Genomic DNA, 71,524 nt, shown 5'->3' with positions numbered 1-71,524 from the left:
TCATTCTCTATCTATCTATGTATGCATACAAACACACACACCAACATGTGTGTGTGTGTGTGTGTGTGTGTGTGTGTGTGTGTGTGTGTGTGTGTGTGTGTGTGTTTCTGAGGGTCAATGGCCTGTGTGATGGGCAGACCACAACTTTAAATACAGTTTAATAGTGTTTGTAGTCAGAAGGTCTGTTTCTACTGTGAAGGGAAGACTTGGAGTTGCAGGTTTGACAGGTCGAGTTGCAGCAAACAAGACATTGCTGTGTGTGTGAGACCCTTATTGGAGAACAGACTTCAGTATTTTACATTAATTTATCCTTCTTCATGTTAACACTTTGACATGTATTGTCACACTAATGTTGTTTGTTTGACGATGGTGACACAGCAGTCTGTTTTCACAGTAAGTTACTTTATTTTAGTCTGCATGTTCTGCTTTTCGTGGTTGTTCTCAGAAACATTATGACTGTGAAATGCAAGGCCTTCATTCAGTTTCTGTTCCTGTCACCTTGTTTTTTCGTGTTGTTTTTGTGTCTCTTTGCATGTTGATCTCAAACAGACAAGAAGCAAAATTAGAAATTAGCTTGAATTAGGACAGCAACTATTCATTGAGAAACTCAAATATTTTTAAAAATCTTTGTGCAAATTTTTTACTTCTGTGCTTCGTTTAATGCACGACTCTATAGTGTCACTGTGGAAGCTCTGTGCAAGCACTGTGCAAACGTTTCACTCACATTTGCATCTAAAGAAAGACCTGCAGTAGAAACACATGCAGGAACAGGGGTGTGAATGAAAGATATGGCAACACTAAGCAAACTGGGGCTACAACGAAGATGATGCTGCCATAGTTTAACATGGAGTCTGTCTGCAGGCACACAGCAAAGAGCAAAAAGGTGGAGCCTGGACTGGACTGGAGCAGAAAATAGGCCCTGACAGTTTAGGTACAGGCAGCCAACCATGACTGCGCTACTGTTTATATCACGCATACACATATTATGTATATATATCTCAGTTTGTTTGTTAATTGATATTTAAACAGGTTGTAATCAGGTCGGTAAAGCTGTTGTTGGATTACTTACACTGCAACATGTACTAATTAAAAAGCCAGACTTCAGCTATGAGCAGTGTTCAGTTCTTAGAGTTATAATCATAATAAATGTGCAAGTAAAAAATCATCAGAACAAATATATTCATTTCACGGGCCCAATTAAATTCCTCGCATGTAAAATCAACAACCCGCGCATGTACAACTCAACAGCGGGCACACAAATAAACCATTGCATACACAAGAGTGTCTGCTTTGCACACGCTGCTACAGTTTTACACCCCCGTGGGTTGCCCCACAGAGAAATCTTGTTCACACTGACAAACTTTGGAAAAACAGTAAAGTGATTCGTCCCTTTGGCGGCCTCCCTGATGGTGAAGGAAACTGTACTGACTGACACCTTTCTTTGTGTAACCTTGCCTTTTTTTTTCATCTCTGGCACTTTACCACTTAAGTTTGTACTATTTCAAGCTTTTCATTAGACTTGAAAAAAATTGGGGTGCTCTAAAACTTTTGACTAGTAGTGTAAGTACAGTATGTATGTATGTAAAAGGTTGAGGTAATGAGCTAAGTGCCCCTTGTCTTCAGTGCCGAGCGTTACCAAACAAAGTGTTGTTTGTGAATGCATAATGACAATGAAAAGATCCTTCCTCTTAATTTTTTTGTCTTTTCAGTTAATGAGAATTTCTCTTTACTTATTTAATGGTGAAGGTTTTAGGACCCAGAGGATCAAAGGGAGGGTATAAAAGAAGAAGTAGCAGCAGGCGCTCTTCTTCTCTCCTTTGTGCTGATGAGTGGCTGTGAACAAAGGTGATTTGGGAAGGTAATGAGTCTGAGGAGTTTTTCCTTTTCTCCTTTTGTTGCTCGTTCTCCCTAGTCTGCTTTGGTGTAAGGGTCACATCTTAAAACAGATTTATTTATTTATTTTTATTTATTTATTTATTTATTTTGCATTTGGGTTTGCTCTTTATGTTAACTGGGCAAGGTGCAATATTAGTCGGGCAATGTGCAATCCCTGAGCTGGGGCTCACACCTTATAGAAAATTAGGCCTTGCCTAGATGCTTTTTGGGAATTGTTTTGCGTTTAAGATAACATGATTGCAGTGGTACCAATCATTTCCTTAGGGAAACATTTGCATGTAATAAAGTTGTATTTATCTGGAGTGGATTTGGGTTTTTAAGTAAGGGGCATCTGTTTTCTTCTGGTGAGAGCGGGTTACCAGGTGATTGTTACATTGTGGACAGGTTGCACCATTCACCCTCACCCCTTACTCTAATGTTCCCGGTCGAAAATGACCGGTCAGTTTTAACAGCTCTTAAATTATCATATTTTTCACTACCAAATTCAGTTCAGTGGGTGGGTCAATGGGTTGTTCAGTGAGTCGTTCAGTGGTCATTCAGTGGGACAGGGGGAACACCACAGATCTAACAAAGTTGATTAAAACAGTCAAAATTCAACGAAAGATGTGCTCATCACTTTTATATGTTCAAGTGCATAGTGTGGAGGATGTCATGAGGACTTGAGGCAATCGGATGTAAAACACAATATTTACGAATTTTTTAATTTGTAAATCAAACCAAACACGACAGAAAGGTTAAAGGTACATTGTTGATTGTAAGTGATCTTTTTTTGTGATGTTTTAGTTTTATTGCAAACCTTATTTTTGCTCTTTTCTTTATTATATCATCATATCATCTTCATATCATATCATGTCACTCATATCCTGGCTAATATTGACCCCTTGTCTCTTTTATTCTGGGCTTGAAGTTTGTAATAGTAGTATCAAGGGCTTTGGTGGTTGTTGTGTGTTTTTGATCACTACACTTAGCCCAAGTTGAATGAGAAATCATCAGTGTTGCCAAGAGAGTCGGGGCTTGCAGGACGAAATGCAGGTGAATGACTAGATGATGATTCCCTTAATGAGAGCTGACGACGGAGGTGGAACAAGGAGGTGAACACTTCCTCTGAACAACAGGCGATGAGTCCAGGGCGGGATTGTATGGACACCTGTGCACAAGGGAGCAGAGTTAAACATGAAGACAGGGCGAGGGCAGAGCAGAGTGTAGACGAAGCCTAGTTACCACAGTAAGTGACTGAACGAACTGGCGATGAGTAGTAGGCAGCCCTGGCTTAAATAGGCCTCCTATAATTGACAGCGGAGGGGGCTCAGGTGCGACACAGGCGGCTCCGAGAGTAGCCAGGGTACCATCCTGATGACCAAAATTGAAAACCCCTCAGCTGCTCCCAAAAACCATGACATACACTGGGCAGTCTGAGGTACACCTGTGCACTACTCATGATGTCAGATCAGCATCCTGATGTGGCACACCTGTGAGGTGGGATGGATTATCTCAATATAGCAGATGTGCCCACTACCACACATTTGGACTGATTTGTGACCACTGTTTGGGAGGGATGGTTATATTGTGTATCTGGAATGAATTTTAGGTCTCTACGTCCATCCCATGGGGAATGGGAGCAGTAACAAAGGGTTTGCGTTTATATTTTTGTTGAGTGTAAAAATTAATAAAAAAAAAATACAAAGCTTCAAAAACCTGTGAATCGAGATAAACTGATATGACTCAGTGCCACTGAGGACACAAAGGTTACATGAGCAATAACCTTACTTGGATATTAGCAATTTATTGATTATAAATAGGCGATCTTACCTTGAAGTTCAAATCTGACTGACTCAAATTCTAAATTGAATACATCTCACTGCAGTGAAAACTTTTTTATAACACATAGTTGAATGTGTGACATGGTTAGGTTTACATCTTGGGATCATTATTATTATTATTAATGTCATTATTATTGTTATCCTGAGTTACAGGGTAACAATAATGTTGATTACCTAAAGGAAACACTTCCTTTTGTCACCTGTCAGCAGTGTAAACATGCTGTGATACCCTGAGTTACAGTCAGAGGGCTTCATCGTACACTTATGTGCACCCCTGTCTATGAGGGTTGACACACTGCAATCTGCATACAGGAGGGCTGGCAAAGATCTCCAGCTAGCCAATCGTGAAGAGAAAAGCTTTCTCACTCCCTCCGAGGCCCAGGGCCATAACAATTATCATTATTATTATCATCATCATCATCATCCAAGTTTGAATGGTGATTACCTAAAAAATGAGTGAGCATTTTAAAAAAAAAAATAAAAAAAAAATGAGTGAGCACTGAGAAACATTTCTTTTTGTAACCTGTCAACAATGTAAACATGCTGATACCCTGAGTTACAGGCAGAGAGCTTCATCGTACACTGAAAGTTATTTTAAATTATTCCTGAAAAGTTAGTTTTGAACAGACATTGGGCTGCAAATAAAGGCAGCACCGGTGTAACTTAATAGTCATTCACACATTTATCCTCTATACGAGTTTGATCCTTTTTGATTTCTTATAAAAATACTTCACCCAGATTTAAAATGATGCCTTTTTAAAACCTAAAGTGTATTTTCCTACAAAAAACACAAAATGCACTCTGTGATGCTCCAGTTGTAATTTATTAGAACCACAATAACATATTAAATGGTTTACAAAGCACTATAGAGAGTAGTTACAGTCATATAGTTTAGCATGGGCTGCATGATGTTATGGTGATTAGCACCACGGCCTCACAGGAAGACCGTCCTGGGTGTGAATCCATCAGTTTCCTGGTCTTCGGTGTGAAGATTGTATCTTCTCCCAGTGCTGGTGTGGGTTCTCTCCAAGCTTCCACCCACAGTTCAATGATGTGCTGGGTTATATGGTTATTCTCAGATCTGTCTCTCAACAGTTCTGGCAATTTGTCCATAACTCCTCTCACCCTTTGACAGCTGGGATAGCCTCCAGCTATCTCAACCAGTTGTTGAGTTGTAGCTGGTACTACAACTCAGTACTTCAACAAATACTTCTCTTTTCTCTATAGCTGTTGGTGAACACATCATTAAACATTTTTTTCTGTATACCAGCACATCACAGTGTGTGTAAATATTGTCTCAAATCGTCCTTGCTTTTGCTATTTGATACATTTCTGACATTTTCAACCAAGAGATAATCTCAAAGCAGTTTATGTTGGTAACACCACTTATTTTGAGTATGAGTACATCTGCACCCAGTGTAACAATCACAATGGTGGCTGAACTCTGACTGTGAGGAAAAGAGAAAAAAATAACAGCACTGGCAGATAAAATACCCCAAATGCAGGAAGAATAAATGTCAAAAAACACAAAAACAAAGAAAGTAAATCTGATAAAGCACAAGAATCAATCAGGCACTCAGGAAGGAAAATAAAGGCATGAAATCAAGGCACATGATTCAGGTAAATTACCAAAACTATACGGTCATTATAAACACAGGAAAGAATAAACATGGAGATTACAAAGCAGGAACCACAGCTTAACAAATCCTTCATGTGATTCCCGAACCAAAAACATCATTATTCATTTAATCACATCTGTAGCTTTTACTTCATTATCATCTCAGGCATGAATAGTAGATAAATAAATGTGGTTTAAATCAGACATTTATAATTAAAATGTAATATAATTGCTAATTTTAAAACCATGCTTAGTTTCCCTTTATGCATGAGAAATGCTTTATGTATATCTTTGCCAAAAAGATATAATCCAACTTGTTTTATTTTTAATTGTTTTGTAAATTGCAGTGTTGATGTTGTTTATTCAGCCAAGAATTTTGATTGCAAGCTTCCTTTATGAAGCATCAATAATATTTGCATTGTGATGTGGTCTGTGGCACCTGTCTGATAGAGAACAATGTTTAGAGAGACTCTGGTAAGAAAACATCAGCATGAAATAATCAATAAAAATGACTAGGAGGAAAAACTGATGATGCCCTTTCATTTCACAATAATGATGTAAACTTTTGAATGTACTTTTTTCAGTCATTTCAAAGTCAATCATACAGTTCCTTATTATTTATTCTTTTAACATGATCGTGTTTTTTAACTTTTCCAAATCACTTTTCGATTAACCCCGGCTTCTCATATGGTGCTTACAGGTAGTTTTCTAAAAGAAAAAAAATTGCTTTGAATCAGAATTCTCATCTTTAGTCTGTTGCCTTATAAGGAATCTCATCACTCTCATGCGTCAAAAGGTTTAGAGTAAAACCTTTTGACACATGTGCTAGAAATCTGGACAGATGCAGCAGCAGAAACACTGGCTGTAGTACCCAGAGGGCCAGTTGTTGGATTGCCAGATGTGGTACTGTAATTTGGAACTGTGCAGGAAAGTGAGACAGATGTTCCAGGTGATGAGAAAGATTTGGAGCTGGGAGGGATTGGTGAATTACATGTGGAAGAAGAAGACTGAAGGGGTGGGGGTGGTTGTAGGACGAGTAGATGTACTCTTCTTTCTGTTTCACTTTTGTCGGCATTGGGCTTTGCAGGGACTTTCTGAGTAAAGCTCAGTGGCACTTTTGCCATTACGGCATTGTGGTCCAGGAAATGCTTCAATTCTCAGCTTTGTGTGGAGTTCTGCCAAGGTCTTGGTCTGCAGATATTTTGGGCCATCATCTGTGTTCTCACCCCAGTGTGCACTCGCCAACCAGCTCTCCTTACTTTGACTGTAACAGCAGAATGCCGACCACAGCACTGAAGGTATATTTATCCTTTGGTTGAGTGGGTTTTCATTGCCGGGCTGTGCTCCGATCACTACAAAGCCTTCTCTTTGGTTATTGTTTTTAATGCAGTAATTATCCAGAATGCATTTAACACATCTCTCCATCAAGTTCCACCTACCATTGTTAAATCGTCTTCTTTGTGGAACAGCATTAGTCAGGGTATATGTAGAGTTTATGTCACCTTCTTCAGATCTATAAGAGCTTGGAAATAAATGCCCTCTGTCAAACTCTGTCTGTTTAGCGTAATCATTAGTTCCAGCCTGGTGGTCGTAGGTGATTTTCTTGTCTGCTGGTGTCATATTGGCATCACCAGTTTGGTTTTCAAGCTATAAAAGTGAAAATGATATATTAGTGATCCATGCATGGCTGCTGCAAAGTCGACTAAATGTACATTTACTAATTGGTTGATCAAAGTTGTATTATTTAAACATAATAACAGCCCTCTTAAGTTGTGAGCTTTACATATTTTAATGCTACCATTTAAAAAGGCAAACTTTAACTGACAAGACTGCTGTTACATAGGAAATATACAGACGTGTCCTATATCAGAAAAAATGGAAAATCTTTGTAGCGTCATCAACATATAAATGGGATCACTGAATATAAGTAATAAGTTAAAGCAGTAATACTTTATAATAATCTCGGACTATTCAGCATTAGTGAGGTATTAGTAAATGTTTCATTCATCATTTTTAAAGGATTACTCCTCCATAGTACGTAATTTGTAATTGCAGTCTTGAAATACTTTCATTTTGTTCTATAAATGCTTTATGTGGCAAAAATGCTCTACACATTAAATGCAGTCAAAGTACTGAACTAAAGGTTAATAACTGATTGAAGTAACCATGAATTACAGTATGAAATAAGTGTTAATAAAACCTTTATTAGATCGCTCACAAACAATGTGCTCATATCTTAATCGTTACGTATATAAATGTCAATGAAACTACTTTGTTAATCACTTATTCAGCCTCTCTAAATGTTACCATGAACGTGTTATACATGAGTTTATTAATTAAGAGAAAAATGTCTTACTCACTAATAGCATGACATTATTATAAAGTGTTACCATAAAAGTTACTTTTGTAGTTCACTGGAGTGCTTTAGTTGCAATAGCAGTAGCACAGCACTGTGGGTAGTTGGTTTAATTTTAGTGGTATACTAAGATTCACAGTAATAAATGTGGTAAGTATTATCATCACGTAGCACTGCATTATGAACATATTTTATTAAAGCTTAAAAAGATGTATTAAATCAGATGGCTGTTACTTATAATGATACCTGTGGTTCAATCTTCCAACGACTTCCCTTTCCCTCGCCTCCACCTCTGTACTCTGCAGCAGAAAAAACTGGAATCCTGTTCTTGGTGTCGTACAGCGTCACAAACCTCCTGATGTCTGTCAAAGTCTGGCAGATCACTTTGTATCTGTTCTGGTCCTTGATGTTCCCTCCCTCCAAAATATCTGGGATGTTTGGTGGAGTTTTCTCAAGAAAAGACTCATTACATTGTGCCACTGATGCCACCACTGCAGTTTCAGTGGGAACGATGGACAGAAGGAGCAGAGTAGTGAGAGGCAGGAGGTGCTGCATCATCAATGATATCATCAGTGAGCTGTTAGGTTTGTAGCTTGAACCTATTCGCTGGAACGTTAAGACAATATAATTACACTGCAAGCAAGACGCAAGTAGGCAAACATCTTCATGGTACTCGTGCACGGGAGAGACTGGACAGAGCGCCGTCCCTTCGCTTGACCCCAGTAGCTCTCGTCCGTTCTCCCATACACTGTCCTTTTATTGAGGTTACATGAATATGCATAGGTTCATTAACATACGACGTCTACATACAAACAAAGAGTACCTTGCCTGTGTGTGTGTGTGTGTGTGTGTGTGTGTGTGTGTGTGTGTGTGTGTGTGTGTGTGTGTGTGTGGACTGCTGATCAAAGGGTCAAACATCCTTGGTCAGGAAGAGGGTAGCCTCCCCCTCACCCTAGATGGTTCATCCTAGATAACACGGTGAGGAAGTCCTGCAGTTCATCTAAACAAAGAGCACTTAGACTAGAACAGACGTAGCTACGTTAATCCTACCATAAAACAATAAGACACGGTATGACCTCTCATGCTCCCAAAGTGCTGTCTAATACACACAAAGTTTGCAGACTATCAAGGATCAAAACCTCTACCAATCTACAACTAATTACAAAACTCTAAGCATATATAAGTAAATATTTCTAAGCATAAATGACAATCAACAATACAAATCTAACAGAGCCCTGTGTCATCGGGTTAGAGAAAAACAAAGACAGATATTACATTAAACATACTTCCTCATTCCCTGATATATACATATACGTGCATAATAACCCATAAGAGCCCAGACCTATTTTTACAGTCAGGAAAACTGTGGGCGAGTCAATGTTCAAACTTTAATAGAAACTTCCCTCAATGTGTAAAGTAGCAGTGTCACCTGTGTGACTGTGGGTTCTTAGGATGAAGGTTTCAAATTATGAGCTACGTTTATGTCCAAGTGTCTATTCTAGGATTCCAGTGTCATTGACGTGAATTCATTTCATCACAGAGAGAGAATCTGATAGCTTTTGTTTTTAAGATATTAATAACAGCTTTTAGAGTTAATCCGAGGTCAACCAGCTCCTCTCTTTACTGTGAAAAGGTTATAAAACATAAACCAGTATAGGATATTATTTTTTATCATGGCCACATTCTTAAAAGTAAAAAAAAAATAGGTTAATATATAATATTTAAAATAAACTATGCATTCTGTGAACACTGAACCCCACCCACTCTTCACACTTTAACACACACGTTAGCAAAGCACAGTCAGAAGTCAGTTGGATTAAACTGACAGAAACTCAAGCAGTTTTTCATCATCTACAGGAAAACACAAAGTGAGCCAGACAATAACTAAAACATGATTCAATAAGGCTTTTAGATATTCTGACTTGCTTCAAAACAGTCGTTCTCAGCTTTTCTCATTTAAATATCACCACTGCACAAACAGCACACTCTTAGACAGAATTTCCTGTTTCATCTTATGTTTGTTTTTGTTTGTTTTTTGCTGACAAGAGATAGGAGCAGGACTGTAGCTAACATACTGAAACATACATGTGCCACGTGTTCTCAGAGGTGATGAATACATTTTACAAAACACAGGTGAAGACATTCACAGAGAAGAAAGAAAGCTAACCTTCGAAGTAAAACAGGAAAGCTGAATCAGGAATCCAGAACTTTGAAACTTGAAACAACAGAACAAGAAAACCGAACAGAGACTGAAGCTCGACTATATTCAGTTAGAATCCTTTTCAATCACACAAATTACAAATTAAAAGATGAATAAAGTAGGGATAAGTGGAGAAGTTCTTACCTCCAATGATCTGTGAAAACCAGCAAAATGACCTTGTAACAGGTTCATACAGCAGAGGAAACAAGACAGCTAGTGAGGACCTGGACTGCCTTCCTCACATATAAACTGAGCAAAAGAGGAAGTGTAGTTTTGGTGTTCTTCAGTGCGGAAACGCTTCGTAAGTTTTCTCAGAACCCAACCAAACATGTTTTACATGCATCATTTTCCACATTAAAGTGACTTCAGCTTTTATTTGAGTTCTTTCTAAGAAGCAAAGTGTATTTCATGAAAAAGCAATGTTACTGCAATAAATAACACATCATCAGTGTGTGAATGTGTGCGTGAATGTGTGTGTGAATGGGTGGATGACTGGATATGTAAAGCGCTTTGGGGCGCTATATAAATACAGGCCATTTACATTTACCATCATTTTATATTTAAAAAAACATTAAATAATAAATGAGTATATTTATAATATAATATAACACACCTTATGAAAGGTATTACATTCATATGCAGTAGATGCTAATCTGAAAGTGCTGCTGAGTCTGCAAGTGCTCGACTTACATGTTTTTTGTGTTTGTTTGTTTTTTCATTTTGTGTGTTTTAGGTTGTTAATGCTGTTAGTACATTAGCAAGTAAAGCAAAGGATCTGTTGTTAACTTCAACTTTAATAGCGTTTATTAATAAACATATTCACTGTTTTCTGAAGTAAAACTTTCGATCCTCAAAGAAAACAAAAAAAAGACAACTTTCTCACTTCAGCAGGTCTAACATCATTTGGTGCTCGTCTTTTCGAGAACAGTCTTCAGATGGACTTTGTTATCACAAAAACAACATGAAACAACAAAACAACAGGGACAAAAACTTTTTTTCTGACGAAACTATTCAAAGACGAAGATGCTGAGGCTAAGATAAAGTTACATGAAACCTAAATTACTGTGTCATTCTTCACAAGAAATTAAACCAAATGAAACTAAACGTATATCTCAAACTGTTGATTGTAACATAAAGAGGAAGGACAAATTAATGGAAAACCTGAAGCCTTCTCTTCGACAATGCTCAGTCAAGTCTGTCTACAGTTTTATTTTGCGTTGTGTGTTTTGGTGAAATAAATAAATAGCCTAAGCTCAAATACAACACAACATAATATAAAGAATACAAGATACAGTAACTATAACTGTACAAAGGCATACAAAAAGAGCAGTTACACATTAACTTGACTTGCCATGACTTACAACAACTAAGGATACAAAGGTTACATGAGCAATAATCTAACTTGGAATTTGAGCAGTTTAATGATTAGAAATGAATGTTTGTAACCTTGAAGATCAGATCTGACTGACTCAAATTATAATTTGAATGCATCTCACTATAGTGAAAGCTTTTATGCAACACATAGTTGAATGTGTGACATGGGTAGGTTTACATCTTGGGATTTTTATTATTATCATTGTTGTTGTTGTTGTTACGATCCCCTCTCCTAGGGAGGCGTAACATACACGAGCCCTCACACAAGAAACTGAGTAAAACAAAAAACCGACAGGGCTTTTTCAACAGACCACTTTACATGAAGGCATTAACACAGACAATAGTAAAAGCTAAGAGTTAACTGAGGCAAGCTAGCATCACAAAACTCTAATCAAGTTAAGTTCAACCAGGCACCGAGGTTAACAAACAAAATTCAATGCCATGAACAGAGTTGAGTGATCAAAGTTCAAAGAGGGAGGCAAGAAGGAAGCATGTTCAGTCCTAAGCAGCAGACACAGAGCCACAGGTGCATACAATCAACCACTCATTGCTTCCTGGAGCACCACCGGATCCCAGGCAGTCAAGTGTCTATTAGCAGGGCTGCACATAAGTGGTCCGCAGGTGCGCATGCGCTGTCAAAATAAAAGACGCACACCAGATAAGAAGTTGCAATGTGTGTTTGCGTCCATATAAAAGGCACTGTTTTTGTCCGCTAGAGTGGGATTTTCACGGCATATTCTGCACCACATCTGTGTGTTCATCATTTGTTTGAAGCCAGCTCACCTCCTGCAACCACTTTTCCGAGAATACGTGCTTCGGACTCCTTCTGACATTTCTTTGGAGGTGGAGGAACACCAAAGTAATTGCTTAAAGGAGCTTCTTGACATCTTTAAGAGTTCTAAACAAACGTCTGTCCTCCTCCAGAAAATCTTATGTACGTAAACGTGCGTTGCAACTTATTATTTGTTGCGCGTCTTTTAATTTGACAGCGCATGCGCACCTGCGGACCACTTATGTGCAGCCCTGTCTATGAGGGTTGACACACTGCAAACTGCATACAGGAGGGCTGGCACAGATCTCCAGCTAGCCAATCATTATTGAGTCCTGGCACTATTGGATTTGCTTGAAGAGCAAAAAAGCGGTCTCACTCCCTCAAGGCCCAGGGCCATAACAATTATTATTATTATTATTATCACCCAAGTTTGAATGGTGATTACCTAAAAAATGAGTGAGCACTGAGAAACATTTCTTTTTGTCACCTGTCAACAATGTAAACATGCTGATACCCTGAGTTACAGGCAGAGGGCTTCATCGTACATTGAACATTATTTTTAATTATTCCTGAAAAGTTAGTTTTGAACAGACATTTGGCTGCAAATCAAGGCAGCATCTATGTAACTTAATAGTCATTAACACATTTATCCTCTATATGAGTTTGATCCTTTTTGATTTCTTATAAAAATACTTCACCCAGATTTAAAATGATGCCTTTTTAAAACCTAAAGTGTATTTTCCTACAGAAAACACAAAATGCACTCTGTGATGCTCCAGTTGTCATTTATTAGAACCACAATAACATATTAAATGTTTTACAAAACACTATAGAGGGTAGTTACTGTCATATAATTTAACATGGGCTGCATGATGATACGGTGATTAGCACCACGGCCTCACAGGAAGACGGTCCTGGGTGTGAATCCATCAGTTTCCTGGTCTTCGGTATGAAGATTGTATCTTCTCACAGTGCTGGTGTTGGTTCTCTCCAGGTACTCCAGTTGTCATTTATTAGAACCATATTAATGTGTTAAATGGTTTACAAAACACTATAGAGGGTAGTTACAGTCATATAGTAACAAGGACGGCATAATGATATGGTTTTCTCACCACGGCCCCACAGGAAAATGGTCCTGGGTGTGAATCCATCAGTTGCCTGGTGTTCTAAGTGGAGTTTGCATCTTCTCCCAGTGGGTTTTCCAGCTTCCACCCACAATTCAAAGATATGCTAGGTTACTTGGTTGTTCTCAGATCTGTCTCTCACCAGTTCTGGCAATTTGTCCATAGCTCCTCTCACCCTATGACAGCTGGGATAGGCTCCAGCTCTAGCTCAGCTGCAAAAACTGATGGCTGGATGGTTAAATACTTGTCTTATGAGTACATGTTTAACACCATTACATACACAGACTCCATAGCTGTTGGTGAACGCATCCTTAAACATTTTTACTGCATCTTATCTCAGATGTTCCTAAATTCTTTGTTGCGATTAATTTCCAGCATTTTCAAATAAAAAGCGAAACATCATGGCTGTACAAATATAAAGATATATTTCAATATATGAGGGCAATGATATGAAAGAGGTCACATCACACTCATTTTCTCAGGTTTTCTACCATTAGCTCAGCGTATGAGTACATTTGCACCCAGTGTAATAATCACAGTGTAGAAGAGTTTCACCAGAATAGCACCAATCAGTCCAGGCACAGATACTGATGGCTGAGCTCTGACTGTAAGGAAGACAGAACAAAATAACAGAGTTGGCATAGAAAGTACCAAAAATACAGGCAGAATAAATGGCTGAAAGGCAACAATAAAGTAAGGAAATCGAACAATACACATTAGAATCAATTAAGTAACCGACAGGGAAAGCCAAAGAAATACAGGGCACAGGAGCTTAAAAGCTCTTGGACTTTATATATGTATTTCTCATATTTACCTTCTAATTAAGTATGTGCAGATGAGATGTGTGAATCAGAGCAGTACTGCACAGGCAGTATAAAAGATGGATACAGCCTCAAGGTCTAATATGCAAGTATGTTAAACCTTCATTCTTTTAATGGCCAGCAGGTGGAGACTCCTGTGACTGGAAAGAGACTTCCAATGCTATAGAAGTCTAGGGGAAGTTCCCTCACTCTGTGACCTCTTTAAACCTTTTTCTGTTGACTTGCTTGGCTCAGCCACGAATTTCTAGTCATAATAAATAAAATATGAAGTTCCTTTAGTAAATTATGGCCTTTATTGAAATCAGAATGAAGGATTATCCAAGTAATGCTCACTCATGAATTAATTACCAGTCATAAGTTCTTGAACAATGAATATGCATTGGACACCTCTTCCCTTATCATGTCCATTTCAAAGTGGTAAAGCACTCAATTTGAGGTTTCATAAGAGTACTTCACTAAGTAATGAGTGGTGCAGAATGGCTACATCCACTTTTTATACTGTTTATATTTTTTTGACCATGCAATGTGCATGTGTGTGACTGCATTTTAAATAGTTCCAATTCAGCATTCAATACAGCACCAAATCACAACAACAGCTACCTAAAAGCATTTTATATTGTAAGGCAAAGACCCTACAGTAATACAAAGAAAACAGTGAAAACCCCAACAATCATATGACCCCCTATGAGCAAGCACTTTGGCGACAGAGGGAGAGAAAAACTTTTAACAGGAAGAAACCTCCAGCAAAACTATGCTCAGGGAGGGGCGGGGCCATCTGCTGTCTGTTGCGACCATTTGGGGTGAGAGGAGGAAGACAGGACTGCCTCAATAAGGATTTTATGCTTCACCAGTTAGAAAATAACAAAATCTTTTGAATATATGTCAATCAATCCTCAGTGACTAGTTTAAATAGGTGAAATTAGTTAATGCATTGCTTTTGGAGCACAATGAATATGTCAAAGGACAGACTGGGTGTATTTTATTGATTATGTATCACGTCTACCACATTTCTCCTCAAAACAGATGTCTTGTTGCCTGAACCCACCTTTGCCTTTGACAGACATCCAACTCTGTGCTGACTGTCCTTTTGTTGGGTGTTCACACTTGTAGAAACCTTCATCAGATAAGGACACAGCTGAGAAAGTGAGGTTTCCTGCAGGCTGAGTACTGATTAAATGTCCGTCTTTGTAGAAGTTAGCAGAGAAATTAGAAGTCGCCTTGCTCTCTTCATCGTACTTGTAATAGCAGAGAAGTATCACTGTTTCATCTTCTGTCACAGGAAGCGCAGGGCTTTCCAGGATGACTCCATCTGAAAATCAAACCGTGCTATGACTCCTCAGCTGTATATCAGATAAAAAGTCTAAAACATCAAATAATAAAGAGCATTACATTTGACTGTGATGTTGATAGTCTCACTGCATTCCCCTCGATCAGACTCACACCAGTATGTTCCAGTGTCTGATGCATAGGTGTCCACAATAGTGCATGACGTCTGATTTGACACTCCCCAACCCGAGATACATGACTCAGCAGTTTTAGAGGAGGTGTTTCTCTTCAGAGTCCAATTTCCAGAGTTGTCTGTCCCTTCACAGCTCAGCGTGATCGTCTCGTACCAAAAGAACTGAGATCGGTCAGGATGGATGCTCAGCATAGCAGCTGGGGTTCGAAACATGAAATAAAAAGAAGAGGAAAAAAGCATCAGGCTGAGTTTTGGTCCTTTTAAAACATGCAAGTCTGCAGACTTGTGGTAAGCCCCAGACACACAGGTCTGGAGACCCCATGGCAAGCATTGGTTGATAGAGAAAAACATGTTCTTCAACATTAAACCACCTAGTGAATGACAACTGTTGCGAAATCAGTTTTACCCCGGTTCTTTTTATTCCTCGAGCATCCAGAGACGGACTCAGTAGTCATTTTCACAAAAACTTTATTCATCTTTATTTATCCTCATTTAAGCATGCATTCTTCTAGAAGGGAAGACTTGCCAGGCCGGTGCCCCTCTGCAAAATCTTCACTCATTTGTCCGTGAAACAGTTTTGTAGGAGCGACCCTATCATAAAACCCCCCACGGTGTGCTGCAAACTCTGTGTCTGTGTCTATGTGCACGAGCACGTGAATGCCTGTGTGTGCGCGTATCCGTGTGTGTGTGAGTGCACGTGAGTGAGTGTATGCGTGTACCTGTGTGTATGTGTGAGTGCACGTGAGTGAGTGTGCGTGTGGATGTGTGTGCGTAACAGTTAAAACACTATGTGCGTATATCTCTATGTACGTACCTTCCTGAGGGTCATAAAAGTCCACCTCCCTTCCAAACCAAAGTTATTTAGTTACAAACTTTGAGACTTCCACCCAGGCATGCCCTGAGGAATTTCCACTCAGCATTAACTCCTCTTTGTCTTACTTACACAGTTCAACTGGGGGAGGGTCTCCTAAAATCTACTCCTAAGTTCATGACACAGTCAGGCCTTTATTTATATCCAAGGCAGTGTCTCACAATTCTATATCCTATCTAACACATTCCATCCATCCATCCATCCATCTTCATCCGCTTATCCGAGGTCGGGTCGCGGGGGTAGCAGCCTAAGCAAAGAGGTCCAGACCTCCCTCTCCCCAGCCACCTCCTCCAGCTTGTCCGGGGGAATACCAAGGCGTTCCCAGGCCAGCCGAGAGATATAATCTCTCCAGCGTGTCCTGGGTCTGCCCCGGGGCCTCCTCCCGGTGGGACATGCCTGGAACACCTCGCCCAGGAGGCGCCCAGGGGGCATCCTTGCCAGATGCCCGAACCACCTCAGCTGGCTCCTTTCGATGTGGAGCAGCAGCTGCTCTACTCTAAGCCCCTCCCGGATGGCCGAACTTCTCACCCTATCTCTAAGGGAGAGGCCAGCCACCCTTCGGAGGAAGCTCATTTCCGCCGCTTGTATCCGCGATCTCGTTCTTTCGGTCACTACCCACAGCTCGTGGCCATAGGTGAGGGTAGGGACGTAGATCGACCGGTAAATTGAGAGCTTCGCTTTTACACTCAGCTCCCTCTTCACCACGACTGACCGGTGCAGCGTCCGCATTACTGCAGCCGCAGCCCCAATCCGTCTGTCGATCTCCAGCTCCCTTCTCCCATCACTCGCGAACAAGACCCCGAGATACTTGAACTCCTCCACTTGGGGCAGGAACTCATCCCCGACCCGGAGTGGGCACTCCACCCTTTTCCGGCTGAGAACCATGGCCTCAGATTTGGAGGTGCTGATCCTCATTCCCGCTGCGTTACACTCGGCTGCGAACCGCTCCAGTGCGAGCTGGAGGCCCTCACCCGATGAAGCCAACAGAACCACATCATCCGCAAAAATCAGAGATGAGATTCTGAGGCCACCAAAGCGAAAGCCCTCCGCCACTTGGCTGCGCCTAGAAATCCTGTCCATAAAAATTATGAACAGAACCGGAGACAAAGGGCAGCCTTGGCGGAGCCCATCACCCACCGGGAACGAGTCCGACTTATTGCCGGCAATGCGAACCAAGCTCTTGCAACGGTTGTATAGGGATTGAATGGCCCGTAGCAATGGGCCAGACACCCCATACTCGCGCAACACCTCCCACAGGACGCCCCGAGGGACACGGTCGAATGCCTTCTCCAGGTCCACAAAACACATGTAGACTGGTTGGGCAAACTCCCATGCACCCTCAAGTATCCTCGAGAGGACAAAGAGCTGGTCCAGTGTTCCGCGACCAGGACGAAAACCGCATTGTTCCTCCTGTATCCGAGGTTCGACTAGCGGACGAACCCTCCTCTCCAGCACCCTGGCATAGACTTTCCCGGGGAGGCTGAGGAGTGTGATCCCCCTGTAGTTGGAACACACCCTCCGGTCCCCCTTCTTGAAGATGGGGACCACCACCCCGGTCTGCCAGTCCACAGGTACTGCCCCTGATCTCCACGCAACATTGCAGAGACGTGTCAACCAAGACAGCCCTACAACGTCCAGAGCCTTCAGGAACTCGGGGCGGACCTCATCGACACCAGGGGCTCTGCCACCAAGGAGTTGTTTAACTGCCTCAGTGACCTCGCCCCCGGAAATCGGTGGGTCACACCCCTCATCCCCAGACTCTGCTTCCTCCCCGGAAGACGTGTCAGTGGGATTAAGGAGGTCCTCGAAGTATTCCTTCCACCGCCCGACAATTTTCTCAGTCGACGTCAACAGCGCTCCGCCAGCACTATACACAGTGCAGGTAGAGCACCGCTTTCCCCTCCTGAGACGCCTGACGGTTTGCCAGAATCTCTTCGAGGCAGTCCGAAAGTCTTTTTCCATGGCCTCTCCGAACTCCTCCCACACCCGAGTTTTTGCTTCAGCCACTGCCCGAGCCGCATTCCGCTTGGCCTGTCGATACCTGTCGGCTGCCTCCGGAGTCCCACAGGCTAACCAAGCCCGATAGGCCTCCTTCTTCAGCCTGGTGGCTCCCTTCACCTCTGGTGTCCACCATTTGGTTCGGGGATTACCACCACGGCAGGCACCAACCACCTTGCGGCCGCAGCTCAATGCAGCAGCTTCGGCAATGGAGACGCTGAACATGGTCCATTCGGACTCAATGTCCCCAGTCTCCCTCGGAATGCTGTTGAAGCTCTGCCGGAGGTGTGCGTTGAAGATCTCGCGGACTGGGGCCTCTGCTAGACGTTCCCAGCACACCCTCACTACGCGTTTAGGTGCACCAGGTCTGTCCAGCGTCCTCCCCCGCCACCTGATCCAACTCACCACCAGGTGGTGATCAGTTGACAGCTCAGCCCCTCTCTTTACCCGAGTGTCCAGAACATATGGTCGCAGGTCTGGTGATACGATTACAAAATCGATCATCGACCTACGGCCTAGAGCATCCTGGTGCCACGTGCACTTATGGACACTCTTATGTTCGAACAGGGTGTTCGTTATGGCCAAACTGTGATTAGCACAGAAGTCCAATAACAAAGCACCGCTCGGGTTCAGATCAGGGAGGCCGTTCCTCCCAATCACGCCCCTCCAGGTCTCGCTGTCGTTACCCACGTGAGCATTGAAGTCTCCCAGCAGGACAACAGAGTCTCCAGGTGGAGCACCTTCCAGCACCCCCCCCAGGGACTCTAAGAAGGCTGGGTACTCCGAACTGCCACTCGGCGCATAAGCGCAGATGACAGTCAGGACCCGTTCCCCGACCCTAAGGCGCAGGGAACAAACCCTCTCGTCCACCGGGAAAAACCCCAACGTACCGGCAGCAAGCCGAGGGGATATAAGAATACCCACCCCAGCCCGCCGCCTCTCACCAGGGGCAACTCCAGACTGAGACAGAGTCCAGCCCCTCTCCAGGAGACTGGTTCCAGAGCCCAGACAATGCGTAGAGGTGAGCCCAACTATATCTAGCCGGTACCTCTCAACCTCACGCACCAACTCAGGCTCCTTCCCCACCAGAGAGGTGACATTCCATGTCCCTATTGCCAGTCTTGGCAGCCGGGGGTCGGTCCGCCAGGGCCTCCGCTCCTGGCCGCCACCCGGCTCACAATGCACCCGACCCCTATGGCGCCTCCTGCAGGTGGTGGGCCTGCGGGAGGATGGGCCCATGTCTCCTCTTCGGGCTGTGCCCGGCCGGGCCCCATGGACTAAGGCCCGGCCACCAGACGCTCGCCCTCGGGCACCCTCCCCGGGCCTGGCTCCAGGGCGGGGCCCCGGTAACCCTATCCCGGGCAGGGTAAACTGTTCCCTCGATATTCTTTTCATGGGGGTCTTCTGAATCGCTCTTTGTCTGGTCCCTCACCCAGGACCAGTTTGCCATTCCTAAACTCTAAAATAAGCTAAACATTCCTACACAACCTGATTTTCAGTTATTTCAGAGCCATTGCTAAAAGTTTGATTTCCAAGCAATTTTACTCTGTTTTGTACATTTGATAGAATAGAATAGAATAGAATTGTCATGGTCCTGAGTCTGAGGACTCAGTGTTTTGTGTTTCCTTATGCTTTTGTTCATTCCGAGTGTGTATTCTGTTGTGATTTTGCCATTTGTTAGGTTTCTGTTCTTTGCCTGCCTGCTCCCACTTCTCTGTGTTCCCTCTGTCTGTCCATGGTGTTATTGTGTCTGCCCATTATGCCTAGTTCTCCCCGTGCTCTCTCTTCCCCCTGTGTGCCCTCTATGTATTTATGAGCCCTCGTCCCCTTTCGTGTTTATTCCATGTCTCCCCTGCCTGTTACGTTGGTGTTCTACTCGTGCTCTCTCTCCTCCTGTACTTCCTGTTTCTCCTCTCCCGTCAGTGTTCAGTTCACCCCGCCCTGTCTCGTTATGATTATCAGTGTCACCTGTGTTCCCCGTGTGTTCCCACTTCCCTCGTTAACCCTCTGTGTATTTCTGTCTGCGTCTCCCTCTGTTCAGGGTGACGTCGTCCCTCATGTTGTGTGGATCTCCCTGTGTCTCTTCGCGTATGTTAGTTTACTTTTCCCAGTTTAGTTTTGTATTTCCTATGTTCGGCCTTTCCAGCATTAAAGCTGTGATTTTGAGTTCATCCCCGTGTCTGTGAGTTTTGCGTTTGGGTCCTCCTCCTGCCTGCCACACAGCCGAGCCTTGACAGTACGACGTCACCAGATATGGACCCAGCAGCACTCAACCCACCAGAAGAACTGCGTCTGGACATTATCTACTCCGTGGAAAGACTCCTGCATCTGTGGCTCGAACACGAGGGGAAGGAATTTCGCCGTGCTGTGGAAACCAAACTACAGCGCTTGTTCTCTGGTCTTCCCTGGCTACTCAGTGCGCTCCACCCACTCGAACAGGATTTAATCCGCAACGAGCTCCACCTTCATCCCCCAGCTGCTACTACCCACCTGCCTGAAGGGCCGGATGTGGAGCCGCTCGGCCCGTCAGAGCCATCATCAAAAAAGAAACGGCATTCACGCCGCCGACGCGCCACCCCACAGCCGGACATTCGGCCTTCTAATTCACCTTCTGTGCTGCCAGAAGCTCCGTCGGCTCCCTCGCTGCTACTTCCAGCTCAGTTAGCTCTCTCGCAGCCCTTCACAGCTCCGTTAGCTCCCTCGCAGCCCTTCACAGCTCCGTTAGCTCCCTCGCAGCCCTTCACAGCTCCGTTAGCTCCCTCGCAGCCCTTCACAGCTCCGTTAGCTCCCTCGCAGTCCTTCACAGCTCCGTTAGCTCCCTCGCAGCCACCCTCAGTTCAGTCTCCTGTGTCCCCGTTAGCTCAGCCATTAACTCCACCACAAGCTCCATTTTCACCTCTACCATCGCTTCAGTCATCAGTTCGGTCTGCCACTCAGTCGCCCTTAGCTCCATCATCCACACTGCCACCTGTTTCTCTTCCACCACAACCGTCACTACACCCAGCCACTCAGGCTGCTACTCAGCCAGTCATTCAACCCATAGCCCTGCCGTTGCCATACCCTGTAGCTGAGCCACTAGCCGTCCGACCCACAGCCACTTCAGCCACTCCTTCACCCGTTACACCTCCACTACAACCATCAGTGCAGTCTCCAGTGTCCCCAGTGCAGTCTCCAGTGTCCCCAGTGCAGTCTCCAGTGTCCCCAGTGCAGTCTCCGGTGTCCCCAGTGCAGCCTCCTTTAGCACAGTCACCCACTCAACCACCAGCACCACAACCGTCACTACCTCTAGTTCATTCCCCTGTGAAGTCATTAACTCCACCCTCACCACCACCGTTACTACAGACATCAGTTCAGTCCCCTGTGCAGTCATTTACTTCTCCACCGTTAGCAGCTCAGGTCCCCGTGTGTCCAGCAGCTCAGGTCCCCGTGTGTCCAGCAGCTCAGGTCCCCGTGTGTCCAGCAGCTCAGGTCCCCGTGTGTCCAGCAGCTCAGGTCCCCGTGTGTCCAGCAGCTCAGCTCGCACCTGAACCTTTGGCCCAGTTCCCCGTAGCAGTGCGGTTTTCTAGCCAGCTTAACATTGAGCCCGGGGTCCCAATCCTCTCTGGCTCTACTTCAGCTCCTGCTGGAAGCTCGGATGAGCTCATCCAGGACTCCGCGGCTCCCACGCCGCCATCTACCTCGTCCGCTGGGGGTTCCAGTGAGCCCGGCCAGCACCTCCCTGTCTCCGCTGGAGGGTCCGAGAGGCCCGTTCAGCCTCCTGTCTCCGCTGGAGGGTCCGAGAGGCCCGTTCAGCCTCCTGTCTCCGCTGGAGGGTCCGAGAGGCCCGTTCGGCCTCCTGTCTCCGCTGGAGGGTCCGAGAGGCCCGTTCAGCCTCCTGTCTCCGCTGGAGGGTCCGAGGGGCCCGTTCAGCCTCCTGTCTCCGCTGGAGGGTCCGAGGGGCCCGTTCAGCCTCACGCCGCATCAGCTGGAGGGCCCGAGGAGCCTGTCCAGCCGCCATCTGCGACCGCCTCGTCATCACCTGGCCCGGCTACATCCGCCTGTGCTTCTGCTACGCCTGGCCCGGCCTCAGCCTCTGCAACCTCGCCTGGCCCGGCCTCAGCCTCTGCAACCTCGCCTGGCCCGGCCTCAGCCTCTGCAACCTCGCCTGGCCCGGCCTCAGCCTCTGCAACCTCGCCTGGCCCGGCCTCAACCTCTGCAACCTCGCCTGGCCCGGCCTCCGAGTCTTCGTCTGCCGCAGCCTCCTCTTCAGAGCCTTCGTCTGCCGCAGCCTCCTCTTCAGAGCCTTCGTCTGCCGCAGCCTCCTCTTCAGAGCCTTCGTCTGCCGCAGCCTCCTCTTCAGAGCCTTCGTCTGCCGCAGCCTCCTCTTCAGAGCCTTCGTCTGCCGCAGCCTCCTCTTCAGAGCCTTCGTCTGCCGCAGCCTCCTCTTCAGAGCCTTCGTCTGCCGCAGCCTCCTCTTCAGCTGCCTCGTCTGGTCCAGCATCCTCATCAGCTGCCTCGTCTGGTCCAGCATCCTCATCAGCTGCCTCGTCTGGTCCAGCATCCTCATCAGCTGCCTCGTCTGGTCCAGCATCCTCATCAGCTGCCTCGTCTGGCCCTGCGCCCACCGGGCCATGGCCGGCACGCCTGGGACTGGAGGGCCGCCGCTGCCTTCCGCGCGGCCGGCCCCCTGAACTGCGCCGTCATCGCCTGAGTGGCCGCCGTCGCCTTCCGCACGGCCGGCCCCCGGACCGCCTTCGCCTGAGTGGCCGCCGTCGCCTTCCGCACGGTCGGCCCCCGGACCAGCGCTGTCATCGTCGCCGCCGCCTCCCGCGCGGTCGGCCTCCTGAACTGCTCCGTCGTCTCCTTCACCGCCGCCGTTGCCTTGCGCACGGCCGGCCTCCTGAACTGTTTCCGCGTCGCCGCCGTTGCCTTGCGCACGGCCGGCCTCCTGAACTGTTTCCGCGTCGCCGCCGTTGCCTTGCGCACGGCCGGCCTCCTGAACTGTTTCCGCGTCGCCGCCGTTGCCTTGCGCACGGTCGGCCCCCTGAACTGCTCTGTGTTTGGGTTATTTTCTTGGGCTCCGGTGTTTGCTGTGCTCTTTTGTTTTCTGTTCCGGGCCCTCCGTCCTGGGCCCCCGCCGCCCGCCCTGGGTTGTTTTCTGTTTGGTTTTGTTTTTCTGTGTTTGGGCTGTCTGGAGCCAGCCCTTGAGGGGGGGGTACTGTCATGGTCCTGAGTCTGAGGACTCAGTGTTTTGTGTTTCCTTATGCTTTTGTTCATTCCGAGTGTGTATTCTGTTGTGATTTTGCCATTTGTTAGGTTTCTGTTCTTTGCCTGCCTGCTCCCACTTCTCTGTGTTCCCTCTGTCTGTCCATGGTGTTATTGTGTCTGCCCATTATGCCTAGTTCTCCCCGTGCTCTCTCTTCCCCCTGTGTGCCCTCTATGTATTTATGAGCCCTCGTCCCCTTTCGTGTTTATTCCATGTCTCCCCTGCCTGTTACGTTGGTGTTCTACTCGTGCTCTCTCTCCTCCTGTACTTCCTGTTTCTCCTCTCCCGTCAGTGTTCAGTTCACCCCGCCCTGTCTCGTTATGATTATCAGTGTCACCTGTGTTCCCCGTGTGTTCCCACTTCCCTCGTTAACCCTCTGTGTATTTCTGTCTGCGTCTCCCTCTGTTCAGGGTGACGTCGTCCCTCATGTTGTGTGGATCTCCCTGTGTCTCTTCGCGTATGTTAGTTTACTTTTCCCAGTTTAGTTTTGTATTTCCTATGTTCGGCCTTTCCAGCATTAAAGCTGTGATTTTGAGTTCATCCCCGTGTCTGTGAGTTTTGCGTTTGGGTCCTCCTCCTGCCTGCCACACAGCCGAGCCTTGACAAGAATAGAATTCAACTTTATTGTCATTGCACATGCACAGGTACAGGGCAACGAAATGCAGTTTGCATCCATCCAGAAGTGCTTTAGTGATATAGATATATTACAATATATATTAGCAATAGTATAGATATGTGAGTATATTACAGAAATGGGTCTATTATGGTATGTTATAATCAGAATCAGAATCAGAAAGGGGTTTATTGCCAAATGTTGAGCAGGTTTACAACATTAGGAAATTGCTGCGGTGCTTCAGTGCAAACATACTGTCAGATAGCGCTTAAATAGACATGAAAAAATAAAAATAAAAATAAGAATTAAAAGTGCTACGTAGATAGATATATAATGTACACGGTATGAAGTATGTTGTGAATATAGATAATACATTTCCTAACAGTGCATTAAACTGTACCCTTCCCTTCTTTTTCAGTTCAATTTCAGCTCTATTGAAACTGGCTTGCAGCTGTTTTTACCATGAGACATGAAGACAGGACAAAACTGCCCACAACTGCCAAGCCTGGAGGCCCTCTGGTGACCTCAAACAGGAAAAAGAAAACCAGGTTTTTGAAAATGTCACAGCACACAAACCAGAGAGGTGCTCATCTAACAAGGCAAACTGAAAACAATCTTGAGTGCATATATAATGTGTTCATTGTTTAGTGTTCTGATGTGTTTCCTTCATCTAACTGTTTTAATGCTCATGGACAAAAAAATGATCACAAATCCACAAAAGATTAAGACCATATCACCGCATCATATCAATCTATTACTTGTAAGTCCATGACATCTGTGTATAAAATAATAATAACAATGATAATAATAGGAACGTCTCAAATTAAGACATGGACCAAAGCAAAGGCCACAGATGGAGTACACCCGCAAGAGTGCACACTGTTTGAGGTTAATGACAGAGGGGGTTTGGACTCTGTTACTGAGTGAACAGAGCGTTGGAAACTCTTACGTATTAAGAGACTCTGCTCTGTTTGTGTGATCTGCGACTTCATGGCTGAGTTGCTGTTGTTCCACTTTGTAATAATATCACTTTCAGTTGATCATGGAATATCTAGGAGGGAAGAAATTCCACGAATGGACTTTAGTCATACCACGCTCAGTGTTTCAGTGACCTCTTTAGAACGACTCAATCTTTTGTAAGTGTTTGTAATGCCGGACTGAAAGGGTGCTCAGTTTTATACAGCTGTGTAAATGCAACTTAAAACACCTGTATTCAAAGATTACAGCTGTGGGCCAATACTGTCGTCCATATAACATACGATCACTAGGCAACTGTTTTACTACTGCCAGCTTGAGCTTGTAGGGCGATGCTTCAGTTTATCCATTTAAGCTCCATGCAGGCAAATGATTACACAAAACATCATCCTGTCCCTCCTGTATATTATGGAGCCCCCCAGGGGACATGGGAGAAAAAAAAAATTAGGGCGAAAAAAAAAAATTAAGACGGACTTTTGCGAGATCTCGCAAAAGTATTGCGAGCGCTCGCAAAAGTATTGCGAGATCTCGCAAAAGTATTGCGAGCGCTCGCAAAAGTTGAATTCCAACAATGGCGGCAGCTACTTAGTTGTAATATTGCTCTTTCTGGGTCACAAAATACACTTTTAAGATATTTTGAGGCGTGAATGTAGTTGTGTAAACGTCAGATACCTGCTCGGTTTACAAGACATCACATATTTGCAAAAGTGCTCCGACGTTTTTGGAGATCTGACACCCACTTGCTCGAAGCTAACGGGAGGTCGAGACCTACTACAGCCGGGAGGAACACAGCTTTCCCGGCACATCGTGCCTCGACCTCCCGGTCGGCTTCGAGCTGGCGGCCTCCGAAGAATGCGGCTAAAACTTTTGCGAGCTCTCGCAATACTTTTGCGAGAGCTCGCAAAAGTCCGTCTTAATTTTTTTTTTTCCTCCCTAATTTTTTTTTCTCCCATGTCCCCTGCGGGGCTCCGTAGTATATCACCAATATGTTGGAAAGCAGCAACATTTTAATCTCGTGTAGAGGCTAGAATACATTAAACAGAGTCTAATTAAAGCTGAAAATGGCAGATACAGAATGAAAACATTTGGCCTCCAGACCTTGTGTGGACCTTTTACTTTGTGGACCTTTTAACACCCGTCTCGTCTCTCTCTATGGACATTTCCCTCAAGAACTGAAAGAAACCCCTGTGCTTTTACCAAGACCCCTCAATGCGTACCTTAACTCATGTGTAAATAAAGATTATAATACTTTGATGCAACTCTCTATCAGCTCAGCATTTGGGTCTGTTTTTGCTTACTGGCCTTACAGTCTTGAAAAATATTACATCCCTACCTTCATTGTAGTAGGATTTCAGAAATGTAGAGCAATTTTAACCCTCACATGCACACACTCACACATAAACACAAACACACACACTCGCACAAACATAGAGTGGATAATTAGTTTTATTTCTTAAACTGTTTACTCTGTTTAGTTATACATTTGATAATATATTTCCTAACAGTGCATTAAACTGTACCCTTCCCTTCTTTTTCAGTTCAATTTCAACTCTATTGAAACTGGTTTGCAGCTGTTTTTACCATGAGACATGAAGACAGGACAAAACTGCCCACAACTGCCAAGCCTGGAGGCCCTCTGGTGACCTCAAACAGGAAATAGAAAACCAGGTTTTTGAAAATGCCAGAGCACACAAACCAGAGAGGTGCTCATCTAACAAGGCAACCTGAAAAATGAAAACAATCTTCAGTGCGTAGATAATATGTTCATGGTTTAGTGTTCTGATGTGTTTCCTTCTCCTAACTGTTTTAACCTGAAATCTGAAAACAATCTTTGGTGTATCTATAACGTGTTCATGGCATGCCTGATGCACTGGGATCCAGATACACTTGAGTCCTAATTATAGTCAATTCAGTTAAGTCAAGACAAAATCTTCAAGATTACTCCATCAAAGTAACAATTGATATAGATGTCTCTAATAATAAGAAAAATTCATGATCTCTGGAAGATGACTGTACTTCAACAAAGTGCAACAAAGCTGCCTCTCTATGCTGAGACCGTTGAAGTCCTGTGTAGATGAGCAGACATTTCCTCTCCAGTTTCCTTCATCTAACAATTTTACTGTTTGTGAACAAAACAATAACCAGAAATCCACATGAACGTGAACACCAAATCTCCACATAACATCATTCTGTTGTTGAACTAGTGGCAGAAAATAAAAAATAATAATAAATGAATAAACCGCTATTTGGAAAAAGGTTTTGTATTTAATCCAAATCATCTAAAAATTTAAAATCTTCCAAAAAACAAACACACAAAAAAATGTCCAGAACTTTATTTTTCTTGGTCTCAGAAGGATTTTCACAACAACACCCTTGTGATGCTTGATAATATAGAGACCCTACGATGTCACGGTCCCCGTGTCTCTCTGGTTGGCCCACGCTGGCTACAGGTTTTGTTGTTGTTAGTTTTAGTTTTTTGTCTCTCCTCCTCCTCTCTGCCTGGGTGGAGCTCATTACGGGCTCTCACTCTTGGCCCACGCACCCCTGTGGATGGTGTCCACCTGCGGCTGATCTGGCTGATTTCCCCAGCTGCTATTTAAGGCAGTGGCACAGAGCAGCTCACCGCTGGAACGTCGAACCACCTGAGTTCGTGCTCGCGGCATATTCAAAGAAGAATCGCTTACACGTGTTTTATGTTGTGGAACTAACCTTTGACCTTCTGTCTGTAGATTCTGGACCGAATCACCGGACCTGTCCAAGTGGGGCAGTGTGTGGAGTGTTGGAGCGAGTGCGGCTGAAGAGGAGTGCGTGTGTGCGGAGGAGCGGTGGCGGTGACTGAGTGGAAGAGGAAGCGTGTGTGTGGATTCCCCCCCCCTTCTCTCCCTGGAGCCCTGGACCCCCTCCCAACTCACTGTACATATATTTTGCACTAAGGTGATCCCTATTGTAAATAAATCCCCTTTTGTTTCCTTGAAAGAACTGTCTGCGCGTGGGTCCGTTCAGTAGCCATGACATACGATATTAGTAAGTGAATTCCAAATACCTTAAAATCTCCTTTGAGCAAGTACTTTAAGGATAATGTGGGAAGAAAGAAGTCCCTTTTACAAGAGACAATATAACTCAAGGGTGTTAAAATATATAATTATGTTGTTTTCACGATATACATAATGAATAGTGTGTTTATCTTGGCATTGGTACCATTGTTGGCAGATCACAGAGAGTCCACGCAGGTTGCAAAAAGGAACTAACCGGACTTTGTCCACTGCTGATATGTTGACATGTTGCAGTAGGAAAACCATTTGTGTACTTTGCCAACTTGGGTTTGTAGTGCGACGCTTCTGTTTAACAATTTAAGCTCGCAGCACAGTAAAATTATCATGCAAAACATCATTCTGTCCATGCAATATATCACGAGTACGTCCGAAAACAGCAACGTGGAAGTGAGTAAATGAAAGTGAAATTAAAATACAGCAAATCACATTTTTAGCTTGTGACGAGCCGAACATAAATCAAAACCTAATAACTCTGGAAAAAATGGGAGAAATTTAAAGCAGAATGTGTGAGGAAGCAGCCTCTCATCAAGTTGTACTTTGTAGGACAAAGAAGTAATCGTATTTTCTTTGAGATCTTTGGAGAAACATACACCTAATAAAACCTTCAAATGTCCTGCAAGCTCAGGAATTCTTTCAATTACAGCTGAATTAAAAACAACTAAAAAAGTAAAATTTACTCACAGATAATCAGACACGTTGAAGAGATCTCCATTGTGCTTTGGTGCTCTTTTCTTTCTTAGAAACTTTTCAGCAGCTCTCTGACTTGCAGGAAGTTATTAGGGTCGCACAGATGATTAGGTGTTGGTGGGCTCTGCAAAAAGAATCCTCATATTCCAAATGTCAGATCAACACTGTGAGCACATGCAGGGGGCTTCTATTTTCCACCCCCTGTGGTCTCTGTCTGCAGAATGTAGTGCTGTTTGGTTTCCCCCTCCAAACACTTATCCTTCTCATGAATTTACACCCCCACCATTTCACACCTACCCCTCTGAAGCGGCTTCATGCCGTGCACTTGAGCATGACAGGAAATGAGACACCCTTCAGTAAGTGAAAAAAGTGTAAAGTCTCTTTTTTACACTCTTTTAGAAGTTAAAGCAAGCCTATGAAATCTTCTTTAATTGAATCCTCTTTTTGTTTTCGTCAGAAGACCAAATTAATTCAATAATAATAATTTAATAATTCACAAAGACAGGGCGCCTCCAGAATTTTTTCATACGGGGCCACTAAAAATATTGTGGTCGTGCCTCCAAAACAGAATTTTAATTTTTATGTTGTTGTCAAATATAGGTTGCTTGAAAAGTATGGCAAAAAGGAGAGAGAATTATAGGTTTATATGCCTAGTTAATATCCTGCTATTACAGCTGATATCACTGAAAATAGGCACGTATGAAAACCAAATAATATTTTGAGTCATAATAATCTGTTTTAACAATAACAAGTGCATGTTTCAGCTCATTGTAGTGTGTCTTCATCTCTCTTGTGCTCTTGTGTGTGTGTGTGTGTGTGGGGGGGGGGGGTGCAATGATTCAGAGGAAGATTCACTGGGAAATCACTACGCAAAGTATCATTCTGACTCACCGCTATGAATCACAGCTGTGTTAAGAAAAAGTCACAATGCTTCAGCAAGTGAAGCTGAAGCGAAAAACTTCAAATCACAGCACACTCAACGATAGCTGTCAACTTATCAGGTACATAAAGAAGCAGTGATGCAGAATCTTGTGTATTTAATTAATCCACCAAAGGCTCTTTTAAGATCCACGTGTTTGACTTCATCTGTATCGACAACAGGCAACCAGTAACGATCCTACAATTCCTGAAAGCTGTGCACTGCTGCCCTCTGCTGGTGTTTACTGATCCTACCAAAATCTATGCCAGATCAGCCAATCCCTCCGTCTGTTCAGTGTGTATAGGGTTGCTCTGGGCCATATCTCTCTGTCTTTCCTAAACCTAACCAAGTAGGAAATAAAAGAACGTACCAAGTGGGGAGGTAGTGGGGAACAGGTGCATAGCAGCACATACTCCCCCCCCCCAATATTTTGGTTATTTGTCCGTCCTCCTAACCCTGTGGCCTCTGTGGTCTGAAAACAGAATACATGTGAAGAAGTCTGGTTCCCTCTCAGATCAAAGGAATTAACAATGTCGTGATTGGAGGCAATAAGACGCATGGTTCTCCTGCACGAACAGCTTTTGTTGAACTAGAGCAGCAGTGTACGTGGCTATCATCAATTTTCTCAAAACATATACACATACAGTATTCTAGCGACCTCTAGTGGTCGCCCCATGGTAGCCTTACTAGGACAACATAAACAGATTTCACAACAAACAATAGGATTTCTTTTATTCTGTTTCTGGTGTTTCCTCAAGGTCGGTTTACAAGGACTCAGAGGAAAATGGTTTAGAAGGGAATCCAGAGAAGACCACTAAACACAGTAAACAGTGCTTAATGTTGTTGAAGACATAAATAGGGATTAAACTAATAGTTAAAAGGTTAAGAGACAAAAAAAAAGACAATTCATAAGTTATGGAATCACAGTTCAGTTCATGTTTTTAAACAAGGTAAAAAAAAAAATGGCCACCCAAGTAATTTCTGTGTGTGTTTATCCATCCATCCATTCACTTATCCTCCTCAGGGTCAGAATTGAACTCAGAACCTCCTTGCTGTGTGGCAACAGTGCTAACCACCATGCCACCGTGCTATCCTTGCGTGTTTAATATGTCTTTAATTACTGGTTCAGTGGTTTTCTCACTACACTTTGCGGCATTACTTTATGATACAACTAGGTGGTGCAAAGTGCACAGGAGAAACTCTCTTTGAGGCAAACTGTAAACAAGCTGATGATCTGTGCCTCTTTATTTTAATACACAGGTAGGTTATTAGTCCTTAAATTACTTATAGGTAACACAGTAGAAACAATAAGCCTGTTGTGAACATGTCAAAGGAAAGTATAACTTATAATCTCAGTAATATCGAAGTATTGTGAGTAGAATGAAACAATAACGTCAACGTGGTCATGCTAGGCTAATGGACTTGATGCTAGCAGGTAAAGCTTCAAGTGCAGTAGTGATGCTAATGAAGTACAAAAAGTATTCGTGACATTAAAGTTAAACAGGCTCATGAATGTTTTCAGTTGTGTTTTCTATGTTTTGTTGAGGTAAGAGGAGATGCAAATGCTGTAACCAATAATGAATGGTTATTTGTTAGTCGCTTGCTGTGAGTTATAGTATATTGTATTTAGTGATGCAAGTGATATGTGTGTGTGTAACCTGAACAAAGGCGGAGGTGATATGGCCAATGTGGCCCAATGTTCAGATATTGTTATGATGGTCACTGTCTATACTCACTAAGATTATTCATGTACTTCCTGACAGTGTATTGACATCTGTCATTATTAAGAAGTGCAATAAACAGTGGCAGGCAGACAAGCTACAGTGTGTAGTTTTGGATCCTCATCCTAATCCTTAAGCTGCAGATTTCCAGATATTTTCATTTTGTTCTGTAGTTCATTTCTTTTTTTGCAGTTTGAGAGGGTTAGACATCTATAAATATTGTAACATGACAATGCTGTGAAGAAAAGGAGAAGGAAGAAAAAAATACAAAAAACTGGACTTGTTTTAAATACTTTAACTGTTTTGATTTTCTTCCTCCAGCTGTGAAAATATGGGTCAGAAACAAGGTCTGTTTTATTAAATGCGGACAAAAACAGTTTTAAAAAGCCAAAATAGTTTATTCTTAAGGCTCATTTTACACAACCAGAAAATAAAAAGAACTATATAATAAACCTGTAAAAACTCCATAACAAATATTATTGAAAATCACAAAATCACAATCTTAAGGTAGTTCAAAGTGGAATAAAGTTAGCTTTAAAGCTTCCAAGTTTCAAGGGTCTGATAAATGGTAAAGCTGATGTTGATATGTAGGATTAGCAGTAAGAAAACCTTACACAGCCCTCCCTGTAAAATCACAGAAACAACTGTGCAAAAAAGAACAACATGAGAAAAGTGCAACATAACAAAACAAGAAAGTTCTTGTTGTTGTTTTTAGGGAGTTAAACAAACAAGAAATAAGGAAAAAGCTTATTTCAAAAGTCCCGTTAGCTTGATTATTAAAGAATCATAAAATAATACATCTACCTCTAACCTACCATCTGTGTTGGAGGTTTATCTTGACGAGCACTCAGGCAGCGTCATACTGACACACCAAGATAACCATGTGAAGATAATAGTTATTCAGTGCTACTAGTGAGTCAGAAAATGATACCATATATTAACATGAAAGCATTTACTTACTTACTAGTACTTTTTAGACTATGTGTTATGGAATATATTAAAAATGGACTGTATCCAGCCGTCTCTGCTGAATGATTAAACATGACTGAAAAATCAGTTGACAGAAAGTAAAACTCGAACTGCATGACCGACTCTCCTTTGACTGTCAGCTGACATCAGCATTTTACTTTCTTTTTGTCCAATTGTAAAAGTTGCCACATCCTCGTATTTCAGTTCCAGTCTAGATCGAGATGAGCGGCTCTGCTTCTGGAGAGTGCGTATGTCTGCGCTGAGGCCGTGCAGTGCTTCCACGACGAGCATTTGAGACAAAAGGAAGCTCTTTTGAGTGTGAAGGAGAAGTGGAAAACACATCGTCGCTGTTTGTTGAAAGAGCAGAATTGCTGTCTTGACTGCTTCTCTGCGTCTGGGAGCTGGCTGCTGCATATTGTGTTGAACCGGCAGGTTCTGAATCTCCTCCTGTGGTCTTTGATAATCTGTCAGAGTTTGGACGGCTGCTGCTGGTTGAAGTCTCTGGTTTGAGGTTGTTGTTGTTTTGAGGAGACTTTTGTCTTGATGGATTACTGGGATTTAAGATACCTGGTGAGGATGTGGAGTCATTTGATGACTCGCTGGGGGGTGTGTCCGGACTGGGTGTGCTTTCATTCATCTCATTCGGTAGCTGGTGGATGCTCTCTCCATTAACACTCGGTTTCTGTCCTCCAACTGTAGAAATACACACACAAAAGAAAAAAAAAAACACACAGTTAGCATTTTGTTTTCCTGACATTTCCCTGTTTCTATTACAAAGCGGGAAAAAAAAGGCCTGCATTTGTATAGCGCTTTTCTAATCCTTAAGGACCCCAAAGCGCTTTACACTACATTCAGTCATTCACCCATTCACACACTGGTGATGGCAAGCTACATTGTAGCCACAGCTGCCCTGGGGCGCACTGACAGAGGCGAGGCTGCCGGACACTGGCACCACCGGGCCCTCTGACCACCACCAGTAGGCAAACACGGGGTTAGTATCTTGCCCAAGGATATTTGGGATGCAGCCAGGAGGCAGCCTGGGATCAAACCACTGACCTTCTGATTAGTGGCTGACCTGCTCTGCCACCTGAGCTACAGCCACCCCACACAAAAGAAAACATAGTATACCTGATATACATGAATGCACTAACCTTAAGCATTAGGTAAGGCAGTTGCTAATATCCTTCAGTGGCTAATCTCATTTATAGCATGTTATTTAAGCTTATTTACTCTATCTGCAGTTGCTGCTTCTTCTGCAAGCTATCTTGCAGCTTGCAGACCACCTACATGTGAGTTCCTGCATTTTGTGTTATGTCTCTGCTCTGTCTTTCCCCGCCTGTTCACATAAATGCATAAAAGGATGAGGACATCAGAGTAGCCATGCAAACAAATAAATAAATGCCCCCAAATGAAAATAACTTTCCTTTAATTAAAGCAGTTGCAGTTGAACTACCACTGCTGTATTCCTCTGTTGTCCACATTAAAACCTGCACATTACTGCATCTTTTTACCATAATTTCTAGAGATGGCACGATACCACTTTTTTATGTCCGATACCGATACCGATATCATAAATTTGGATATCTGCCGATACCGATATGAATCCGATATAGTGTTTTTTAATCAACAAAACTGTTTTTTTTAAATATCTTGCTGCATTTTGCAAGTCTGCAAGTTCATACTCAAGTTTAAAACAACAACTACACTAAAGCTATTCTGTTATACCTGTATACAAAAAAAATATTTCATAGTTCAGCAATACTGATCAATCTAATAAACTTAGACCTACACCATTCTCCCTATTCTGGTATTTTAAAGAGTACTTAGCGTAAATATTAAGCAACCTAACTAATAGGGTTCCAACTCCCAGCAACAACAAAAATAAATAAATAAAAAATAGGGAACCACCCCTCACGCTCCACCTCATGATGCTTAATCGACGACGTAATCAACCTTAATTTGATGCAGTGTGAAAAAAAATGCACAGAAATCAATTATTTTTCAAGAAATATTAAATAGATTCAACATCTTTCTTCAACAAAATTGCAGACTGCACAGATGGTACCTTCCCAAAGTAAAAAGTACTATAGCTTACTAGGGTATATATATTAGACTTAATAGTCACTATATACAGTAATTGACTTCTATTCATTTTACATCAAATTAAAACTTTGGGTGTCAGATAATTATTTAATAACAGCCAGACATTTTAAATGAGAATAAGAAAGAAAAGTATGTCTTTGTGCCCCCTTTTCCAGTTAATGCCCTATCGGCCCCCCTGGCTAAACTTTGCTAGATCCACCCCTGCACAGTTACCAGCCGTCAGCTACGTAGAAAAAGATCCTGGTGTAGAAAGTAATATTAAATAAATTCTAACAACAGCTTATCAAGCTTAAACGTGCTGCTGTTGTTCAGCCGCTGGTTTCCTCTTTCTGGTGCAAAGTGGGCCAAAAACAAGCAAGAGAGACTCACGACAGAAAAGCCGATCAGCTGATCATTTAAGCAGTTTCACGATTGAAGCAGCAGCCGGAGAGCGAGAGGCAGTCGCTCGTTAAGCTTAACGTGGGAATGCTTTACAAACATTCAGAGATGGACTTACACACTTGCTTTACTTCTCTCGGGGATAACTTTGTCGGAGATGAAATGCCGGGTTGCTAGCGAAGCTCCACATGCTATCCAGACCACCGACAGGTCCCGCATGCCACAGCCGCTCTATCACGTGATGCATACTGCTCCGACTTGCTAACTTCTGAGGTGAGTTACAGCGTGTTGCAACTTTTGTGAGGTGCTTTCGTGATATTTAATGGATCGGATTACATTTTTTTATTTTTCTCCGATATCCGATCCAGTAATTTAGGTCAGTATCGGACCGATACCGATACGTAATATCGGATCGGTCCATCTCTAATAATTTCAGTGTTAATTCTCTGAATTTCATAGCAAATCCAGGTTCTACTTCACTTGAGTGACCCCATATTTTGGGATTTGCTCTGATTAACAAGGTTATTTTAATGAACGAAAGCTGCTTTTAGCTGTTTCTTTAGTAGTGAGGGCCAGTGATGGGAAATAACGGCGTTACTAATGGCGTTACTTTTTTCAGTAACGAGTAATCTAACTAATTACTATTCCTATCGTTACAACGCCGTTACCGTTACTAACAAGAAAATGCAGTCCGTTACTATTTTTCAACAAACAGACGGTTGAAGCTGTGTTCAGCTTACCGCATCTTATATCAGTTGCACGGAAGTAACAGACTACGTAAGTAATCTGGGCGGTACAGCTTTAAGCAGCTGCACGCTCCCGCGGACGGTAATCACGATCACTGTCTAGCACAACACCTGGAGCTCGGGGCAAAACAATCGCATGAGTGCTGCTGTTTGACTGAGGAAGAATAAAGTAGTCGTGGTTAGCCAATCACATGACCACTTAAAGACAAAGCAACAAGGTGATAGATACCAGTTTTTAAATTGTGTTGATAGGCCAAACAAGGCAAAGTAAATAGTTTTTAAAGGTGAAATGTGGGGAAAATCAAAAGCAGTTAAAAATGGCCAATTATACCCTGGACCCCAGAGGGTTAAACGTTTTTTAGTAGTAATGCAATAGTTACTTTTCAAGTAATTAATTACTTTTAGAATATTGTAACTCAGTTAACTCAATTACCTTTTTGAAGAAGTAACTAGTAACTATAACAATGGTAAGGGCACAGTTCCATTTTCTTTTGTGTGTGTAAAATTTGGAAAACTCCAACTGTAAGATATAAGCATTTTAGTTACAATAGCATTCATCTTTATTTGAACCCAACAAAAATGTTTTGGGGGCAATTATGAGACAATTTGCTATTGTGTCAGCAATTTGACATTAAAATTACTTACTTACAAATAACTATTTCAATATTTTAGACAGTATCAAGGTTTTTATTTATAACGGTATGAAAATGCTGTTTCTCCTTGACTCATTTGATGTTTAACTTATACATTTCTGGACTCTTCAAGCAAAACAAAAGCTCTGATGCTCACAGTGGGCTTTGAAAACTGCTTTTCGAAGCTGCTGATAGCCAGCATTTTTTCCTTGTGTCCTCTCACCAGCAACTTGTGGGTTCTTGTTTTATTGCTGTGTCTGAATGCCAGAAGGTGGGTCCTGTTTACATGATTTTGTGTAAGTCAATGCTTTTGTGTGTATTTGTTCCCTCGTGACTATGCTAATGCTATCTTACGCTAATACGCTATGTAAGCTACTAAGCTAGTTAATGCTAATTATAAACCTCGTGTAATTGTTAAAGTTGTTATACATGTGAGTGTTGAATACAGTTTCCATCTGGAATCTCTGTGCTAGAATTATGTTTGGACGTGTTGAATGTTTGACGCACACAGTACTGATAGTTGCTTCATGTGCCATTACTACAGACCACAGCTGAATATATCTGCTAAACTTGGAAGCGCCGTGTTCTCCCACCATACCTTGCCACGCTAAAGCAGCTAAACTTCTGGAGACAACATTCTGTCCATTTTATAAATTGTCTAATTAATTAGCAAATAATTAGAAGTAGTTAAAAACAAAGGCACAAAATGACTTACCGGAGGAGCAACAGCACTTGACAATAAAGTATACGAGTGCACAGGTGATTGTGACTAAAAGGATCGTCACTGCAATGCTGATTACGATGTTTAGAGTGCAGGATCTCAGATATTCATCTGAAATGATTAAAAAAAGAGATTCAATGAGAAAATCAAGATCATTTTACACAAAGAGACACTGGCATAATTTATTTTTTGAAGGTGCTTTTTGATGCACTTTTATTCTGCAAAATGTAACATTTAGAATCATTACAAAAGAATAATGAAATATATGTTTTATGCAGTCCAGCTGATTCAGGTGTTAAGCTTACCCGGTATGTAAAACTCTGAGTCCCTAATCTGGTTTATCTCAGGCTGCTGGACTCTGCAGATGACCCTGTGATTAAAAAGACACACCTTTAGGTTTCATTCACAGTTTTGTCCTGGAAAAAGAAAACTGATGTGCACTTTTGTCATAGCTTAGGCATGACTGCACTGATACAATGACTTGATATCACATTCCCATTTGGATGAAGTAAATGACACAGATAAAATGAGATCTGAGGTCTTGAACTTTAGGCATTAAAATGATATTAAACCTGTTGGTAGCAGTATGCAAAGTCACTCTTCTTGTAACTGTCAGACACCCTGGGGAGTTTCCATCTCTCTTTGGGTCTTCAGCACTGATCTCATTTCCCTGATTGTCAAGAAATGTAATCTTAGGCTCAGGGAACCAGCACTTAGCCTCACACTGCAGAGTCAGTCCTCCTCCAACACCAGGAACAACTGAGAGTTTCGGCTCAGAAACGGCACCTGTAAAAACAAGAATTATTCAGGGTGTGGCCTTTGAACCTTCAAGCAAACATTATTACAAAAATTTTCACTGTGGAAAATACTTTAATGTCAAATATTATCTGAGGTTTGTGGATCATAGAAATCATTAAAGAATCTGCATGTTCTCCTAAGAACATTTGGCAAAGACGATTGGGAAAAATCTGCAGATAATTGGTTACCTTTGCTTAGAATAAAGAATAGAAAGGAGAAAACCTCAGACTATTTCATTAAATAATAAATCATTTAATCTGACATTCACAGTAAAATCTGTGCACCCCTCACGCCCTCCTTGGAGTCTTTAGGGAAACCTAAACCAAAATGTGAGGCTTGTGCTGACCTCCAAAGTGGAGGAAAGGATAAATACAGCACTGCACTTTGAGTTAACGTACCTACAAACAGCTCCAGCCTTGTGATGACTTTCTTTTTTCCTGTTTCTCGAATTGCACACTGGTAGTTTCCACTGTCATTTAGCTGCACATTGGATATCACCATTGACAGGTTTCCATCGTGAAGTTTGTGCATGATGAGGTTTGTTCGGTACTGAAAGACTGGATTCTTCATCTCAAAGGTCTCAAATCCATCCCGGTACAGGAAGGCAGTGTTTGGAAACAGACCCTCTTTAGTCCACTCCACTGTTGGCACCTCACTGTTGATGGTGGTGATGCAGGGCAGGAGGATAGTTTCACCGACAAAGGCAACGATCTTTGGTCCAGTATCCACTAACATTATTCCTGTGAATAAGAAAAAAAAACAGAATATGTGTGGCAACTAATTGCTGTGTTTTTCCTACAGTCAAAGAACTGGATCTACTAATATAGTTTACATGTGCAGCAACAGTATTTCTCAATGCTATAGAACTCAAAACACCCAAGTTAACAACATTAAAACAAGTTAAAACATTTGTGTACAGCTTGGTAGACAAACCAGCTTTAGCCTCTGTAGATAGTACATCTCTACATGACAACAGCAGGAGTGATTTGTTTTTTAATGTATTTATTATTATCACTCATTGAAATTTTGTTGAGGTTTAACTTTTGCAGTTGAGCCTACTTTGATGGGTGTGCCAACACTGGCAGCTATTTCCAATAGGCTAGGACTCAGTTGAAGTAATTGTATAAAGAAGACCTTTTGGCTTCTTGTAGGGCATTTATCCCTCAAATACCTATTGTGTAATACAGTTTATTGATGCACTTTGCTAAACAATAAACTATTTAGCATTTATTTAGCAATCAAATTTGGTTACAATTTGGTCAAATCTGGCTCCAAAAATACAACATTGTTTACAGGCGTAAACATTAAAGCTTTGAAAGCCCAAAAGCAAACAGTGGGATGATTTTTCTCCCAGAACAATGGATGCCATTATTATATCAAAACATGAAACTGCTTGGTACCTGTACACTTCTCCTCCATTCCTCAGGCAAACTGTCTAAAATAATCTGGTCTTCTGTACCTGCACAGGTATATCAGCTCGACTAACCACCTTTCATTCTTCATATTCTCTCCCCCCCCCCCCCTTCTTTTAACTAAAATGTTGGACTCTTACAGTGAAAACATAATAGGCCTATATAGATAGGACGAAGTGTGTGTGTGCACACCATTTTCCTGTGCACACACACTTGTTAGAAAGTAATGTGTGGCATCTTTAAGTGGGCAGAAGAGATGCACCGTGTTGTAAAATGCATCAGTTGCTGTTTTTGTGTTATTTTGACCTGCGGAGGTTAAAGGTGTTGAAGAAAGTCAGAAAAAAGTCTTGGCATGTGTTCAGTACAGACAGATTTAAAAGTCATGCTTGTAAAGTTAAAATGTCATCTACTTCCACTTTTTTTGTCATAGCTTATGCAATAAAGGAAATCCTGTGTAGTCATGTGAGACTGAGATCTTAAACTTGGTGCAGAGCATGACTCTAATGCATGCAAACACAAACGCTTGCAATCTCTTGCAACTTGTTCAACAGAACCCAATGACAGTTAACACATCTATACAATAAAACAACCACAGCTGCAATCTATTTTTAATGCTCACAAAAAGGGATACAAAAGAATGATCACCTCACAGCTTGTGCTTTTAAAACCACCTTCCTGTAAATCTTTAGTGCAATTTGTACAGTAAATATACCAAAACTCTTGGTAAACATACAAAAAGAAGCATGAAACATGTGCTTAGTTACTGTGCATTGCATGAAGTCACAGTAAGTTATTTCTGAAGCCGTAGTTGTTTCCTGTAACACCTAAATTTGACAGCTGATATCAATCACTGTCTTACAAGATGATGTCTAAAGAAATGTTGCACAAAAAAGTAAAGCAACATCCTTTTTGGTACCTTTATAAGATAATTTGATTGTTGGTTTGTGTTCTTATAATAAATGAACTAATGTAGAAGTACTTCCTTTCAGTTTTTATGGCTCCGTGCAAGACAAATGTAATAAATAAACAGCCAGCACAGTGCATCACATGGTTCAGTCACATGGACGTACAATATGTGAATCAACCACAGACAGCATATTAAAGATAATATGGCCTTCCTGGCCTGAAAAGTGACGGTGTTATGGGACTGCCATTCTTCTTATGGAGGGCAAAAAGAAGTTCGGTTGCATAGGTATGTGGGAAAACAATGCATGGTGCCCCATGTCCTCAGATTTACAACCTTTTTTTTCTCCTTTTTTGTTTCTTAAAAATGAAAGTCAAGCATTAACTGTAAGAACCTGCTAGGCATATCACCTTTTACACAAATATTACCAGAAACCATGAAACAGTGTGGATGTGTTTTCAGTTCTGCCTGATTGAAACCACCTCAAACACACAGTCAATAGAAGTTGAAACAAGTAGTGAGAGCAGTAATGACTACAGTCATATCTAAGAGGTGCAGCAGCAGAACAGCTGAGATAATCCATCCACAATATAAGTTTAGTCATTGATATACTGCTGCATGAGCTGGGCTGTAGTCACATCGTAAGGATGTAAAAACTGAGCTTTAAAATGAACAGTGGTAATAAAAACATAGGGTGACAGTGATCACTGACTTTTTCAGATTAAATAAAACAAGATACAAAGAATTAACCATTAACCGTGTAGTCCACTGTATATGGGCATATAAATGGACAACGGGCAGAGGCAGCTACTACGCTGATATTCTCTCCATTTCAGCTGATTTTCTAACAAATACATTCTCGTGTGATCTGCACAGTAATTCTTGGGAAAGTCACGCGACACAAAACACTCCCACGGGACTGTAGAAATCCTACCTCTACAAGAAGATAGGACCACAGCGAGAAGGAACGCAAGGACATGCGTGGCCCAAGCACAGAAAAACGACCTGCCGGATCCACGGGTGTGAAATAAGGACTGAAAAAGGACCCAAACTCTGTTAACCTGCTCCATGCTTCCTCTCTAGAGGGCAGCCTGAGGCATAATGATGTGCAACAGTTCCAACTGTATTTCATTCACAAAACGGGAAGTGGGTGGGTTCATGACGGTGTGAATGTCATCATGCACTCTTGTTTGGTTTTTTAATGTATTTGTAGTTTAGGAGATCATAGTCATTGTGCTCTCTTAAACTACACCCAGATAAGATTCAAATGCAGTACAAGATAAATCTGGCTAAATGAAAACAAACTCAAAAAAGACAATAAGGTCTGCTGCTTCAAGTCAAACAGTGAGTGAGTGAACTGAAAGTGCTTCCTTTCATCATGCCAAACAATACAAACAGCTACAAAAGTAGTTTTGTAATGCTGAATGTGCTGAAACTGACAACTTGTTATCATAGATTGTAATTTTCTAATTCACATCACATTTCATATGAAACCCTTTGGGAAATCGTCCAGTGTCTCAAAAAAAAAAAAAAAAAAAAAGCTAAAAGGAATATCTTAAAGACACAAACCCCCAAATTTAAGACACAAAAAGGTCGCCCAGCAGATGATGTAGACAGGATTAACACATTCACACAAATCTTTGCTCTTTGTTGCTCTTTGTCATGCTGAATAGTGGTACTGACACGTACTAGTCCTCGGCTTCCTTCCTTCCCCTTAGCATAAAGTCTGCAAACAAATATAACTCAAAGCAACAACAAAAGGATGTACAACACAGCCACAAACCACATCCACATTGTAAGTAGTCATCTAATGTCTTTGATATTAGACAAAGACATTAGATGACTTTGAGGTCTGGTCTCTTATATAAAATTAACAGGGCACATGTCCCTCAAAGAAACTATTAACCAGAACAACTAGAACCAATTATTGAGCTGCTGATTAAAAAGTATAATATTTGTAGATGTAACCAGAAAACCTTAAAAAATCTCAAGATTAAATCAGGAGGCCGATGAGAACATAATGCTATCATATTATTTATCACAACATTAACAGCACTTAAGGAAATCCTGTGTGGTCATGTGAGGCAGATTTCTCATACTCGTCACACAGCATGAGTCACATGCATGCAGAACACAAACACATCTTGCAAACCTTTTTAAGTTTTTCAAGAGGACTGAGTGACAGTTATGGGAACATCAGTTAAAAAAAGGAGAAGAAGAAACACAACCACAATTTATTTTTAGTACAAAAAAGGGATACAAAGGAATCATCACCTGATAGCTTGTGCTTTTAAAATAACCTTACTGTTAATCTTTACCACAATTTTTACAGTAAATGCCATGAAACTTTTGGTAAACCTGCAAAAAAACAAAAGCCAAGAAACATGCTTTGTTACTGTGCATTGCATGAAGTCATGCTAAGTTACTGTAATTTTGAAGCTCTGGTCATTTCCTGTTTACACTCAAACAACAGCAGTACAGTCATTTGACAGCTCATATTAGTCAGTGCATTTCAAGATGAAGTCTACAGAAAATTTGTGTGTGAGAAGTAACTCATGTAGTAGCATTTTATGTTATTTGCTGACAATATAGCCCGTGTGATTATGTTCACATCTGAATCTGTTAATAAAAGAAATATGACTGAATACAACAACTTTAACATTCATATTGTTGTATTTTATGCTATCGATACAAACCAAATGATTCATCCAGATAAGATACCAGTGATCTCAATAAAATGTGGCTACTGATTCTATTAAAGTGAAAGTGCTCATTACACGGACACACTTCTTTACGTCTCTAGGGATGGGTATTGATAAGATTTTCACGATTCCGATTCCATTTTCGATTCTGTTTAAAGGTTCGATTCTTTATCGATTCTTTATCGATTCTTTTTAAAAAAGGAGAACACTAAGGTCGATTAGCTTAGAACTTTGTTTTATATCTTCTCTTTGAACAAGATAGAAATTTAGGAGTAACATGGCCTTACAAACCCAACAGTGAGATCTTAAGAGATCCAGCCTACGGCTCTTCCATGGGGTGTCAAAGGGGCCCCAGGAAAAAAAATTGTAAATGTAAAATAATAAAATAAATATTCTTCTGTAGCAATAACAAAGTATAACATAAATTATTCTGTAGCAATTACACAAGAATATCCAGTAATGTCCTGCCTACAATTAAACACGTTCACTTTAAATCGGGGCATCTGCTGTGGCAAATGGGTTCAAGCCTTTTACCACAAACTTAGACACTGCTCGGTGACATTCGTCTATCCTGGCCTGAAAGGAGACGCTACCGGTAGACTGCAGCGAGAACTGCCAGCATCTGATCCAGACTCTGTCTGTCTCTCTCATCACGGTCACCTAAATGCACAGTAATAGCAGGTTTTGTAATAAGGCAGATCGCGCTAACATAATATGCACTGTTAGTTGATTATTTACCTGCCGCATTAACGGGAGAGGACGTGCAAACGTTACCGCTGCTGCTGGGTTGAGATTCACGAGTCTGGAGCGGAATTAAAAACACGACATTCATTTAAGGTCATCACGTGTTTTTTGCATATTCGTAGTGTTCCCTCCCTTAAATGAAATATCTACTTTGCAAGTATTGCAAGTTGTCCTGTTGTCATCCGTTCTCGTAAAGTAAAACCAAACTTTTGAGTGTTTGAGCCGCTTAGGTACCATGTTTCCTGCCGGGTAAATGACGCTCCGCAATGTGGTGACGTCATTCGGGGCGACTGGAATCGATAAGGGAATGTTTGCAAAAATGTCAAACAATTCCAAGGAACTGAAACAGTGGGAACCGGTTCTCAACAAGAACCGGGTTTCGATACCCATCCCTAGTCTCTAGCCTGTTATACCTTTGCTGTGCATTTTCATTTTTCATTATTTTCCTTTGCAATGCTGAATATGGTAAAAGTGGCAACTTTATGTGTTAACAGAGACTGTGTTTTGTTTTGTTTTTTAGAGCACATTATAAGAAGAGACTCCTGTGTCTTCTCAACTATACAAAAGGTCACAAAAGGTCCACCCAACAGATGATGTAGACAGCATTAACACAGTCAGATAAAAAATGTCAAAGCAACAACAACAGACCTTTGCTTTTTGTTGTTTCATTCTGGACTGTGGTGCTGACACTCACCAGCCTCGGCCTCCTTCCTTCTGCTTAGCGTACACCCTCAGGGCGCTGGAATTTGGGTGAAACCCTCCATGCACGGTCAGGAGTTTTCTTGTCTTGATGTTTCTGGCATTTATCTCCTCATTTGGCCAACTTATTATCCCGGTGAGGTATCTGATCACTGTCATTGCGTAGGTGTTGATTGCCCAGATTTTGTTCTTCCCGTTTAGCTTACTCCTCAGGACTTGCTTTACTCTCTGAACATACTTGGTGGTTGCAGCTTTCCTAGAGGCCTATTCATGGTTTCAGTTTACCTGTAGGATTCTCAGGTACTTGTAGTTGTCCTCGATGTCTGCAATGTTGCCTTATGGTAGTGCAGTCCTCCCCAATTCTGACTACCGTCTTCATTACCATCTGACTACACTTCTCAAGTTCAAATGACAGTGTCTCTTTCACTCCTGGCATACAGCTTCCTGTCATCCATGTAGAGGAGGTGGGTGGAGATTGCTCCATTCTGGAGTCGGTATCCGTAGCCAGTCTTACGACCAGTCTGGTCTTGCAACTCCAAGCAACAGCTGTATCAAGAGCTGGTGTTTTGCCCCTTTGGTGTTCCTTCCAATTTCTTTCTGTGTTGAACATATTGAGTTATGTACCTGTTCTTAAAGCCCTGTATCACACACACATACATGTATATCCATCCATCCTTTTCTAATTATCCAACTCGGGGTCACATCTGCCACACGTGCACTGCATGTAGTTTTCTAATGTTTCACTTTGGGGATCTGGTCTTATATAGAGCGTATATCATGGAAGTCCTTTGAAGAGGAAGAAAAAAACCGAAAAAAGGAAGAAAATAAACAATTACCAGAACAAGCAGAATAAATTTTTGATCTGCTGAAAAATGTAGGATATTTAGATATAAAGCCGAATTTTAAAAAGCTGAATATTAAATCAAGAGGTCGATAATAAAATGCAGTTATCATATCCTACCACACGGTTGCGCTGTTTTTGAGTAAATAAGCCAAGCTTTAATTTCACGGAGCTTGAAACAGTAATGCGTTATTAGTGCTAACTTTTTTATTATTTCAATTATAGTCACATCTACAGTGCTTATTAAAACTTAAACAAACATAAACCATTGTGCAGCTTCACTGACCAAAAGGCCATAGACCTGCTGTAGATGCAGTGATGAGTGAGTTAACCTCTGTCAGTCATTCAAAGGTGCTGTCGATGGTTTCGAGAAAATACGATGGCTGTTTCCTGTTAATCGCACACAGTGAATCATTTTCAGCATGAAAAGTTACTCATAGGTTGGAACAAAACAGAGGGACACTGGATGAGGTAAAACATCAGTTTTACTGTAATAAGTGTTGTATGTTTAAAACAGCCTAATATCGTTTCAAAATAAAAATTTAAACATGAAACCATAATAATTTTCTCCTAAATCCTCTTCCTCTGATTGCAAATGTGAAACTGTTTAAAAATCCTATTAATCAGCGGTGCCACCTTTGTCGTTCGCTGGTTTCTGAGTTTTTACTTCACTCTGTCTCTCTCCCAATAACAATAAAATAATTTTTTTCTAATGGATGTGAAAATATTTATGCAGTTTTTTTACAGTTCATGAACTCCGAGTATCTGCTGTCTGTGAAGTTACTCGTCTGTCTGACGCAATCAAATGCTGACATAAGTCTCTGCAAAACTTACTGTCACCTAACATTACAGTTCCTCTCCTTTGTCAGTGACTGAAGTGTATGCCTACATTTATATCTTTATAAGCATTGGCAGGCACTGACCCCATTTTTCAAAGACAAGGCTCGTCTTTTTGAATAGAGTCCAGAGCAGAGAAGAAATTTCTCCCTCTTATATGTTTTGTCTATGCCTATGGAAGCTTGTGATAAAGAAATGTCATCTATGAAACAAAATTTCCTTTTTTTGCTGTTGTTGTTTTTGATCAGTGGTGGAAACAAGCTTGTTATGTTGGTTCTGCATCCTATGAAACATGTACAGTCTTGTAAGTTGAGCCCATTGACATTAAACTAGCAGTTACCATTAGTCTGGCATCGTCGCTGAACAGGGATTAAAAACTGGGACATGAGTCAAAGATAAAATGTTTGCTCGTTTAAATATGCTGGAAAAAAAACAGTTTCAACAGGATTTATTCATTTATTAAACAGCTTTGTCTTTTCATGACCAGTTAAGTCTCCAAGAAATTATAGACATAGACAGAAAGTCCAGCAGCAGAGATATTATAAGAGACAAACATGGACCAAAAACAAGCCTTAATAGAAAAGTTGACCTCTATAGGAGAACACAGCAGCAGCAAAGGTGGAAGTATAATGTGCTTTCTTTATTTCACATGATGTTAATGTGATGGATCGGTGTTCTTATTTGCATACGCTTAGATCGACAGATGCTTAAATATTTCCACAAAACTTTCATTTCAAAACCTCTGGGTTACAGATGAATGAAATCAATTTAGCACTGAAGCTTCCTTCAAACCACCATGGCTCCTGTAAGGAGGAAAGGAATGGTTTCATTTTGTCTCTTTTCCATTTATTTGTGCCAACCCCTGGAAAATTCTGGGGTAGATAAGGGCTGTGACTCTGTAATGGGATTTTTAAATTAAGTTTGGAAGAAAAAAAAAGTTGATTCATTTTTTTTATACAAATGGAAAAGTCAACATACACTCAGTTTAAAGTGTCTGAAGGATAGGACATACAATATGCATACAACTAAAAGAAGCTTAAAATAAAAGGTGTTTTTGTCTTTCATATTTTTGTATTATTCCAATATCAGAATAATCAAAAGAAATAAAAATATTGAGACACAACTTCAAGTATGTTACTTTACACATTATACACATACAAATGAAAGATAAATTATTTGTAAAAGTGTAAGGTTTCCCATGAAACTGACTGATGTAGTATCCAAAAGAGAATGAAATTAAAAAAGAAACCTTTTCATGTGGGGAAAAAGCGCATTTTCATCTTTAGCTGCTCTTCCCAAGTTTTTTTTAGTAATCTGTCATTTTGCATGAGATTTGTTATGACTGGGAAACTCTTGAAATAATTTGACAAGCAAAAAAAAAACCAAACAAAAAAAATCATAAGATGAATCCATAAAGAAAATAAAGCATGTCACAGACCTGTTTCTTGCACTGAATCATTTCACATCTTGGGATTATAATTTTTCTCAGAAGTATTTTTATGTAGTGGCATTAATAATTTTATTAACTTTTGATACTACAATTACTATCATTATTATAACTACTACTGCTACTAAATCTAATACTATTATATTGATTTGTTATTGATGTCCCCGGACATCAGATGAATCTATCAGGGTACTGTAGTGCAGTTTAGACCTGTCAGCGAAGGTGTTGCTGCGCTGAGGCGCATGTGCACCACCTGCACCAGACCAGGACACACGCATGCTTTTTGAACAGGAAGATGTTTTCTTTCTTTTGAATCTGAAGGACTTCTGAATGACACAGCACGATTCTTTGCTGAAAAAGCAGAAGTGTCACAGCTGTTTCTTTTTATCTGCGTGCCAGATGTTGGATTTTGTCCTGAAACGGCAGGTGTGGAATACCTGGTCTGTGTTAAGCTGATTGGATGGTTTCTGTTGGTTGAAGCCTCCGGTTTCAGGTGGCTGATGGTGTGGGGAGACTTTGCTGGGGGTGGGATAACAGGGTTTGGGGTGCTTTGTGATGATCCTGAGGGCTGGCTAGACTGTTGAACACAACTCATCTTATCTTTCTCAAGGCCTGATTTTTGTCTTCTCACTGTATGAACACAAAAAGTGAATAAAAAATCACTTGTTTGGCAATTTTTTCTTAAATCTTGACCATTCTATCAATCAGTGCAGACAGACACACACACACACACACAAATATAATTTAAATTAATATATTTAGACTGAGCATTAGGTTAGGCAGGCCACAAATTCAGGCCAAATTAACTCAAAATCCAGGACCATCACCTGCTGTCACTGCCAGGCTACAACAAATGATCACTTATCTAATCAAATTGGTCAATCTTGTTTACAGCACATTTTTAAGCTCTTTTACCCAGCCTGCTTCTTCTGCAAGCCACTTTGCAACACACCACATCCCATTTCCTTATTCTAATACCTAAATTAATGTCAAATATGTTTGTGATAGTCCTGGCTAAACTACCACTACTGCTCTTAGTGTATGAATTATATATTTTCTCTGTTGTCTGCACTTTGCTGCATTTGTTTATTGTAAAGATTTTTAGTGTGAAGAGGTTTTGATTGAGAACTTACTGTAGCTATACAGTCCTTGTAAAAATAAGAAAGTTAAATGTAAAAAGAGGTTTGATTTTGTGTCAAATTAGTCAGTACAAACTGCCTCACAACGATCTGGTGTATCCTGAGATGTCCACATTATTGCTACATTTAACATTCTTATAGAGTGAAAACACAAACCCAGTCCAGCAAATAACTAAAAGAATCTCTGCAAACCTCCACCAGGTCAGCTCACAATGTCAGCAGTATTCACTTTAAGGTTGTAAGAAGGGCAGACATTATGTAGTAGTAGATGTTTGACAATATGTACTGATGTGTAACTAACCCGAGCTCATTATATAATATTACATGTCAGTATATTTGTCACTTAATGGGCAGTTCATTGTCTTTCTCTTGACAATATGTTCTTTAAAGATATAACATATATCTTTGTGTCCTTACAGTTTGAACGAAAAGCTGATGTGAAATGTAAAAGTGAGGTCAGAGGTCAATGTGATGTTTTCAATATCCTAATATCATTTCGTACATGTTGCCAATGCAAACTAAGGCAGTAGAAATTCAGGCAAATCAATTTCATGAAAGTTTAAGTTTTTTGACCTATATCAGTCTTTATATGTCCAAGGAATATTATTTTAAATCGCTTTCTGTACATTGGTAATAGACACCACACTCGTAAGAATTGTGGTTTCTAAATCACGCAGCTTTTTTGACCAATAAATCATTAAGTTGACCTTGAACACTTTGGTGGATGTTAGCTGAATTTGAATAGATTGTTAACATGACGCCTGCAAAGCTTAATCAGAATTCATTAGAAACTTTTCAAGCTACTATGTTTACAGACAGAAAGAAAAGCACACAAACATTACCAGAAACACAACCTCCTTGACGGAGATAATTGCAACAGATCTGTTTTGTTTTTTGTTTTTTTAATATTTACATTCTGATGGCCAAATAATCAGTTAAATAATTAATTTTAAAACACATTATTAAAAAAACAGACTTACCATAACGCTGACATTTCTTGACTAAAAAGGCAATGACTGCTGTTACAAAGATCCTCACGACAACAGCGAAGGATGTCAGTGCAGGATCTCAGGCTTTCACCTGAAACTCAACATTTGAAGATTAGGATAATAAAATTTTGCAAAAATGACACAAACAGGTGACGTAACTTCCATCTTGTAAAATTTACATTAAAACAGAAGTGACATTAAAGAACTCAGTAATTAGCAAATCTTACATTAAAATTAATTACATTTTAAACAGTTTTCATATACATGTACAGTTTGCAGTGTTTTTTTAGAAAAGCTAGATGGATGTAAACAATAGACAAAAATATGTGTTTTATGTAGTTCAGCTGATCCAGGTGTGTTAAAGCGCTGGTGTACCTGGTATGTACATTTCTGAGTTCCTGGTCTGGGTTATCTCCGGATGGTGGACTCTGCAGGTGACTCTGTGATCGAAAGAAGCACCTTTTAGTTTTATTCACATAGTTTTGTCCTGGAAAATTAAAGCTCTCTGTACACTGATGATAATTTAACAACACAATCCCACCCAACTGAGGTAAATGAACCACATAAAACCAGAACTAAGATCTGAAACTTTAAATATTAAAATAATATGAAACCTTTTTGTAGCAGTCTGCAGAGTCACTCTTCTTGTGATTGTGAGACACCCTGGAGATTCCTCACTTCTCCTTGGGTCTTCAGCACTAATTTCACTTCCTTGATTGTCAAGAAATGTAATCAGAGGCTCAGGGAACCAACACTTACAGTGGGGCAAAAAAGTATTTAGTCAGCCACCGATTGTGCAAGTTCCCCCACCTAAAATGATGACAGAGGTCAGTAATTTGCACCAGAGGTACACTTCAACTGTGAGAGACAGAATGTGAAAAAAAAATCCATGAATTCACAAGGTAGGATTTGTAAAGAATTTATTCGTAAATCAGGGTGGAAAATAAGTATTTGGTCACCTCAAACAAGGAAAATCTCTGGCTCTCACAGACCTGTAACGTCTTCTGTAAGACGCTTTTCTGTCCCCCACTCGTTACCTGTATGAATGGCACCTGTTTGAACTCATCATCTGTATAAAAGACACCTGTCCACAGCCTCAAACAGTCAGACTCCAAACTCCGCCATGGCCAAGACCAAAGAGCTTTCGAAGGACACCAGGAAAAGTATTGTAGACCTGCACCAGACAGGGAAGAGTGAATCTACAATAGGCAAGCAGCTTGGTCTGAAAAAAATCAACTGTGGGAGCAATCATCAGAAAATGGAAGACATACAAGACCACTGATAATCTCCCTCGATCTGGGGCTCCACGCAAGATCTCATCCCGTGGGGTCAAAATGATCATGAGAACGGTGAGCAAAGATCCCAGAACCACACGGGGGGACCTGGTGAATGACCTGCAGAGAGCTGGGACCAAAGTAACAAAGGTCACCATCAGTAACACACTACAACGGCAGGGAATCAAATCCCGCAGTGCCAGACGTGTTCCGCTGCTGAAGCCAGTGCATGTCCAGGCCCGTCTGAAGTTTGCCAGAGAGCACATGGATGATACAGCAGAGGATTGGGAGAATGTCATGTGGTCAGATGAAACCAAAGTAGAACTTTTTGGTATAAACTCAACTCGTCGTGTTTGGAGGAAGAAGAATACTGAGTTGCATCCCAAGAACACCATACCTACTGTGAAGCATGGGGGTGGAAACATCATGCTATGGGGCTGTTTTTCTGCCAAGGGGACAGGACGACTGATCCGTGTTAAGGACAGAATGAATGGGGCCATGTATCGTGAGATTTTGAGCCAAAACCTCCTTCCATCAGTGAGAACTTTGAAGATGAAACGAGGCTGGGTCTTCCAACATGACAATGATCCAAAACACACCGCCCGGGCAACAAAGGAGTGGCTCCGTAAGAAGCATTTGAAAGTCCTGGAGTGGCCTAGCCAGTCTCCAGACCTCAACCCCATAGAAAATCTGTGGCGGGAGTTGAAAGTCCGTGTTGCTCGGCGACAGCCCCAAAACATCACTGCTCTCGAGAAGATCTGCATGGAGGAATGGGCCAAAATACCAGCTACTGTGTGTGCAAACCTGGTAAAGACCTATAGTAAACGTTTGACCTCTGTTATTGCCAACAAAGGTTATGTTACAAAGTATTGAGTTGTATTTTTGTTATTGACCAAATACTTATTTTCCACCCTGATTTACGAATAAATTCTTTACAAATCCTACCATGTGGATTCATGGATTTTTTTTCCACATTCTGTCTCTCACAGTTGAAGTGTACCTCTGGTGCAAATTACTGACCTCTGTCATCATTTTAAGTGGGGGAACTTGCACAATCGGTGGCTGACTAAATACTTTTTTGCCCCACTGTAGCCTCACACTGCAGAGTCAGTCCTCCTCCCACATCTGGAACAACTGAGAGTTTTGGCTCAGAAACAGCACCTGCAAAAGTAAGAATTTTTCAGGCTGTTGTCTGTGACCAACATCTCAGTTCAAATGTTCATAGAAAACTGTGGGAAACGATTAGGAAACCTCATCTGAGCTTTACGAGAGAGATACATAACTATTAATTATTCACGTTGTGGTCTTTGAACTTTTCAACCAACATTTCAGGTCAAATGTTTATACAAAACATTACATTACACACGCTTTACGAATGATGTGGGTGAAAATGTCCACAAAGAAACAGTTTAGCATTTGTCTACAGACAGCTGGCTTTACTTATAACATTTACTTATTTATTTACTTATAACTTATAGGGACAGAAATCTGTTGCTTCATTTTTCTGTTCTGATTTTTTGTTACATTCTTACTGGTTGTGCAGTTGGAGGACCACTGATGATGGTTCATACTCTCTCATAACTTCTTTAATTATAAACTATTCAATTTGAGCACAAAGGTTACCAAAAGACTGGATTCTTCATCTCAATGGTCTCACATCTGAATCAGTCAGAAAAGCTCATTTTTGATCAGTGACAGCGATAGTGAGGTGAACTGTCTGTAGTGTTGCTTTTTGGCCCACACAGGATGATCTGCTCACCTGTGATTAACAGCATAAACAAATGTTAGTAGGGGTTAAACTAGATGTGGCAAATTTTGTCATGTTGGGCTTGTTCAATTCAATTCAATTTTATTTATATAGCGCCAAATCACAACAAAAGTCGCCTCAAGGCGCTTCATAGATACAGAGAAAAACCCAACAATCATATGACCCCCTATGAGCAAGCAGCCAAGCAAGCAAGGAAACTCCCTTTTAACAGGAAGAAACTTCCAGCAGAACCAGGCTCAGGGAGGGGCGGGGCCATCTGCTGCGACCGGTTGGGGTGAGAGAAGGAAGACAGGATAAAGACATGCTGTGGAAGAGAGACAGAGGTTAATAACAGATATGATTCAATGCAGAGAGGTCTGTTAATACATAGTGAGTGAGAAAGCTGACTGGAAAGGAAAAATTCAATGCATCATGGGAATCCCCCGGCAGCCTACGTCTATTGCAGCATAACTAAGGGAGGATTCAGGATCACCTGGTCCAGCCCTAACTATATGCTTTAGCAAAAAGGAAAGTTTTAAGCCTAATCTTAAAAGTAGAGATAGTGTCTGTCTCCTGAATCCAAACTGGAAGCTGGTTCCACAGAAGAGGGGCCTGAAAACTGAAGGCTCTGCCTCCCATTCTACTTTTGAATACTCTAGGAACAACAAGTAGGCCTGCAGTTAACTGCTAAAATTTAGATAATACAGACTCAAAGCAGCAAACATGACAGCACATTAATGTTTTATTAGGTGTGACTCAGTAGGAACAAAAGACATGTATTTAATATATTTTAATTTAAGTGTTTAGAAAACAAACAAATCTATGCTGGTTCAAAGTGAACGGTTTTTTTAAGCTGCATTATTGTTACATTACGTTATTTACATTATTGTTACTTATTTCTGTGCTTTCAAAATGTATTGAAATGAAAATAACTGCAAATCACTGTACCCCTTATTCTAACCTAAGACAACACAAAATGTCAGATTAATAATCTCTGTGATCCAAAAGTCTGCTGTAAACACTCAGTTCTCTTTGTATGACGTCAAAGAAAAGGGATCTTCCTAACATGGTCAGGCACACAGCTGTGGCTGTGAGGAAAAGCCCCACCAGCCTGCCAATCAGAAGAAAATTGGCTAAAATTGATCAAGAAAAGCTAAAAATGAAGGAATATTTTTGAAGTGGGCATCATGCAAAACTACTGTAGGAGACTCCAAGAATCGAAACATGGAGGCTGAAATGAGTATAGTAGGTCTGTTTTAATGTTTTAACTAAAAAATAAAGGATGAAATTCAGCAAAGGGCCCATATTTAAGAAACCACTCTGCTATGGACACACTGCTGTGGAATTAATATCTTTCAAAAGTTTTAATTGCACTGCTTTGTAAAGTATAATAGTTAAAAAAAAATAACTGTAAGTAGTTCAAGTGGAGTAGAAAGTCGTGCAGAAATGCTGTAAAATACTTCCATACACGTACTAAGTAGATTTACTTCTATTTCATTACCATGAACTTGTGCAATTTTGTAAATCCTTTTTGTCCTTGTGAAACAAATTTCCTGAACTCTGTGCACAGCACGCGTCACAAGCTGAGCAGAAAAAAACATTTACAGTTAATTTTAAACTGTTTCAGCAGAAATGAGAGACGATTATGGGAAGACATCTGGAAAAAAACAAAAAACAGTTGCATTCGCTTTCCTGAAATTCTCACATCACCTGACACTTCCTATAAAACCCACAAATTTAACCTTTCACAGTAAATACCACAAAATCCTCAGTAGACTACAGAAAAAAATGTACCATGTAAAAAATTAAAAGATATAAAAATGATACCTTGTTTCTTTAAAAACTCACGTTAAACCTTTGCCATGGTTTTTAACAGAAACTTTTTTCAGTAACTCACCATCACACTTTGCTACTCTGTGTGCTTTGCATATGATGTCAAAGCTACTTAAATTTTTTATCATTGTTTACTATTAACAAAGCAATTGTACTTTAATTTAACATCAGCATCAACAACAACATCAACATTTAACATCAGCCTTACAACAGGCTTTCTAAAGGAGTTTTCCATACACAGAGGAAAAGCAGCAGCTTCTTCCAGAATTGCACGATTATCTCTGTAATCCAGTCACATTTAAGCCCAGATGATAGACCACTCCAAAACCTTCATTTGTTTTACTTACTTTTACTCTGCTGCAATGTGAGGAATATTTAGCCCATTTCTTTCTGAGGTTTTGGAAAAAGAAGAAAACTGAACTGGCTACAAATAGTTCATTTTTACCTTGAATCGTTTGATATGAATTCAAATATGACTGCATTAAGTGAATACTGAAGAAAACTTGCTTTAACCAGAATTAATCGACAGCTGTAGATTCACAAGAACAACTTTTATTGTTCTTAACATTACAGTTTCTTTTATAGGTGTGTGTGTTTATATCAGAATGTCACAAACAGTTACATGATACATGACGTGGTTTTCACTGTCACTGCTGTCCGTGTTGGAGTTTTACTTTGGCTGGAGCTCAGCCAGCTTCATACTCACATGCACAGCAATCCAGGTGAAAATAATGCAAATCGTGTGGTTGCAGCTGTTCCAAGAACAGTAACCAGCAAGTTAAAACAGCACTATTACATAATACAATAATTACAAAACTCAAAAAAGATTACAGCAAAGCTCTAATAAATACATATCCCAATATATTACACAAAATGAATGTGGATAAAGTTTGAATTGAGGTGCCTCTCTTATAAAACCGTATTACTACCTACGATGATAATCAAGAAAAGCAGATATTGGGTCAGCACATTAAAATGACAACTTTGACTGTATTTCAAAACAAAAACTATCAAATAAGTATTTAAAACGTTGGTATGTTTATAAAATGCAATGCTGTTCTATGAAACTCACTTGGATGGCGTCCTGAAATAAATGACAAATCAGTTTATACTTAGAGGTCAACTCCCACCTAACTGACAGTTTCATTTGTCTGATTATGAAACGTTCCTCATTTAGTTTCAGGTCCGATCTCCATCAGCGGCTCTGAGTCTTCAGAGATGATGTTTCTGTGCTGAACACGTATACTGCCTCTAACAGACCGACGAGTGGACGAGCGGCGAAGACGCTCATGCGGAATGGACAACACTGGAAGTGAACTGCTGTTATCACTGTTTCTTTTCATCTCGCCGCTGGTGTCCAGATGTGATGAATCTTCTTCTGTGGTCTGTGAGGAGCTGACAGATGTTGTCAAGGCCTCTGGTCTGGGGTTGTCGTTGTTGTGATGAGACTTTGGAGAGGGCGGGATCGTGGGATTTGAGATGCTTGATGAGGATTTGGAGTCATTTGTACAGTCCCTTGTCTGGATGACCGGACTCTGCCTTTCATCATTCGTACCATGATTATCGAGACTCCGTTTTTGTCTTCTCACTGTATGAACACAAAAAAACAAAAATAATTAGCATCTGTTTCATTCCTGACATTTCGTTGTTCTTATTACACACACAAACTGTTATGACAAAGCCAACCTAAATTCAGGCTAAAATCCAGGTGCTTCTTACCATATGTATATTTTTTCCTTTTATTTTTTATTATTTGTTTTGCTTTTCCTTCACTTGTTTGATGATTCATTGAACTGAATTAGCAGTTTTAAAAATAACGCCTAGAAACTGACTTACCAGGGCAGCTGTGTTTCTTCACTAAATGCACAATACATGAACAGATGACAGTGGCTGTTAAGGTGGTTAAAACTGTAATTACAATGGTTACAGTGAAGGATCCCTGGTATCCATCTGTAATGACAAAAAAAGAGATTGAACCTGAAAAAGCATTTCGATAAAAGAGGAGGAACCTGCATAATTTCATAGCTGCTTTATCAGCACATTTTACTCAATAAATGTTGTGTGTCTGAATAGCTAATGGATAGTGAAGCATAGACACAGCTAATCCAGGTGTTTGATTAAAGCTACCTGGCAGGTAAATCTCTGAGTCTCTCGTCTGATGTATCTCCAGCTGGTGGACCCTGCAGGTGACCCTGGGACCAAAACACACACATTTACATCTTATTCAAAATGTGCACCAGTGGGGTTAGCGTGAGAAGGCATCTGTTGAAAGATGCAATTACACACTAATCAATGTATATTTACAAGTACAACTTTTTTTTGAAATAAACAAACTAAATGATCAAGATAAAAATTCTCCAACACATCATTCAGAATATAAACTTGTGGTAAGTTTTAATTTGATATTAAACCTGTTGGTAGCAGTCTGCAGGGACACTCTTCCTTTGACCGTGAAGCATCGTGAAGACTCTTCATCTCTCTTTGGGTCTTCGGCACTGATCTCATTTCCCTGATTGTCAAGAAATGTAATCTTAGGCTCAGGGAACCAGCACTTAGCTTCACATTGCAGAGTCAGTCCACCTCCAACACCAGGAACAACTGAGAGTTTCGGCTCAGAAACGGCACCTGCAAAAATATTAAATATTCACATTGTAGCCTTTGCACTTTCCAACCAGATAGATAGATAGATAGATAGATAGATAGATAGATAGATATCATTAAAGAGATTAAATGCAGCTCTGATCTTTGAGTGGACGTACCTACAAACAGCTCCAGTGTTGTGATTACTTTTTTCTTCTTCCTGATAATCGCACAGTGGTATTTTCCACTGTCGCTTATCTGCAGGTTGGATATCACCATTGACAGGTTTCCGTTGTGAAGTTCGTGCCTGATGAGGTTTGTTCGGTACCGAAACACTGGATTCTTCATCTCAAAGGTTTCACACCCATCTCGGTACAGGAAGGCAATATCTGGAAGTGAACTCTCCTTAGTCCATTCCACTGTTGGGACGTCTCCACTTGGGGTGATGTTGCAGGGCAGGAGGACAGTTTCACCTGCAAAGGCCACGATCTTTGGTACGACAATCACTGAGGGTTTTCCTGTGGATAATAGAAATAACAAAACACGGAGGAACTAATTACTGTGTTTATTCAAAGAACTGAGTCTACTAAAAAAAATGTTTGTGTGTGTGCAGCAGCAACCTCATTATTGCTTTATGCTTTAAAAGTTGCTCAGAAAGCATTCATACAAATATCAGGTCTCATCACAAGTGTTTATTCTCACGATACAATATAGTCCAACAAATCTGAAGTTTTCTTCTGTTTGTGGAAACTGAGACTCTAAAATACGCACAGACTGTGTTGTAGGTCAGTGATGAGCCTTATGTGTAATTTCATTTATATATTTGTAATAGCTAACCTCTTCACCACAGATTACCCAAGCAGGAGTCTCTGTGGCTGAAAAACGAGGCCAGCGCAGAAATGCAGCCTACTGTCGCTATTGTGGCAAATTAATGCTGGTTACAAAAGTGTGTCAGTCCCTACAGACTGCACATTTACATGCCCAACATTACCATATAAGAAAAGCATGTTTTCAGCCTGTATATAGCGAGAAATTACAACAGCTAAAGGTGCTTTAGAGTGTAAGAAACTGGGAGCTGGTTCCACAGAAGGGTGGTCTGAAAGCTGAAGGCGCTGCCTCCTCATTCTGCTTTAAATATCAGACGAACCACATGTCTGAGAGCGATGTTAATCTGTTAGTGTGATGTGGTGTCTTTAAGATAAGATGTCTGTTTTGTCTGAAATAAGGAGGAGACAGTTGCAGTCTCTGTGGATAGTTTATCCCTGCATAACGTCAAACGAAAAATCAGACAAAATGTCATAATAATTTTTCCAGCAGGAGACTCACAGTTCCAGGCAGGTAAAACGTCATGCACAAATACACTGAAACATTTCTGTGTACGTGCAAGTAGTAAATTTACTTCAATTTTTGTTTTGTTGCCTTTTTCATAGCATGCGCAACAAAGGAAATCCTGTCATGTGAGGCAGATTCTTAAACTTCCTGCATAACGTGAGTCAAATAAATGTAGAACAAACATTTGTAGGAAACTTTGCAATAAAACTGAGGGACAGTTATAAAGAAAACACATTAAAAGCACATTTTTAGCACAAAACCACACTGTTAATCTCTGCTGCAACCGTGACAGCAAAATCACCGATAAACGTACACAAAAAGTACTCTGAAAAATGTTTTACTGTACGGGTGTCACACATTGCGCACATTGATGTCACAGTAAATCGCTGTATTTTGGAAACTGTGGTCATTTGCTGTTTGCACACAAACATCAGCAGCAGTGTGATTTCCCTGCTGACTGCAGTCGATGCTCTACAACAGAAATGATCCAAAAATAACCTTTGGAAGTGAGTGAACTTCAACTTGAAATAAGAATTGAGGAACTGGGTGTCAATTTAGTCGAGTCATGTCGGTCAAAATGAACTTCCCCTAAACGTAGAAATGAACTGCAACATTCAGATTGTGAGAAACATTTGATAATATCGCTCAGCGTTTCAAGTTTAAACACAGAGAAGCTCTGTAAATGACTGACACACAGATTTTGAGCTTGTTTCCTCAAAATGTAAACAAATAGTCAAACAACATCCTGCTTTTATCGTCAGATATTCGATACAGAATAATACAGAAACTTTAGCAAAGGCATTAAAGGTAGACAGATACGCACTTTTACAGCGACTCTGTGTTAACATTTGTAAAGTGACTCGCTGAAAACACAAATCCATAAATCTCACCTGTACAACAAGATGAGGACAGGACAGCGGCGAGCAGGAGCAGGCGGACAAACCACAGCGACCTGTTCAAACAGGCATCAAAACAAACTTTGTTGACTTCGTCCATGGTTCCTCTTCAGAGAGCAGCCCGATACAGACGAAGTGGAACAGTTTCGACTGTTGTAGTTCAAGTCGCAAAAAGAGAAGAAGGCGGGATCAGAGCCATAATTTCATCATGCTGTCTGATAATTTTACACATTTATAGCGCTTAGTAGACAACAATCAAAGTACTTCTTCTTATACAGGTAGGTTTCCGTTCATCATCTATTATAAGTTCATTAATAATCATTAAATTGAAAGTAGCTTCGTAATGCTGGATGCTATAGCGCTTTTCTACTATACCTGACCACTCGGAGGCTTTATATAGTACAATATATTGTACTATATGACACATTCATCCATTCACACAGTCATACACGCAACTTTTTTAACACCTAAGTGCTTTCGGTATTTCTGTCTGCTTTCTGTTTAAACGCTGGTTCATCTCTTGATTTTGGAGCCTTATAACACTTGAATGATTTATAGGTCAGTGTTAAGGTCAGAGTTTCTTATAGTTTGCACATCTTTTGTCGACCAGTGTGCTGCGACTACAGGAGATGTCCACATTTTAACTGGCTTATGAACATGATACATTTTCTATTATTCCAGAAAACAATTATTGAGTCAATCTCATTAACATTATACCAGTGCAGCTGTTCTGCTATCAGCAGCTTGAACTTATAGTGTGAGGCTTTAATTGAACTCACGGGCAAAGCCCTGTGCAAACCATGAGTCTGACTCTGAGGTAAATCACTGCTATAAAACAATACAGTGAAACTGAGCGAGTGAAACTGAAATAAGAAACTGCAAAGTACAGCACACACAACCAAAGCTGTCAACATATTTCAGGCTTATGGAGCAAATTTCATCATTTACAAGGCTCAAAAACAAGTCAAAGGATTTTAACGAAAAAAGGTAGTGTTAGTGGGGAAAGTGGGACATTAAGTTGTGTTTTTATGTGATTTTTTCATCCCAAAGGAGGTAAGGAAGACTCTTTTATGTGTTTCATAAATCAACATAAATTAATTAAGATTCATGTGTTTGATTATATCGGCAGGTAACAGGTAAATTTATATTAAAATTATTTAAACAGCAGGAAAGTATTGTGAAAATATTGCAACTTTGTAATTATAAAGTGTTTATTTTTAGCTCCTCTCAGCAGTCAGGCATGAGCATACAAATATGCTTTATAGATTAAAAACAACTGTCAGCTTCATGGAGGATTCAAACCCAGCACCTGCTAATAAAAGTCAACTTGGAGAAGTGTGACACCACTTTTCTCTCTCACACATTTCTCTGTCAGCTAATTAAACAGATGCAGTTAATGTTGATTTCTTAAAATTATTGTATTCATGGTTAAGGTTGTGTTGTGTAAAACAACTAAAACAATGTTAGTTTGCACACACAGAGAATGGCCAGGTTTAAATAATATAAGCAGTTAATTCACAACACAAAGGGTTAATATTTCAACCAAATAACAATGTGTATCATGTTAGTGTGTAGAGTATGTTTGAATGTGAGTGTGTGTCTTTCTTGCCCTCAGTGTCAGCCTGACATCTACTGACAATAGCTGCTTAGTGTCCAAAATGCCACTGAGGTCCAGCTTTAATGTCCACTGAGGACTTTTTGATGTAGGGTCATAGAAAGAGAGATGTTATTGTTACCTTATTACTACTGCCTTTAGTAAGGTGCCGTAAATTCATTTTCTGACATGATGCTAATATCAATTTAAAAAGTGTCCTTTTGATTTTTTGAACAGTGTAAAAATAAATGTTTACAAATAAAACAAAAAAGCATCCTTATTTGATAACACTAAATGTGGCAAAACCTCAATTCTTACTGGATCAAAGATGATCAAGTGTTTATTCCTATAAATATAATAAAACTTCAAACTTTTCAATCTGCAGCTTGCAAAGTTTTCAATAATATACTGCTCAAAGACAGGAAGCACTCTGGTTTTATTTAGTCTCATTTAATGCACAAAGACTGCAGCATGATCAATTTTTTAACAAATGTAACTTTTATACCATGAAACTGTACAAAACCCCATCAGTCGAATCTCTGTAATGGAACACAAATGCAAAATGACATCATTTATAAACATCACATTAAAGAGAAAAGTGCGAAACAACAAGAATTTAATTCCCGGCAACAAAGTCCCAGGAGTGAAAAGTAAACACTTAAAGCATTTGTGCTTTCCATCAGAGTGATGGAAAAGCAGTAAGGCTGAAGTAACAGAGGCTCTGAATAGAATTCACACTTTCATATTATTGTAGGATCTTTACAATATAAAGCACCTTAAGGCAATCTGTTGCTGTGATTTTGTACTACATAAATATAAAAATGAATTGCATTGAACTGAGACATTCACTGTGGCTCAAGTAAAAGAAAAATAGTAGTAGTGGTAAAATAGTATTCATTTTAAATGTTGGCAGTGCTTGCCTTTATTTGTTCATAAAGTATGAACAAACTATATGGGAATGGGGATAAAACACACACAACAGATTTGTGTCTATATGCTGTTAATAAACTAGTAAATGAGGGTCAATCCGACCCAAATACTGTGACTGAATGTCAGCATCTTGCAGGAATAGTAGTGGTCAACAACTTATTGCAAGTTTCTATTTTATAAATAGATTACACTAAAACCTTTCTTATAGGCAGCCTTGTGTAACAGCTATTACAATATGGATCACTCTCAAGCTGCAAAGATTTAGGGTAATCTGCTACGGAGATCTTAGCTGCTCGAAGCTGATGATTCAGCCGGCTTTAGAGGCTCAGTGGGAAGAATTTTGTACACATACGTTACTTTTCCTTTTTTTTTTCCAAACCACCCAAACTTCTATCTAACTGACAGCTTTTACTAAGATTCAGTCACTAACCTGAGATGTTTCATTTAGTGTATGAATTTGAGAGTGAATGGATAGTGGTATTGTAAAGCGCTTTGGGTGCCTTGAAAAGCGCTATATAAATCCAATCCATTATTATTATTATTATTATTATTATTATTATTATTTATACAATTTTTAAACCTGCCTGATCACATTTAGTTATCACTCTTTATCCAATCAGATTTTCATCTTCGGATAAATCTGCCAGGACACCGTATGGGTTGTTAGAAATGCCTGAGAGAGTATTCCTGCGTGGAGACCTTGGAATGACTCCATGAGTCCGTTTCACAGACAGACTAGTTGAACGGGGAAAAGGCTTTTCTTTTGAATCTAGAGGAGTGAATGACACAGCATCATTAGTTATTGAGACAGCAGAACTGCCGCCATAACTGCTTCTTCTCATCTGTGGGCTGCGTGCTGGATTTTGTCTTAACGCAACAGGTTTTGAGTCCTTAGTCTGGGGTAAGGTGCCAGATTTTGGATGGCTGCCGTTGGCTGAGGATGCTGGCTTAAGGGGCTTGCTTTGGTAGGGAGACTTTGGTGGGGGTGGGATGCCACATTCAGAGGTGCCTGGTGAGGATCTAGGGTTATTTGAGGACTGGCTGGACTGTTGTGCTGGACTCTGCCTGGATTTGAGGTCGTTCAGCTCTTTAGTTAATCGCTTGATCTCGTCTTTCTCCAAGCTCGATTTTTGTCGTCCCACTGTATGAACACAAAAAAAATATACAGTTAGCACTTCTTTCACTCCTGACGGTCACTGATCTTACAACAAAGACAAAAGTTAGTGAATGAAAAAATACTTAGTAACAGTTAAACATAGAGCCAAAAAAACTGACTTACCAGACAAGTAACCTCTCTGGACTAAAAAGAGCAAAGTAAAAACACAGATTACTGTGTGCACCATGATGGTCGTCACCACAGCAGTTGCGATGATTCGAGTGGAGGATTTCATGCATTCATCTGAAATGATTTAAAAAAAAAAAAAAAAAAAGATCAAGCACGAACAATGGGATAAAATAAAACTCATTACACGAGAAGATTATCTCCATAGTTTGTTTTCTAAGCTGCTTTTAACTGAAATGTTACCACTAAGGTTTACATATCAACGCATAGTAATATAAATATAAAAATATGATCTGGGCCATACAGTTTGAAAATAATTTAATTACAAAACGTGTCTTTATTTATTTAACAAAAATAAGACAAAATGCAAAAGCAGTCTGTGGGAAACCAAAGTACACCCTTAATGCCTTCATAGGAATTAAGAGGGTAAGCAGCCAGCTGCAGCTGATCAAACGCACTTGATTAATTGATCACGAGCAATAAAAGTCTGCAGGTCTGGAGCATTCAAGTGTGTGCTAACACAATGCAACAACTCTGCCTCGAGCAGACATCCCAGCAAATTCACCCCAAGGTCAGATCAATGCGCAAAAAAAAAAAAAAAAGGACTCCAGCAATGAGCTTATAGAGGCAACTGTTGTTGATCATTAATCTGGCATAGGTTACAAGGCCATTTGCAAATAGCCTGAAGTCCATAGTTCGACAGTGCAAAAGATTATTGACAAATGGAAAAAGTTCAGGACAGCTGCCAGTCTAACAGGAGTAAATGTCCCTGCAAATTCACCCCAAGGTTCAGTTGGTATAATTTGGGTCATACAATGGGATAATGGTCCCCAACACAGCAGCAGATCTACAACAGAATGGCTGAAAAAGACGTTGTAATGGTCCAGTCAAAGTCCACAAACCAAACTGACTCAAATGCTGTGGTGAGTAGGGATGGGTATCGAAAACCGGTTCTTGTTGAGAACCGGTTCCCACTGTTTCAATTCCTTGGAATTGTTTGCCATTTTTGCAAACGATTCCCTTATCGATTCCAGTCGCCCCGAATGACGTCACCGCGTTGCGGAGCGTCATTTACCTGGCAGGAAACACGGTACCTAAGCGGCTCAAACGCTCAAAACTTTCATTATACTTTACGAGAACGGATGACAACAGGGCAACTTGCAATACTTGCAAAGTAGATATTTCATTTAAGGGAGGAAACACTACGAATATGCAAAAGCAGCATAATTTGCTCACAAAACACGCGATGACCTTAAATGAATGTCGTGTTTTTAATTCCGCTCCAAACTCGTGAATCTCAACCCAGCAGCAGCGGTAACGTTTGCACGTCCTCTCCCGTTAATGCGGCAGGTAAATAATCAACTAACAGTGCATATTATGTTAGCGCGATCTGCCTTATTACAAAACCTGCCATTAATGTGCATTTAGGTGACCATGATGAGAGAGACAGACAGAGTCTGGCTCAGATGCTGGCAGCTCTCGCTGCAGTCTACCGGTAGCGTCTCCTTTCAGGCCAGGATAGACGAATGTCACCGAGCAGTGACTAAGTTTGTGGTCAAAGGCTTGAACCCATTTGCCACAGCAGATGCCCCCAATTTTCGGTAAGTGCATGTGTTTAATTGTAGGCGGGACATTACTGGATATTCTTGTGTAATTGCTACAGAATAATTTATGTTATACTTTGTTATTGCTACAGAAGAATATTTATTTTATTATTTTACATTTAGAATTTTTTTTCCTGGGGACCCTGTGACACCCCATTGAAGAGCCGTAAGCTGTGGATCTCTTAAGATCTCACTGTTGGGTTTGTAAGGCCATGTTACTCCTAAATTTCTATCTTGTTCAAAGAGAAGATATGAAACAAAGTTCTAAGCTAATCGTCCTTAGTGTTCTCCTTTTTTAAAAAGAATCGATAAAGAATCAAATCGTTAAACAGAATCGAAAATGGAATTGGAATCGTGAAAATCTTATCAATACCCATCCCTAGTGGTGAGACAGGAGCAACTGACACAATGTAGTGAAGAAGAGTGGACCAAAACTCCCCCAAAACATTGTGAGACACTGATAAAGTTATGCAAAAAGCAATTACACCAAGTTATCACTCCCAAGGTGTTTTCAAAACTACTGATTCATGGGCTGTATGTGGTTTCACGTTGCTTATGCATCTTCTGTTAAATAAATAATCACAAAATGTAACATGTCATGCTGTTGTTCATCTCCGGTTGTATTTAAATAACTTTAGAAATATTAAAATAAATATTTAGAATGATTGCTTATCTGTAGCCCATATACATTGAACTGCAGAACTGCAGGAGTAATGCGATGTTAGAAGATATACTAACAACACGTTTGTTTTTTAACATCCAAAATATAGTTAAATTTGATTGTTATTTACTGAGAAGTTACTGTTTTTAAATCTAAGTCTAAATCTAATTTAAATAACAATTATTTATTCATCCAGGTGTTTGTTAAAGTTCTGGTGTACCTGATATGTAAATCTCTGAGTCCCTGGTCTGGTTTACCTCAGGCTGGTGAACTCTGCAGGTGACCCTGTGATCAAAAGACACATATTTAGGATTTATTCCTTTGCTATTCTAGAAAAAGAAGAAAGTGTGCACACAGAAAATATTCTGAAAACATATCCCACTTAGTTTAACTAAATGACCCAGATTGAGCCACTTTAAGTTTGAGTATTAATACTGTAATGAAACCTGTTGGTAGCAGTCTGCAGAGTCACTCTTCTTTTGACGGTGAAGCATCCCAAAGACTCTTTATCTCTCTTTGGGTCTTCAGCACTGATTTCATTTCCCTGAGCATCAAGAAATCTAATCGTAGGCTCAGGAAACCAACACCTGGCCTCACACTGCAGAGTCAGTCCACCTCCCACATCTGGAACAACTGAGAGTGTCGGCTCAGAAACAGCACCTGCAAAAGTAAGAATTATTCAGGCTGTTGTCTATGACCAACATTTCAGTTCAAATGTCCATAGAAAACTGTGAGAAACAATTAGGAAATCTCATCCGAGCTTTAAGATAGAGATACATGACTAAAGAATCTGCATTTGAACCCAAGAGAACCTTTGTCACAAATGATGTGGGTGAAAATGCCCTCTGTCTGCAGAAACGGTCCCTGCAGACAGTTACTGCTGCTTAGAATAAAGAACGAAATCTGTGAAATGCACTCCTCAGGTTGTTTAAAGAAACATAAACCAAAACGTGAGGTGCGTGCAGACTTACAAAGTGAAGAAAATTACTTTAGGGGGATTAAATGCAGCTCTAATCTTTGAGTGGACGTACCTACAAACAGCTCCACTCTTGCGATGACTGTTTTCGGGTTCCTAACAATCGCACACTGGTATTTTCCACTGTCATTTCGCTGCACGTTGGACATCACCATTGACAGGTTTCCATGGTGAAGTTCATCCCTGATGAGGTTTGTTCTGTACCGAAAGACTGGATTCTTCATCTCGAAGGTCTCACATCCATCTCGGTACAGGAAGGCAATATCTGGAGGTAAACCCTCCCTACTCCACTCCACTGCTGGTACATCGTCGCTAGCAGTGGTGCTGCAGGGCAGGAGGACAGTTTCACCTGCAGAGGCTACGATCTTTGGTACATTGTTTGCTGAGGTCGCTGTTCCTGTGAAGAGAAAAAGGCATAAAACAGTGAGTAGGTCATGACTGTGTTTTGAAAAGAGTTCTAACACATTTTATCTGTGTAGCAACAATATAGTTACTCATCACACAAAGTAAGCACATTTATAGGGTGCAGCTTCTTGTTAGAAACCCAGAGGACAACAGATTACTCATACATATAGGGCATGTGCATGCATGAGTAATGCCTGTGGCTTCAGATGCTGCTAAACATCTCAGTTTTAGGCAGTTTTTCAGCTTGGCTCTGTTTGATGTTGAAGAAAACTGACTATAATAGATAAAGATGCTTCAAATAAGGGATATTTTGTGTGGAAAGGTGCTAAAAGACTTCAATAACCAAACCATGAAGATAAAGCTCAGAATAGTAAACCCTTTTTAACATTTTTAACAAAAAGAGGGACTACAAATCTGCTAGTAGGGTCCCTACAGATAAGAAATCACCAATCTGCTCTAAACACATATCTGTATTAGAAAGAAAGGATGTGGAAATGATCTTTCAAGGGTTGTTTTTTTTCTGGCTTGTACATTGTTAAAGCAACGTAAAAGGTCACGCACATGTGCAATGAGAATACTTCTGAAAGTAAATTTATGTCTGTTTGATGTCGACTACTTCTGCACTTTTGTCCTTGTGAAACTGCTGAATTCTCTGGGGTTATACAAGTCTGTCTGCACAGCACGATCACAAGCTGAGCAGAGACAAACATTTCCAGCTACCTTCAACTTCTTCAACAGAATTGAAAGACGATTACGGGATGCAACATGAATAATATGATGGGCCACATTTAATAGGAAGGGGGAGGTGTGTTTACCAAACATGCCACTGATATACTCTAAACATCCTGTGAACTTGTCCCTGAAATCTAAAGGATAAAACTCAGGCAGTGAGAATCTGTCACTGAAGCTGCTTTTGGAAGTTTCAGCAATAAACATATGTTGAGCTTTGGTAGATCACGACTTTAACTGTTAGTCAACATTCAGAGCAAACACAGTCTGACTGTTCTGCACACGCCCACACAAACCAGAGCAGTCACATACCTACAGTACAAGACAGTACAATGTTTTTCTATATTGTTTCCATGGTGTCATTGTCCTAAGATTATGCTAATCTATATTCAATCACATATTTAAGTTTATGTTCTTATTATATTTGTCCAATCTCTGTGACTAATAAAGATTTACTATCTTATCTTTTCTTTTCTTATCTTATCTTAATAGGTTTCACACTTGGCAGCCAGAACTGCAAAAAAGCGTTTATGATGACCTTAAACAGCTGTCCATGCTGGGAAACCCTCCAGTCTGACGGGATTAAAGCAAGACGCCAAAGGTGAGTGGGCCACAATTTCCCCACGGCGACGTGAAACACTCACTGCCACTCATCGAAGCAAAACCCACTTCCTGTTTTTACCTTTTAATTCTTTCGACAAATGCAAACATCTGCTCACTGAAGTCGACGCCTTTAGCACATAATAGATGACCGAAGATCACACTCATGTTAGCAGCATTAACACAGAACCAGCAGGGACACACTTTTAAAGCCTTAAAGCCCGACTTCACAGTCGTCGCTTTTAAACGCATTAAGATCGTTATCTCTGTTTCTCAGATATACCGACTTCCCTTTTCGAAACATAGCGCTGTAGTCTCGCAATTATGGGATGTTTTATGTTCTTATAAGTTGTCTTTTTTTCTTTTTTCTCACAGACCAATCAGGAGATTATTTTTTTTGTCCTTTTATCCTTTTTGTCCCCTCCTTTTTTTTACACTCCTTTTTCTTGTGCTTCTGTAAAGTTACTTTGTCACGCCTCAATAAAAGCCTACGCTTTCCGTGAATCAACTGAAGTACGAAGAAACCTTAAAAACCTGACTATTCAGACAACCTCTGCTTCCTGAACGGGCTCGTTTTGACCGAGCAGCTGCTGCACGGAGATCGTCCCCGGCAGCTTTTATAACAAATATATTAATGTCTGGTTTGGAAACTGGAGCGTGGAAAAGCCATCTACACCCGAAACACTCTTGTACGCTCGCCTTTATCCAAATCCTACCTGTGCAAGAAGAGTGTGCGGCGACGAGCAGCAGGAGCACAGAGAAACACAGAAAAAGTGACCCACTGGATCCACGGGGTTTTAAAAAGGAAAAAAGGTCCCAAACTTTCTTAAACTCTTTCGTACATCCTCTCCAGGGAAGAGCCTGAAGCAAAATGACGAACTACAGTTTGGCAAAAAAGGAAACTGGTGTCAAGCCTGCCTCCAATTCGAGACTTGCAGTCAAGCCAGCCTCCAGTTTGTTTTACGTTCCCTGTGTATTCAAAGTATTACGGGAATGGATGTGGAAACCGGATTTCAAAAGAAAAGCCAACTTCGAGTGAATTAACAGATATGTTAAGAACATAATAACATATAATTTAGGCTTCTTTTTTTTATTTTTTTTTTTATTTTTACAAACTCTAATGTTAGATCTATATGACACAGCCTTGTACCCTAATTGTGCCCTGTCACTATCAAGGCCATCTTATTTTGGATTTCAAAGTAAAAGCCCTGTGAATCTTCATTTTTGAACTACTCTTTCAATGACTTCATAATGCTCTTAAAAGCAAAAGTCGTATTTCCAAATACTATTTGAACTTTATATTAACACTTTCCAACCACAGTCTTTTTCACAGTAATACCATATCAATATCAAGTCAGTCTGATTTTGCCTTTCATAGTAATGGCCCTTTGAAATTGTCGATATTTGACTTAATCTTCTAACGATTCAAAATGCTCTAAAATGAAAAACTCTTGTTTCCACAGGGTAATTCCACTTTAGATCAACAGTATACAGACCCACAGTGATACCATATCAGTATCAAGTCATTCTGTTATTATGCCTTCCAAAATAAAATACTTTTCAAATTGTCCATAATTGACCTACCTTTCAGTGATTTCAAAATGCTCTAAAATGGAAAATTCCTGTTTCCACAGGGTAATTCCACTTTAGATCAACAGTATACAGCCCCACAGTGATACCATATCAATATCAAGTCATTCTGATTTTGCCTTCCAAAGTAAAAGCCTTTTCAAATTGTCCACAATTGACCTAAATTTCAGTGATTTCAAAATGCTCTAAAATGGAAAATTCCTGTTTCCACAGGATAATTCCACTCTGTATTTACAGTATAAAGCCCCACAGTGATACCATGTCGATATCAAGTCAGTCTGATTTCACTTTCCAAAGTAATGGCCCATTGAAATTGCCCATATATGACTTACTTTTGTAACGATTTTGAAATGCTCTAAATAGAAAAAAATCCTGTCTCCACAGGATAATTTCACTTTAGATCAACAGTATACAGCCCCACAGTGATACAATATCAATATCAAGTCATTCTGATTTTGCCTTCCAAAATAAAAGTCTTTTAAAATTGCCCATATCTGACTTACTCTTGGAACGATTTCAAAATGCTCTTAAATAGAATATTGCTGTTTCCACAGGCTAATTCCACTTTAGATCAACAGTATACAACCCCACAGTGATACCATATCAATATCAAATCAGTCAGATTTTGCCTTCCAAAATAAAAGACTTTTCAAATTGCCAAGATACGACCTACTCTTTTAAAGATTTCACAATGCTCTAAAAATGAAAATTGCTGTTTCCACAGGATAATTTCACTTTAGATCAACAGTATACAACCTCACAATGTTACCATGTCAATTTCAAGTAATTCTGATTTTGCCTTCCAAAATAATGGCCTGTTGAAAATGCCCATAATTCACTTAACTTTCAGTGATTTCAGAATGCTCTAAAATGGAAAATTCCTGTTTCCACAGGATAATTCTACTTTAGATCAACAGTATACAACCTCACGATGTTACCATGTCAATTTCCAGTCATTATGATTTTGCTTTCCAAAATAAAAGCCTTTTCACCTACTCTTTTAACAATTTCAAAATGCTCTTAAATTGAAAGATGCTGTTTCCACAGGATAATTCCACTTTAGATCAACAGTATCCAACCCGACAGTAAAACCATGTAAATTTCATGTTGGTCTGATTTTGCCTTTCAAATTAATGGCCCATCAAATTTGTCCATATGTGATATACTCTTTCAATTATTTCAGAATGTTTTAAAAATGAAAATTGCTGTTTCCACGGGATAATTTCACTCAAGATCGACAGTGCACACTATCACGGTGATATCAAGTCAATTTGCCTTTCAAAGTAATGGTCCATTGAAATTGTCCATGTATGACCCACTCTTTCACTGACTTCAGAATGCCATTAAAAGCAAAGTTGCTGTTTCCACAAGATCATTTCACTCTGCATTGACAGTATACAACCCCACAGTTTTATCACGTCAGTATCGGAATTATAATTGTTCATTTGGTACTTTTAATAATTAAACACGGATGCTGTTAACAGGACAATTACTGTTTCCACTAAGTAACTGGAGTTCATGCAAACCATACACAACCTCTACAGTGGTAACATCTCAATCTCAAATCAATCTCGTTTTGCATTTCAGAGTAAAAGCCTTTTGACTTTGTTTATAGGAGCTTCTCTTTCCACGACATCAGAATGGCATTAAATGGAAAGTTCCAGCTTCTATGAATTAATAGTTTGTGCCAACACATATCATTGCATATAATCTAACAGTGGAGTTTGGAACAGTTTTTATAAAAAACCAGAGGAAGCTGGAACTTTCCATTTAATGCCATTCTGATGTTATGGAAAGAGAGCCGTCACTTACGAAGTCACAGTCAAGCTAGCCGCACCGCCAGCCGCACCAAAAATGTGGTTGCACTACTCTTACGTATATTACGGTATGGGTGAAGCCCGGTTTAGA

General features: G+C 40.7%; 4 protein-coding genes across 4 annotated transcripts; all 4 read right to left on the bottom strand.

Moving 5' to 3' along the window:
* Positions 1 to 12,804: 12,804 nt before the first annotated feature.
* Positions 12,805 to 29,167, bottom strand: LOC309703281 (Fc receptor-like protein 5). The gene is made up of 4 exons (XM_082528036.1): positions 28,877 to 29,167; positions 15,371 to 15,637; positions 15,027 to 15,290; positions 12,805 to 13,765 (listed from the first exon to the last, which is right to left on the bottom strand). Exons 1-4 carry the CDS (start codon positions 28,905 to 28,907, stop codon positions 13,659 to 13,661), a joined length of 669 nt encoding a protein of 222 aa, XP_082384162.1. The 5' UTR covers positions 28,908 to 29,167; the 3' UTR covers positions 12,805 to 13,658.
* A 2,775-nt stretch (positions 29,168 to 31,942) lies between these two features.
* Positions 31,943 to 41,267, bottom strand: LOC309703273 (butyrophilin subfamily 2 member A1-like). The gene is made up of 6 exons (XM_082528024.1): positions 41,120 to 41,267; positions 38,268 to 38,609; positions 37,644 to 37,857; positions 37,377 to 37,441; positions 37,066 to 37,182; positions 31,943 to 33,184 (listed from the first exon to the last, which is right to left on the bottom strand). The coding sequence occupies exons 1-6, from the start codon at positions 41,253 to 41,255 to the stop codon at positions 32,703 to 32,705; spliced, it is 1,356 nt and encodes a 451-aa protein (XP_082384150.1). The 5' UTR covers positions 41,256 to 41,267; the 3' UTR covers positions 31,943 to 32,702.
* Positions 41,268 to 54,969: 13,702 nt separating this feature from the next.
* LOC309703274 (butyrophilin subfamily 2 member A2-like) lies at positions 54,970 to 59,414 on the bottom strand. Its single transcript, XM_082528025.1, has 6 exons — positions 59,240 to 59,414; positions 57,197 to 57,535; positions 56,849 to 57,062; positions 56,565 to 56,629; positions 56,274 to 56,387; positions 54,970 to 56,025 (listed from the first exon to the last, which is right to left on the bottom strand). Exons 1-6 carry the CDS (start codon positions 59,343 to 59,345, stop codon positions 55,607 to 55,609), a joined length of 1,257 nt encoding a protein of 418 aa, XP_082384151.1. The 5' UTR covers positions 59,346 to 59,414; the 3' UTR covers positions 54,970 to 55,606.
* A 2,898-nt stretch (positions 59,415 to 62,312) lies between these two features.
* LOC309703275 (butyrophilin subfamily 2 member A1-like) lies at positions 62,313 to 68,863 on the bottom strand. The gene is made up of 6 exons (XM_082528026.1): positions 68,743 to 68,863; positions 66,348 to 66,689; positions 65,763 to 65,976; positions 65,537 to 65,601; positions 63,049 to 63,168; positions 62,313 to 62,910 (listed from the first exon to the last, which is right to left on the bottom strand). Exons 2-6 carry the CDS (start codon positions 66,514 to 66,516, stop codon positions 62,378 to 62,380), a joined length of 1,101 nt encoding a protein of 366 aa, XP_082384152.1. The 5' UTR covers positions 66,517 to 66,689; positions 68,743 to 68,863; the 3' UTR covers positions 62,313 to 62,377.
* Between the last annotated feature and the right edge of the window lie 2,661 nt (positions 68,864 to 71,524).

This window comes from Aulonocara stuartgranti, assembly GCF_965226115.1.
Source record: "Aulonocara stuartgranti genome assembly, chromosome: 3".
NCBI classification, from domain to species: Eukaryota; Metazoa; Chordata; class Actinopteri; order Cichliformes; family Cichlidae; genus Aulonocara; species Aulonocara stuartgranti.
This window is presented reverse-complemented; position numbering and strand designations above follow the sequence as displayed.

Bases quoted from the DNA above. Each gene is read 5' to 3' on its own strand.
- LOC309703273 (XM_082528024.1), bottom strand. From the start codon at position 41,255: ATGGAGCAGGTTAACAGAGTTTGGGTCCTTTTTCAGTCCTTATTTCAC. The intron at 38,610-41,119 runs GTAGGATTTCTA...TCTTATTCACAG, and splicing joins GGTCCTATCTTCTTGTAGAG to GAATAATGTTAGTGGATACT. The intron at 37,858-38,267 runs GTACGTTAACTC...TTGTTTTTACAG, and splicing joins AAGGCTGGAGCTGTTTGTAG to GTGCCGTTTCTGAGCCGAAA.
- LOC309703281 (XM_082528036.1), bottom strand. From the start codon at position 28,907: ATGGAGATCTCTTCAACGTGTCTGATTATCT. The intron at 15,638-28,876 runs GTGAGTAAATTT...TTCGAACCCCAG, and splicing joins TTCAACGTGTCTGATTATCT to CTGCTATGCTGAGCATCCAT. The intron at 13,766-15,026 runs GTGGGTTCAGGC...TCTTCCTTACAG, and splicing joins GATGTCTGTCAAAGGCAAAG to TCAGAGCTCAGCCATCAGTA.
- LOC309703275 (XM_082528026.1), bottom strand. From the start codon at position 66,516: ATGAAGAATCCAGTCTTTCGGTACAGAACAAACCTCATCAGGGATGAA. The intron at 65,602-65,762 runs GTTTCATTACAG...TTTTGATCACAG, and splicing joins CTGCAGACTGCTACCAACAG to GGTCACCTGCAGAGTTCACC. The intron at 63,169-65,536 runs GTACACCAGAAC...AAATCATTTCAG, and splicing joins CTCAGAGATTTACATATCAG to ATGAATGCATGAAATCCTCC.
- LOC309703274 (XM_082528025.1), bottom strand. From the start codon at position 59,345: ATGGACGAAGTCAACAAAGTTTGTTTTGATGCCTGTTTGAACAGGTCG. The intron at 57,063-57,196 runs GTACGTCCACTC...ATATTTTTGCAG, and splicing joins AACACTGGAGCTGTTTGTAG to GTGCCGTTTCTGAGCCGAAA. The intron at 56,388-56,564 runs GTAGCTTTAATC...TTGTCATTACAG, and splicing joins CTCAGAGATTTACCTGCCAG to ATGGATACCAGGGATCCTTC.